At 39.3% G+C, this 67649-nt stretch overlaps 5 protein-coding genes across 9 annotated transcripts; 3 read left to right on the forward strand and 2 right to left on the reverse strand.

Moving 5' to 3' along the window:
• Positions 1-1858: 1858 nt before the first annotated feature.
• ankrd26 (ankyrin repeat domain containing 26) lies at positions 1859-27578 on the forward strand. Of its 4 annotated transcripts, none has more exons than XM_029523345.1 (45): positions 1884-2335; positions 2547-2764; positions 3044-3332; positions 4100-4214; positions 4367-4540; positions 4925-5031; positions 5423-5560; positions 5752-5912; positions 6388-6424; positions 6509-6578; positions 6657-6711; positions 6804-6997; positions 9554-9779; positions 10258-10319; positions 10409-10508; positions 10760-10858; positions 11819-11880; positions 11966-12035; positions 12146-12190; positions 12593-12856; positions 12978-13073; positions 13164-13234; positions 13657-14544; positions 15590-15759; positions 16072-16287; positions 16820-16850; positions 16956-17097; positions 17180-17393; positions 17585-17768; positions 17895-18041; positions 18183-18645; positions 19383-19888; positions 20038-20190; positions 20515-20690; positions 20889-20982; positions 21163-21204; positions 21583-21660; positions 22224-22358; positions 22461-22573; positions 22855-23002; positions 23130-23420; positions 23686-23921; positions 24173-24416; positions 26275-26320; positions 26427-27578. In XM_029523345.1, exons 3-45 carry the CDS (start codon positions 3133-3135, stop codon positions 26549-26551), a joined length of 7188 nt encoding a protein of 2395 aa, XP_029379205.1. In that variant the 5' UTR covers positions 1884-2335; positions 2547-2764; positions 3044-3132; the 3' UTR covers positions 26552-27578. The 4 variants fall into 4 exon arrangements, with proteins under 4 accessions (XP_029379207.1, XP_029379205.1, XP_029379204.1 ...); XM_029523344.1 differs by having other exon boundaries at positions 2547-2730; XM_029523347.1 differs by lacking the exon at positions 2547-2764 and having other exon boundaries at positions 1859-1922.
• A 193-nt stretch (positions 27579-27771) lies between these two features.
• LOC115056567 (myoD family inhibitor domain-containing protein-like) lies at positions 27772-34523 on the reverse strand. Its single transcript, XM_029523101.1, has 4 exons — positions 34290-34523; positions 33785-33874; positions 32951-33175; positions 27772-31372 (listed from the first exon to the last, which is right to left on the reverse strand). Exons 1-4 carry the CDS (start codon positions 34348-34350, stop codon positions 31101-31103), a joined length of 648 nt encoding a protein of 215 aa, XP_029378961.1. The 5' UTR covers positions 34351-34523; the 3' UTR covers positions 27772-31100.
• A 3246-nt stretch (positions 34524-37769) lies between these two features.
• LOC115056254 (forkhead box protein P2-like) lies at positions 37770-44564 on the reverse strand. Its single transcript, XM_029522547.1, has 11 exons — positions 44413-44564; positions 43893-43985; positions 41475-41562; positions 40986-41123; positions 40352-40517; positions 40199-40269; positions 39555-39656; positions 39333-39454; positions 38634-38703; positions 38422-38546; positions 37770-38315 (listed from the first exon to the last, which is right to left on the reverse strand). The coding sequence occupies exons 1-11, from the start codon at positions 44562-44564 to the stop codon at positions 38192-38194; spliced, it is 1251 nt and encodes a 416-aa protein (XP_029378407.1). The 3' UTR covers positions 37770-38191.
• Positions 44565-52817: 8253 nt separating this feature from the next.
• On the forward strand, positions 52818-58815 carry ppp1r3ab (protein phosphatase 1, regulatory subunit 3Ab). Its single transcript, XM_029522548.1, has 6 exons — positions 52818-53590; positions 54061-54125; positions 54252-54349; positions 54916-56761; positions 57371-57618; positions 58762-58815. Exons 1-6 carry the CDS (start codon positions 52818-52820, stop codon positions 58813-58815), a joined length of 3084 nt encoding a protein of 1027 aa, XP_029378408.1.
• Positions 58816-60191: 1376 nt separating this feature from the next.
• samtor (S-adenosylmethionine sensor upstream of mTORC1) lies at positions 60192-66737 on the forward strand. Of its 2 annotated transcripts, none has more exons than XM_029523860.1 (5): positions 60192-60409; positions 62692-62833; positions 62969-63094; positions 65059-65173; positions 65466-66737. In XM_029523860.1, exons 1-5 carry the CDS (start codon positions 60250-60252, stop codon positions 66090-66092), a joined length of 1170 nt encoding a protein of 389 aa, XP_029379720.1. In that variant the 5' UTR covers positions 60192-60249; the 3' UTR covers positions 66093-66737. The 2 variants fall into 2 exon arrangements, with proteins under 2 accessions (XP_029379720.1, XP_029379719.1); XM_029523859.1 differs by having other exon boundaries at positions 62969-63062; positions 64997-65173.
• The last annotated feature ends 912 nt before the right edge of the window (positions 66738-67649 follow it).

A 67649-nucleotide genomic window follows, 5' to 3' on the forward strand; every position in this document is an offset into this window, starting at 1 on the left:
AAACAACTACTCTCTGTAACCTGTGCCCCTTCGTGCAGACATCATCAAAGGTTTAGACAGTCCAATTCAATATTAATTAAAAATGTATCTATTGCAATTGCATGATGGGTCAGGATAAATGATTGACATCCAGTCCATGTCTAATTGCCACATAACAACAACAACTGACTAAAAACACTTTTCATAGCAAAGCTTAAATGAAGAAATTATTTCTAAGAGCACCATCATAGGTGGTTGTCTCATTGTTAGCCTCACTGAGTCAATATTTAATAATTGGCTGTGATTTACAGGTGGATTTGGGGGGATTTGATGTTGAGTGGAGTCTGCATTGTTGACATAACAAATAACTTCTTGTGATATTTGGGCAAACTACCATAAAGCCTTTTAATTAACTATTAATTTTTCTGTATGTAGCATGAACTAGTGTTGCATTTAAGCCATCTTGTCTCTTTCTGATGCTAACTCATGATATAGTTTTTTTCATATGTAATCATTCATATCAAATCTAGTTGTCACCTTGAATGTCACTCCATTCTCACAAAGATTGGTTATTGGTTCATTGATCACCATTATGTGGCTGATTGGTGGCTCAGAAATATCTCAGCCACCATTTACTGATGACAACAGAGACATTGGATTGTTATCAGTATTGACTCCAAATGGCTTTAATTGAGCCCAAGTGTCAAAAGAACAAAGGACAAGCTGCTAAACATGCATATGCAAAGCCAAATTAATTCTCTCTCTAATGTTATACATGATTAAATTAAGACAAAATCTGGAGGAGAAGGTGATTTAGTGACATTTCCCCTTTGAATTGGAAATAAAAAGATTATTTTTGATTTATTATATGTATGGGACATTTTGGCAAGACAGTAGCCGAAAAACAGGTGAGAGTAAAATTAATGATTTGGTTTTCTGTTAACAGTGGAAACCCTGCAGCTTCATGTTTCAATAAAAACAACTTAAATCACAATTTAAAAAGCAAAGACCTAGCTAATGAAACAAAGCAACGGCTGTAGGCTTGAGGTGATACAATACACGAATGGAACTCACTAGTCTGGACAACCCATGCTAAAAATAATTATCACTGCTGCAAATTGCTTTATTTCTTTTTCGAGCAAACATGGATCCCTGGAAACAGATTTTTTCTTCCTTTGGAAAAAAAAGTTATTAGGGGAAAAACTAAATTTCTTGGAACTAGAAAATAATCAGGAAAAGATGCTTCAATACTGCCAGTAGCATTAAACTTGCTTTTTTCAGCACATATTGGTTAGGTAAAAGCACCACAGTTTAAAGCTCCAATCACATCTGATGAATATATTCTTTTAATTGTACACATTTTTATGGGCACTAAACTGACAATAAATTCTGTGGCTTGCAGATGTTATATTTTCATTGCTGATTTATTGTATTTGTTTTTATCATTTTGGCAAGATGTTTAAGTGAAACTCATATGCTCTTTACTGTGTTTAAAGTTCCTTCCGTGTAGCTTTATGTCCTTAAACTCAGACACTGATTTGGAGGTTTCATATATTCTGGACCTCTACATCCTTGCTGCCTGTTTTTGGAATGAACAAGCCTTCATTTCTAATATATCTGTTATGAGATAGCTTTTCTAATTGATGCAAAAACTGAAAATAGGAGCTGCAGGTACCAACGGCGCTGGCAGTATGATGCTTCCAAGACAAATGCCACCATCATGTGGTAAAGTGTTGACATTACTCAACAAGGGTTTGCCTGTACTGTGAATCGCTTGGTGGCTTGTAAACCAACCTTGATGTTGAGTGGCGTCTGCCCCCACCCCAGAAAAAAACCGATCTCCTTTATGATTGGTTCGTCGAAAACGTCAAGCGCAGTAGTTTGTTTGAGTACTCGCTCATTAGCGTTAGCTCTGACTGTGGACTGAATCCGACAATCAACAGGTTACTGTATGAGTTGTATTGTACTGTATTGTACTTAATATTTATTCAGTTTTTGTCGGGTTAAATACGGTGTTTGTATTCACATTAAGGTTACCATTCTTTTTTAACCTTATTACCCGTTCAGCTTTGACTTTTCAGTGTTTGCTAATTAGCCTTGAGTTAGCAGGGTTAAGTTTGTCTCACATAGGTTAACGTTAGCTCCCGACTCCGGCACACTTGTTGGAATAACAGGACACGTATTTTTGAGATGAACTGACTCCTTGCAAAGAAGCTTTGCCGTTTAAAATCTCCAAAGTCGTCTGTAGAGACGCTCCCTGTTGTGCACCGCTCGGCTACAAATCCGTTTTAAATGTGGCGGTTTACATCACTTGTACAGTGACGACGTGGGAGGCGCAGCACGGAGCCAACTAAAGGTAGATTAGGTTGCTAAGCAACAAATAATCCTGAATATTGTACAATTATTTTTTAGCAATGGTAAAAACGTAAATCTCTCATTTTAAATTTTGCCAATAGCAGACATGTGAATGTACACTCCATAATAGCGTTAAAAATGACGAGGCAGTACAACTGTCAACGAGCATTTTGATAACCTTTGGCAGCTAAATTAGCATACGCTTTGTACAGTGCGTTACCATGGTGATAAGGCACAGGATATAACGCCAACTGGATTCGTGTAAACACCGCCGAGAAGCATTTCTTAGTGCCCAGATGTTCGGTCCTGTGCATTTTAATCGCTACAGAAATCGCTCAACAAATGAAATCGGGACGTCCTCCGACAGACCCGGGTGCTTAAGACGTTTGTGAGGAGGTGAGGACTAGAAGATATGGTCTAGAAAATTAAGGTATATGTAGTTCATCATATCCTGAAAAGCCGCTGTTAGCATGACAGCTGAATTAATGTCACCCAAGGCTATGTTAACCCTAACCCTTACATACCCAGTGTTAAGCACGATAGCTCCCAACATATGCGTTTGATCGCTGTGCTGTACTTGATATTAAGTTAGTGTCACCTCACTTGAACAACATTTCCATTTAGTTATATCTTTTCAATTAAGCAAAACCGCAGTCCTCACTGCACGGCTTTATTGGCGTCTAATCCTCTTTGCACGTCTTATTTTTAGGGATGGAAGAGCAGCCTGTGGTGATCCTCCAGCACCAGATGAGTAGCAGGTAGTGACGGTGCAAAAGCTGTATTGTGCTACTAGGCACTATGAAAAAAATATTCAGCTTTACCAAGAAAAAGAAACAGTCGACCGGTACCCCCGACAATGGGAGTGTGCTCTCTGTTGGTTATGAGCTGAAAGAAAAGGATCTGGGGAAGGTTCACAAGGCTGCATCGCTGGGGGATGTGGCAAAGTTGAAGCAGCTTGCTAAAAAGAATGATATCAATCAACTTGATAAAGAGAACAGGTAAGTAGGATTAAAGTTTGTGTTTTCACATCTTTGAAAGTCTCACTATATACTGGACTAATTATTAACTACAATATGCCTATACAGGAATCCTGGGACTAGTTTATTAGAATGTCTGAAATATAAAACAATATTTGGAGCCCCCTTTGTGCTCCACTGTGCTCAGTGGGTTAGGGTTAGTGTCCCATAACTATGTCTATCTCTAGGATATAATTATAGGCTATCTTTGATTAATGCATTGGTTGTCTGAAGTTGCAACTGTCAAAATTGTTCCCCACAGATAAATGTGTTTCTTTATATTTATCTCATTTGAAAGAATGCACATTACTACAGAAGTACATTAGTACAGAAGCATATTGCAGGAGCCCTGGTGTATATTGTTAAGTATAGTTTGTGGAGTTTAATATATTTTTCATATCTAAGATGCATTGTGGTATTGTAATGTCAATTTTTTAAACTGATAGCAAATTTTAAAAGCCGTTTTCAGCCCCAAGTAACATGTATGTGACCCACCGTGGCCCTATTTCTACTAATGTTTCAGGGCTGTGTCAAGTTACCATTTACAATTAGTATGCGCCAGAAGTGAAGCAGTTTCCAGAATGGGTTGCGATCAGGAAAACACTAACAATGTTAGTGGCAACAATGCTTGTCAGAATCAATGTCTCTGAATCTGTAAACCATTCAGACATTTTATAATTGTCAGTGGAGGGGTTTTAGTGGGAATATCAATTCTTAAATTTGAGACACTTTCTCGTTTATTATTACAGGACTGCACTTCATATTGCCTGTGCCAGTGGACATTTTGAGGTGGTGCAGTTTCTTGTCGAGAGCAAAGCCAAGCTTAACCTATGTGACAATCAAAATAGATCCGCCTTAATGAAGGTAATCTTGACTGATAAGGAAAAAAGTCAGAGTGATTCTTAATTTATTGTAAAATATATAATGATAATAACAGTTACCCCCTTTCTTCACACATTATGCTGAGCCTTATTTCAGTCTTTGTCAGAATTTGTGTCCATTCTTCATGATATCAGGCAGTGCAAGGCCAGCATGAACGATGTTTGAACATACTGCTGGAGAGTCATGCTGATCCTAACCTGGTGGACATCAATGGCAATACAGCACTGCATTTAGCAGCAAATATCCCATCCATCTCCACTGCTATCCTCCTGCTTGGGCATGAGGCTAACATAAATGCCCAGAACAAGGTAATTCTTTTTTCCTCTTTACTTCAATATCATTTCTTAACTTTAGGCCAAAGATCAGGACAATCTTCAGTTCATACTGATGAATAAATAACGCTACCAGCATGCCATAGTGATTAAATCCAACTTGAATTCCATAGTTGATGAAATATTTTAAATGTTCATGTACCTTAATTAAAAAAAAAAAAATCTTGTCACACCAGTTCACATTATCAAAACATTTGTTTTTATTGCAATAAACTTTCATCTGGTTTTACACCACAAATGCTATGCTCAACCCCAAACTCTATGAAAAGTGTCAAAGTGTTTGCTGTGTGACAGATGTATTATGTGTGACAAGACACTTGTTCATTGCATGAAGTTGTTGACTGTAATCCAACATTTTAGGAGGGATTCACACCCTTGACTGTCGCCGTTCGGGAGGACCATTTAGAGATGGCAGAGTTTCTCCTCAAAGAGACTGCTGATCTGAATTTGATGGACCAAGACCAAAGGTAACACTGACACATTTAGGATATACACTTAATTGTCAGAATGTTGCTGAAATCATTGTTACTCGCCACAACAGTGTATGGTTGATTTCGAAGGTGCGTGTGGTGTGATCAAAAGAAAGTCTTTAGTCCGGTGGTGGCATCTTCTTATCTACAATATACTAAATTAAGAAAGAGAGAGCTAGACCATAGTTACAACCCCTTAAATTGGCGCAGAGTGACAAAATGCAATCTAAGATAAGAATTAGATAATGTGAGACTGTCAGTTAAGCCCAAGAAGTAATAGCCCCCCCCCTCCGAAATTTTTTGAGAGGCATATAAGTCTGGATCTGTGTCATTTTGTAAAATTAATTTCAAAGCCTGTCATGTTGCTATCATTGATTTTTGTCTGCAGGTCCCCATTAATGATAGCTGCTGGCAATGGACAAATTGGCATGTTGCGGTTACTCTTGAGGTTTAATGCAAATATCATGCTAAAGGATTCCAAAGGATGGTCAGCTGATGACTACGCAGTGATGAATGGGCATCATCCGTAAGCTATTGTTTTTTTCGGCACTATTTGTTTAAGCATATATATCTGTAATTTCATGCATTTGTGCTGTGTGAGTAGAATAGAGAATTTACACAAAATAAGATATCGCACGCAGATTGCTGTATATTTTCATTTTCATGACTGAGATTAAAGTTCATTGAGAAATTTATTATGTCTTCATTCTGTTTTAGTTGTTCTCTCCTGATCATTGAACATGGTACCCAGAGGAATGATGGGCCCTCTGTGTCACATCTGGGGCGCAACAAAAACAAGAAAAAGCTGCTGTTGGGCAGTCCTTTCCAAGATGTTGAAGCAGGCTTCTCATTGGGAGGGCCAGCCACCGACAAAGATGGTAGGGAAATTTTCATCACATAAAATAGAAAGACAGAACTGTAAGGATACAATTATGACCTTTCATTATTGACCTTGATTATTTCATTTGTTCCTCATGCATTACCTCTTGACTGGATCTAGAGCATGGAGCAAATGAAGCAGGGGGAGGTATTATTTTGTTGAGATGAGCTTTGTCAGCAACATCAGTCAGAGGCTTGTCAGTTTTTTGTCATTGAAGATCGTTAGCAGTTACTTAGGATAGATACTCTGCATACTTTTTTTTCTTTTTTAATTTCCTTTGGAAATTGTATTGTTTATGCAGTGTTTGATTATTGTGTTTGCCTTTCATTCTTTTTAAGCCTTTAAAGATTTAGGTGCTCTTAATTTTTTGCAATGTGAAATGACATATAATTTCTGCTTTTGTTTCATGTTTGATTATTCAGTTCAATGGTAATTTCCGTCACCTGAAAACAAGTTTATTTATTTTGTTGCAGATTTTGAAGACAATTCTCAGTCCGAGTCTCTAAGCCGGTGAGTGAGCACAATCTTCTTTTGATCTGCAACATATAATTAGAATTGACTTCCCACTTCAAACTATTTGTTGTTTATCCTCAGGGTTTCTAAAAGTGCTGCAGATGAATGGCCTTCATCTGAAGATGATGATGGATCAATTTTAATTGACAAGGTTGGTGGTACTCTTTTCTACCTTGTACGTTTTTTGTCTCCCCCAAATTTGACCTTCATTTGCTATGATGTCTTTCAGAAACCACAGAAAGTAAACCTAAGGAAGATGATTGCATCTAAAAAGGGAGAAAGTTGTAAGAATATTTCAGCATTGTTTTGTGTTCTAAGTGTCCCTCCATAGTGGGTGGTTTTTCGTAGTAATCTTTTATCCCCACCGTCCCCATAGCTTCTGCACTGGTTGACAGATCCTTGAGCGGTACAAAATCTGAGCCAGGGGGCGAAAACAGCATCCAAAGAATCCCGTCCCTTCCAAAGGCTTTACCATCCAGTAACACTCCGCAACACCCAATAGAATCCTCCCCCTTTTTCTTCCTTTCCAAAGCACCTCAGATGACTTCTAGCCCTCTTCCAAGATACAAGGTAAAATATTTGTAATATTTTAAATATTTATGTGACACCACTGTCTTTCTGTCTTTGTTTTTTTCTTATATATATGTATGCCGGAAACAAGCAGACAGGGCAGAACAAGAGAGAGGCAAATATTCAGAGCAGCCATCAACCAATAAAGCGCAAACAGGCTCTCATGAGGGAAGCCCAGAAGCAGAGGAATCTGATGAGGAAATTGGGGGAGGAGAAGAAGAAGAAGAAGAAGAAGAAGAAGAGGAAGAAGAGGAGGAGGACGAGGACGAGGACGAGGAGGACGACGAGGACGATGATGATGATGATGATGATGACGACGAAGAGGAGGACGAGGAAGAAGATGAGGAAAGTGAAGAGGATGATGAGGGGGATGACTGTGCGGCTTCTGTCCAGACCAATACAAGTGAACATGAAAAAATAGAAAAACCCTCAGTCACTGCTTCCCTTAAGATAATTTACACTTCAGATACACAAACTGTACATGGCAGTAACATCTTTTACACTAGTGGAACGACTCCTGGTAATGAGGATGCCTCAGAGAAAGATGCCGAAACTCAAAATACTGGCCTTGGCTGCCCAGCTGGAACAGCAAATTATGCAACGCCAGTGGCATTAAATTTAGAGGAGGATTGTATCGTGTCAGCCATTAGGGTAGAATCTAAGTTTTCAGATGAAGATGAGAGTCTTGGAAAGGAATGCAAATTGTCATCATCCCGAAACATAATTTCCACAGGAGGTTCTATAACATCCATGCAGCATGGCACTGATACTCTTTCATCTAGCAAGGCTAAGAATGAAGAGAGAGAAATGGAAAAGGAGGAGGATGACTCCTGGGTTGATAAACAAAACAGTGGTGATACAGTGTGGAATGATAGTGATGATGAAGATGATCATCAAAGAAGGGGATTACGTCGCAACACTGTACACACTAATCACAACCATTTCTTAGCTGAGGTTTCTGCTAAAGGTTCAAACAATATATCTGATGCTGATGATGATGTCAAAGAAGGGAAACACAGGTCCTCATGGGGTTCTTCATTAGAAGACAATGACATTGAGGGACCTAAAGAAGATGAGAAGAAGGAAACACTTGATCAGAGAAATAATGCTCAAGCATTAGATTCACAAAAAGAAGCAACACCACAAGAAGAAAGCACATTTCCACAACCAAGTGAAGACCATGGAGATACCTCATGGGATTCTTCATCACTTGTGGTACCATCTTCAAAATGTGCATCACCAAAGCAAATGATACAGAAAACTGAATCCTCTTTAGGAGAATGTTCAATAAGCTCTCCTTTGTCCAAAAACAGACAAGGCAAAACAACAGGACATGAATCAGAGTGGGATTCTTCATCTGAAAATAATAATGGCTCCTTTACTAAAGGCAAAGTGGGGCCATCAGTTTATAATTCAAATGTTGTAACATCAGACCAGTCTGGAGAACAGCTCTTTTCTGATTTGGCAGAAGATAAAGAAATAATTGAGAAAGAGTCAAATGACTCCTCCCCGGCTGTGTCCAAAGCATTTGAGGATGATAACACAAACCAAAATCAAATACTAGATAACGATGACAATTCAACTGGTCCATCGTCACTGATAGAAGGAAAATTTGATTCAGATAATGAGAGAGATGATGATAGCAGCTGGGATGATAAAGATAAAAGTGAAGATGATGAAGTTATAGACTATGGTGACAATTTAAAGACATGTCTTTGTACCCCAACCAGTATGTCATCGCCAAAGTCAAGGCAGTCAAGGGCTGTGGACAAGCAGTTAGAAGAAAAAACTAGAGTAGATGATATTGATGGTGATGACGAGATTCCTCAGTCTATTATTGATGGTAATGATGACACCACAGCGGATCTCAGGCCAGATATAGAAAATCTGTTGCATGTTGAAAGTTGTAATCTTAGCAAACACAATGAAATAAATGAAGACTGTGACAGCATGGGCAAAAAAGAAAATAAAAGTGCTGTTGTTCCTCAGGCAAGAATGCCATCAGACGACCTTGATGAAGAACCAAATAAGGAAGACATTTTCTCCAGCTCTCCCACCAAAGCAGATATCACCGCTGGCAAGCACCATGACTTAGACCAGATCACAGTTTCTGGCGAAGCGTTACCTCAGACTGACATTGATGATGTAGATTTAGACTCACTCAATGAAGTAGAGAGCATAGTCATGAAAAATCAACAGCTCACCAGCACCAAAGAGCCTGTCACTGAGGTAAAAGGAGTACCACTGGTAGTTTTTAATTGTAGTGTGCAATTTCTGTAGTCAAATGTGGTTGTTCAATATGGCATCTAAAAACACTTGATCATGATCATACTTGTTTTTTCACATGGTTTTTCTCAGCTTTTTTTGTGCTTTTCTACTTGTCAGACATCATTATCTGTTACGGACATGGGACTGCTGGAACAAATCCTAGTTGACACGGAGGGCAAGGGCAGGGTACATCCTGCACATTTAGGGACTTACAACTATTCACAGTCACATGTGTCCAGCACATTGAAAAATCATAAGTTATGTTTTGGTTTGTTCTTTTCCCCACAGAAAGAAGATACTTCCGAGGAGGAGGATGGTGATGATGATGATGATGACGACGACGACGACGACGACAATGAGAATGATGATGATAAAGAGGAGGCGAGAGATGATGAGCCAGAGGAGGTGGAAGGAGACGTCTCAGGTGACAATAATCAGCTTGAAGAAAGCAGGGAGTCCATTGATGCCATTTCAGCTGTTCCCGAGTCAGAAGTCTGTAAAGATAAAAAGAGAGGTAAATTATATTAAACCTGATTACAACACTCCCCTTAATGATAGTTTTTCCCCGTAATTATAAAAAATCCACATTCAGTCTGAATGTGAGAGATTCAGAAACACAAGATGTATTGCTGGTAAACAAGCAAGCCAATTTACTTCATGGTATTGGATAATAGTAGTCCAAAATCAAAAGGCTAGTATTTTCTTCCCCTTGTATGAGAATATTGTTGAATAGTAGGGAAATAATATCATATCATTATTACCATCAAAAGTATTAGTTTAATTACCATGTGAAATTGTAGTGAAATTAAAAAACGTAGCACTAATAAAGACACATCAATTTTTTCATTCATGACTTGAATGATGAATGTAATTTTGAGAGGCGACGTGAGGTAGCAGTTCTTGGCAGGTATTTTGTATGTAATTCCTCTATTAGTTATATGTGACCATCACAACTTGTCAAGTGTTTCAGCTTGATTTACATCTGTTGATAGATTTTCTGTCTGAGCTGGGTCTCAAGAAGGGAGAGGAGGGGGAAGATTCTTGGGACTCTGAGGTACAATAAGGACCAAAAAAAATTGGTATCACCATAAAAGATCAGATGTTTACCAAATGCATTCTCACATGCTGATTTTCTCTTGTAAGTCCCATTCAGAAAACCACTATGTGCCACATGAAGAGAAACAAGGCTTGCATACTCAGGATGAAGAGGAAATGTCCGCAGTTGAAGAAGAGGCTAAAGAAAGTAAGCATGTTTGCTTTTGTGTTTTTAAGCAACTAAGACATTCCAGGCATCATTTCATGCAATACGAACAGTATAGCCTTATTTAATTATAAAACAAAAAATGCTTCAGTATGTCAATGCACACAGTAATTTCCTCATGAGGATAAGGATTCAAGTTTCATGTTTTTAGTGTAATTATTGTGGAGAATTTGAGATGTATTGCCATCAATGCAAACATTTTATTTCAACAATATATTACATTTCTTTTGTAGACTTGTTTTATATTCCCTCTTTTGTAAAAGGGGAAGGAGGCAATAGGATGACAGTTCTAGTGCCTCGGAGGAGTGTAGGCAGGCCAAGAGGCAGCTGGGGTAAATTAATGTTTTGTCATAGGTCTGAGGAACAGCATGTTAACACTACCCAAGGCTTTAAAACCACCTCATGATCACCAGAAGAAAGTGCATGCAGCACACACTACCACATCTTGCCTGCCATCCTTAAACCTAATTTTTCCAAATTTTGGACTAAAGTGGCCACCGTTTTTACTTTTGTCTTGCTTCATCTGTGTTTTGGCTGAAATAATAGTGACCAAAGTTATTGTATCCCCTTGAAACCAGATTGCAGATTCTAAGGATCTATGCAGACCTGGTGTTGACATGCCTTTTGGGTGAGACAAGCATAAATAGACGGGTCTACTGTGTACTCCTGTACACACATGACATGTCCACATGCGTCCCCAGTGACTGCTTCTGATTTGATCCTACTTCCTCTTTGTATATACATAGTCTTTAGCCAGTCTGACAATGTTTTTATAATATAAATACTATTTTTATAATGTGTTCGATAGACAGAGACAGAGAGCAAGGCATTGAAAAAGTCAATGTGTTGCACACAGCTCTATAACCAAGTAATACATTAGCTATTTGAAATAATAAAACAAACACAAATTAGACAAAACCTTCTTAAATTATAAAAAATGTCTGGTTCTTGACAAAGGACATCATTAGAGTAGATAACTTCACACTGCTGAAAGGATGTGGCAAAAAGTGGACCACACCACCTCTGAATGTGTGTGGCCTTTATGTCCTGGCCTCTTGTCATTGGATCACCTTAATCATAATGTTAATGCCAGGTTTGAGCAGGACCTGAAAGCTTGTCTGACACCCTATCATGTTAGCTACATGCTGATTAACCATGAGCACATTTGCATGGGAATGCTTTTGCAATGTTCTGGCAAACTACCCCAGCTTCATCAGAATATTGTTTTGTTTCTTACAGAAAAAGTTAATTGTATGGGCTCAGACATAACAGACATGTCTCATCTCTTGCAGTTGGAAATAATAATGATGAAGAAAGAGAACATGCTAAAAGAGATGATACTACACAGAGAGGGGTATGTTCAGTAATATAATGGCGTTAAAGATAAAAGTAACTGTGACCTATTGGAATCCAATAGAATTATTTTCCCTGTCTACCAGACTGAGAAGGCAAAATGGGAACCGCTCAGTGTTTTAAGCAAACTTGAAGGGGATAGTGACCGAAAGACAGGTAAATCTAATAACCTAAATAAAACAACCCAGATTGTCATAATTCCCAATGTTGGAAAATTGATCTGGGCAGGTTTCAGTTTTCAGCCTTTCTATTATTTGTCTTTACAGACGTAATGGAAGATCTTGGTCTGGGTGACGTTGATGATATTGAAGGTAAGATGACAGCATTTGTATTTAATTTTAATGTGCAAGCAAGCATTTGATTCAGTACTCTTGTGTGTTTCCCATTAAACAATGCAGTGCAATGCAATGTCAAAACATAGCAATCAAATACTCGGGTGTTGTTCCTTTTTTTTTGTTAATCTCCAAAATGTGCTGTGCTTGGACACTGACTTTTTCGACCTTGTATGTTTCTGTCCTCATACTTCTTGAAGTTCAAAAATCAGGTTGGTAAACATAAACTAGCTAATTAAATAACTTATATCACAGGGCCTTTCAATTGTCATGCAATAGTGCCTTATATAATAGCAGCATTTGTACTCAGGGAACATAGAAACAATGGTTAACTTCAGCAATATTACTGTCATATTTTGTTGATTTGCTTTAATGTCACAGATGCATCAGACTGGGACACAGCCAGTACAATCAGTAAGAAAACCCTGCCTGGCCGCAGAGTGGCCTCTCCTGGAGTTGAGTTTCCAGGATTCAAGAATTCATCTGTTAAAGAGCAGGGTGAAGATGTTAGTCCAACAGCACCCCTAACACCTCAGAGGAGCATTTGCCCAGAGATCAGTGTGCCTAGCATATTTCCTGAACTTGTACCCCATCCACAACCTCGAGCAAGGAAGCTGGTGAATCAGAATCCAGAGAGTGAAGAAGGTAAACTATGAGAAGTCCATTTGTGTTCTTACAAATGTTTTTATGCATTTTAAACCAATAAAGCAAATCATACAAGTACATAATTTCAGTTTCTCTCTGACTTACCCTCACCTAAAATCAGATTGGGAACCAAAAAATCCAACATCTCCCTCCGATACAACCAAAATTGACAATCAGCTTGATAGTATAGCTGAGCCACAGGCAGTGTTTAAACCAGGTGAGATTTATTTGCCTTTTAAAGTAATCTGTTATTATGCATTATTGCCTTCTGTTCTAGATTAAAAAAAAAAAAAATCTGCCTCCTTAGGTTTTCCTGAGCTTTCAGCAATGCCAAGAGACAGTGAACCTAATGAAGAGTCTGACAAGTCTCAGCAAAAGGTGAGAAATACCCAGGGGAAATACTTACCATGGTATTGGCAGTCCCCCCCCCCCCACCCCCCCACCCAAAAAAAAAAAAAATAGAGCACCATCCATGATTTTTTCCAATAAAATGGAAACAGGATCACATGATCTAGTCACATAACAATTTCATGTCCAGCCATAATGCAACATATTTACAAGTCATCCATGTTAACATAGTTTTTGACTTCTAATCAGATTTGGAATTGCAGTGATTTGGTTATCTTTTCTTTATTTGAATTTTTTATTTTCTCCAAATATTAAGATAATTGTGAAGTGATACAAGTGTGGAATGTCATGTCAAAATTGGTTGTTTCATTTAACATCAAAACTTGGTGTTTTGCACTTTTTGTCTTTTGTGTGTGTGTTGTGTTTTTCCTCGCCCACCCATGTCACCAAAGGAGAAAGATGGTGCAGGAGATACATGTGGGTTAGACCTTAATAGCCCATGGTCCTCTGGCCATGTTGGCTCAGACAGAGGAGGAAGGGATATTGACCTTATAGAACAACACAGTCCTGAACAAAGGAGTGAAATGAGTGATAAAAGTGATGACATTCCATGGGAGAAACGCTATGAGAAGCTCTGGGTAGAAGTGGAGAAACGTGAGGTAAAATCTACCTTCAAGAATGTTGCAGGAGAATTAAAGGAGAAGTTTGGAGAACTGCTGAAATCAAGATGTCCAGCTGAAGATGTTGAAGAAGAACAGGCCACAGCCGAATCTAACTCTGCAGAGGAGTTAAGTGATGAAGAAGAAGGGGAAATCATTGTGCAGCCAGCAGCAAGAGCAAGAAGTGCTGTCCTTCTCACCATACCTGAGCAGAGGGAGTCTGCACAGGAAGACTCTATGACAGAGTCAGCTGACCACTCTTTGTGTGAAGATGGGGCGCAAGCTGGTCAGCTTCCGTCTGTCTGTGACAGCTACAAGTGCAAGGAGCGAGAATGTTCCACTGACGATGAGCACAGGTCTCACTCTCCTGAACTCAACACAGCTTGGAGAGGGAGCAACATGCATCATACTGCTGCAGCCTTTACTGACAGTCAAACATTACTCATTTCTGATATTGACCGTAGCTCATTAGCTCAAGATGAGACTAAACAAAGGCCATCTGACAAACGAGAAATTGAGAAAACTGCTGATCTATATAAAGCTGAGAAGAACAATGCAATTTCAGAAAAGGATTCTGACAAGGTTACCAAGCCTCACCCCTCTTCGCTGAGCAGATATTCAGTGTCTGTGCCAGGTGTCTCTGAGGAGCTGCAAGAGGATGTGGAAAGGTTTAAACATAAGGTAGGAATGCTGAAGGTTGTCTTCCTGAATTTGGAGAAAGAAAAGGCCCCACTTCAGAAAGAGGTAGAAGATGGCCGCCTTGTATAATTTCTTCTAGCTCCTCTCTCTTTTTCTTTTTTCCTTCATGTGCTTTATTTCATTTCTCAGCCATTTCAAAAGACCCAACTTGGCCATACATCATGATCTAATTTCATTCTTTTCTATTTAATGTTCATTGTCTATGTCTTAATGTTTTCTTTTTTTTTTTTGTTTGATTTCAAATAAAAACATCAATCTTGCATGTGTTCTATGTTTTTGCATCTCCTCTTAACCATAAAAAAACAGTACTGAGCTAGAACTGGAAGATAATTTGCTCTGCATTAAGGAGGCCTTTGGTACTGACTTGCAGGTCCAATATATAATTTTTGATTGTACTCCAAAACCACAGACACTTCAAACTTGTGCATTCTTTCGTTTCCTTTTTTTTTCCCATTGTGCATGGATTTTGCATGTATTTTTATGTTGAACAGTACTTGTGTAAAAACTCTGTCTATATTATGTAGTGCTGCTTGGGTGTCTTTGAAAGAAAGCAGTGAAGGAAATATTAATATTGCTCTTTATCTTTGTGTTCATCGATTTGGCATATTTAGAACAACAACTTATGTTGCTGAGATAGTGGGGATGCTTTAAAGAGAAGCATAGTTTGTTGGGGTCATTTGCAATTCATGAAGAATTGTTCTTTTCTATAGATTCTAGTTTTGTTTTTTGGAAGGTCTCTGAAAGAACACAGATATGTAAATATTGATGAGACTTCCTTTCTTCATTTACTGAGAATGCCAGAGTGAGCATTGTACAGAGTCATAGTTCTTTCCAATATCATGTCAATTGCACTAACCTCACTCAGGTGTTTGGTCTCTCTGAAGGGTGGAGTGACACTAAATTATGTATGACAAAGTGTATAAGAAGCTGTACCAAAATGCATCTTAAAAAGGCTGGCCCCCAACTGTTTCAGTTAGGATGAGGTGTCACAAGGCCATTTATCAAATATGTACCCTTTTCTTTTCAGGTTTGCAAAGAGACAACAAAAGCTGCAGTGGAGGTCGAGGAATCCAGTACATCCCAGGATACTGGTGGAACAACATTGGAAGAAGTGTGTGCTGAGAAACCTGAGATCAGGTGTGGTGTCAAGCTATTAAGTAAAACTGAAGCAGTTCACCAACCTGCAGGCATCAAGAGGTATGCTGTATCTTAATTTACCCTTGCATGCATAATGTTACACTTGCATAATGTTAATTATGTTTTTGAAATTTTCACATTTCAAACAATAAAAGCTACATTCTTCTACATTTTGAAGAAAGATATCTACAAGAGAAGATTTTATTTTTGCTCTTTGTGACTGTGTCTTTAGGTAAAACAGTTATCCAGAGATATATTCAACAGAATGCGTCTCTTTTACTCATTGCAATTGCAATTTCTTCATTAATGCCTCCAAGTGTCTTCAAGCTTAGATCACAACTTATTGACTTTCAAGTTTACTGCTCTTTATAGCACCAGCAGGGCACCAGTGAAATTGCATCTTCCACCTCAGCAGACCTACAATAGCAACAAACAGAAGGAACAAGCTGTAGAGGAGGCCTTAAAGCTGGAGCTGGTCAGAGGGGCCCAGAACAGCAGAGCCCCTCAGACCAACACCCATGTAAACGGAGATCCTCTCTCTGTGTTTGACGATAGCACTTTAAGTGAAGTGTCGGACGATGAAGGAAGGTATATATGCAGTATGCCACATATGTGTATCACTTTCACCTCTATCACTAACGCATAAGGTATACTAAAAAAGGCAGCACAATTACACATAAACACAGTGGAAACAAGCAAATAAATGAGAACAGGCACAGATTTAAGGCAGGAAGTCAAAAACAATATTACTGAAAAATAAATCATGCTCATTGAAAACTTTCCTGACTAAACTTAATAGGCTTTTAAGAGGAAAATAGGGAGAAGACAAAGCAGAGAGATACATGAAGATAAGAGAAATTACTTGGGTAAAAGATTTATTTTGCATCCAGTCAGAACAGGCCTTTATAACACTAGTGGTGGGTGATTAGGGTGTTACCTAAAATCTTAATTTTAATTCTATTATCCTAAATAGTTGCATGACTAATCCTTGATTTTCAAAAAATTTAACTGTATACTGCATTATACCATTATACTTCAAAATAGCTCCATGCAGCTCTCAAAATGTATATCAGTTTTCCTTGTAACTCCTGTTTTCTTTCCATGTGTTTGTTGGACTCAGGTTGTCAACCAGTAGACAACAAAAAAATGAGGTAAAACTCTTATTCTTTCCATAGCTAGATGTACCCAAGTAAGGCTACATAATACAGAATGAGCAACTGAATGCAATATATATACTCACTTTGTTCCTTGAACAGAATCCAGAAATCACAGAGATGGCAGAAGACTTTGATGAACTCACTCAGTCATCAGACACAGCCACAGATGACATTGACTCGCCCACTTCAGGCTACCATCATGCATCCCTCCTCATTCAAAAGCTTGATTCAACCACTTTAGGTACTCATTCAGCTTATTCAAATGCTAAATTATGGAAGAATAAGACTTCTTTAAGCCCTCAACGCCACATTGCATCTCACAGATTCAAGAAACATGGTGAAGCTGCAGAACATTTTCCATGAATATGAGCGCTCCATCCAAAAAGCAAGGAGTCGCCATGTTTACCTAACAGACAAGGTGAGCCAACTTGAAATGGAGAGAGGAGAATTGAAGAGCTCTCTGGAGGAAGTTAAAGATGTGAAATCGGCCTTGGAGCGCAACCAGCTGGAACTGCAGACTGAAGTCACAAACCTCAAGTGAGCATTACTTCCTTTTCTTAAAAGCAATTTCGCAGTATACTTTTTTCCACACAGTATTGCTCTCTCTATACATATTTTTGTGCATTATTCCTGCTTGCTGTTGCTATAATGCCAATATGGTTGTTTATTTTCTAATTTTTTTTCTTTTGTATTGATCTAGAAACTTAAAATGTTTGTGCCTGGTTTAGATTTCAGCTGAAGCAGGAGCAAGAAAACCGCTGCAATGCCAATATGATGTACAACACCACCAGAGATAAGTTGAGGAGGACAGAGGAGCAGCATCAGTTAGAGGTCCAGGAGAGACAGAAGGTGGAACTGAGCCTCAGGAACCTGGAGCTGGAGATGAGAGCACTAGCCAGCAACATGAAACAGGTAAACTCTTTAATTGACGTCAATATTTATTTGTACAATTGTTTGTATTTTATCAGTAGCTTTGTGCAGTTGCCGTTTGTTGTATATGTGATTGTTTCATCTGTGGGTTGTATGTTAACCATTAAGCTTGAGGAGGACCATAGTGAGACCCAGAGACTACTTGCTCAGGAGCGTAGTGCAAGGACGCTGCAAGAAAATCTTCTTAACAGCCATCTCCGTAAGCAACAGCAGATAGAAGAGGAGAACAAAAGAAATATAAGCAAAAGCAATGAGGTAATCCTATTTGTCATGGTAATCATTGTTTTAGAGCATACTTTAAAATAACAATGATACAGTAGGGTGCAAAGAAGAGATATATGTATATGTGTCTGAGTGAAATCTTTTATATGCTTTTTTTGCTGTTGTCCATAAAAGGCCTTGTCTCAACTCACTGAGGCCAGTGACAGAGAGAGAGAGTTGCTGCAGCAGACTGCCAGCTTGCAGGAGCAACTGAGCATCCTTAGGTCAGAGCTCGAGCGCTCACAGGCCAACAGCAGTCTCAAAGAGAGCCACATTTTGGAGGAGAATGAGGCCCTTAAGGAACAGCTAGAAGATGCTCAGCGAGATCTCAAACTCAACAATGAAGCCCTTACTCAAACTGTCTTCAGCTCCAATAACCAGGTGACCACCTTGAAATCTGAGTTAACTTTTGTATCGACACGCCTGGAAAATGAGCGACAGACTCGTGAAACACTAGAGGTAGAGGTGGCATCTACTCGTACACGCCTGGCTGATGCAGTGAAGGAAGCTGAGCGCTGCCTGGCTGCACACACCAACACAGAAAAAGCTTTGCTCCGGGAGAAAGAGGAACACCAGCGTCTTAAAGACAGACTCACAGGTTAGTAGTGGTAGGAAAAGTCTGAAAACTCATCTATGCTCAACCAGCACAATCAGTGGCTTGTGCTTTGTTACAGACGCATTCAGTGTTTAGGGACATAAAACATTTCTTTATTCAAGCACTGGCTTCTCGAAAAAGTTTCTTATTTAAAACTCACCATACGTGAATAGATTATGCAACATTCCTTAATGCAGGTTTGGCAGTACATTAGTTATAAATTTACGTTTAATCTTGCATGTTAGTGTGACCACAGAATTTACTAGAGTAGCATAGGGCCACATATTAAATTTTAAATCAACACTAATTTGAACGTTCACTTTCAAAATCTTGTTGGACTGCTACACTGTCTAAACACATAACTTCTAAAGTTTATGTTTTACAACATACATCTGAAATTACCAAAATGAAAGGAAATATGAATTAAGCTAACAGTTAGCCTACTCTGGGATTGGATTCATTTTATGAAATATCAAATATGGACAACAGAGAAAATATGTTTAGTCAGTTAAAAGAAGTGAAAAGGCAAATACCTCATTCTGTTAAACATCCATTTGCCATTGAAAACCAGGTCTGAACCTCTGTATCTAAAACAAGCCTACCTGTATGTGAAATTAATACACACAACCAGTATCAGTCTTTGCGGTGACACCAAAGGGCTCTGTGTGTTGCTCCTGGCTTTGGTGTTCAGAACTTAATTTTCAAAAATAGTTTTGTCACTAATGTGTTTATTTCTACAGGTGAATCAGCCAGTCAACGTGAGACAATCAGTGTGCTGTCTCAGAAGCTGGCTAAAGCAGAGGCTCGTGGAAACAGCATGGAGAATGAAGTTCATCGGGTTACACTGCAGCTGACAGAGAAGGGCCTGCTGCTGGATGTCCTACAGCGGGAGAAAGACCAGGCAATTTCACGTGTCAAGGAGGTAGAAATGGCTCTGCAGGCTGAGAGAGAGCTGGTCAGCCGTGCTGGAGCTCGCCAAGAGGCCGTGCAAGAGCGGTTAGCTCAAGCCCAAAGTGAGGGCATGTTGCTACGGCAGCAACTAGAGGAAGCCCAAAACAAAGGCGTCGCAAAGGAGCGTGCTGTAACAGATGCCCAGGAGCGTTTCAGTAACATTGTGTCCAAGCTGCGCTTAGACTGTGAAGACAGGGTACAACTAGTGGAGGAGAGAAACAAAGAACTCGCCACTAAGGCTGCTGATCTCCGAGATCAGATCTACAAGTTGGAGGAAGAGAAGAATGAAAGAGAGGTAAGATTAGAACTCTGCAGGGGGTAATAAGATTACCTAGTCTTTTCCTCCATACCCAATTTTAGCCCTCCTACTACCCGCCACCTAAGGATATCCCTTTATCTAACATCCAACAACCTTTGCTTTTTCTGGATTCTGTCTGTGCACAGACTAGTCTAAGGCAGCTGCAGCAGGAGCTTGCCGACTCACTCAAGAAGCTGTCAATGAGTGAAGCTTCTCTTGAGGTCAACACTCGCTATCGCAATGACCTGGAAGAAGAAAAGGCTCGGCTCCTCAAAGATATGGATAGGCTTAAAGGAAAGGTAACAGAAAGGAACAGTGACACCCTGTGGTAGCATACTCTCATCTCTCTAATAGTAGCTGGGTTAATGATTATGAAGCACCTTAAACTGTAGGTTAAATGAAATGGCTTATTATCAGCATACTTACGTAACATAGCAGTTGATTGAATGAGAAAATTATTCTTTGTATATTCACCAATTTGTAAGTAAATTGGAATGCTTTGGTATTTGCTAGAAACCCATTTTGCATTGCAGAACTGCTGCAAGCAAGATGACAATAAAGGTGTATTTGATTTGAAATTAACTTCACAGTGCTGATCAGGTAGATGTTCTGTTTCTGTTTAGCTGGAGGAATGCGAAGACCTCTACATGCAGGCTGAGAGACGCATCAACAGTCTGAAGAGCAGTCTAGATGAACGGGACAAAGAACTTGCCTCCTCTGCTCAGAAACTCCAGGAGGCGCTGTCTGCCTCAGCAGCCTCTGGCACAACCATAAAACAGTTGGAGGAGGCTGTGCAGAGGTATGTTCAACCTGAAAATAACTGAAAGATTGATCCATTCATTGTATCATATTCCGTAAATAATCCTGTGGAACTCTATAACAGAAAATGAACTGTGTTCAGTAATATGTGTTTTAGCATTATCTACCATGAGAGTATTTATGTTTCTGCATATAGTATGTGACTGTGGTAAAGAGTGTCAATGTAATGTGACATTAGGCTTGAGATAGAGAATGCCAGACTGGAAGCAGCTGCAAAGCAACAGTCCAACAAAATTGAAGCTCTTCAGAAAGGGGCTCAGGAAGCTGTCATGGTAAGTGATAAAACCATTGTACACACTGATTTTGCAGGATCACAGTAGTGACATATCTACGTTTCTGTAATTAAAGAAACATCTTACAATATCTTGTCACACTCTGATATAAACTAGCTCACGTGAATTTATGAAGTCTTTGAAGTCTATTATATTTTAAGGTATCCAATCTTTTTCCAGCATTCTGACTACTTACCTGGAGGAGGGGTTGGTATTGTGGATGTAGGCTTAGATTCTCTGTTTGGTTTACCTCTTTTTTCAAAGGAATAAAAAATGTACAAAAATACCTTACATTATTTGGTTTCTTTTTGCTAAATCAAAAGCATCTGGGCTTTGTGGGTTCTTCTTTCAAGCTGTAATTCAAACTGAACTCTGTGTTGGATTGGGCTTTTTCTTGAAGTCTAAATGTGTTTTCTCCCTTAAACCTTAGTATGTGGGGTCTTTCACTCCTTTTTGTCTCAAGTTGCATGATGCATGTTACTTCCTTTACTCAAAAGTGTCCTCAACTTTCTGAAATTATCTAAAAAAAGTAAATCAACAGGAAAACAAACTCCCATTTTAATAACCTTTGGCTACTGTATGCTTTTCTTATTTCTGTAGGTCAGAAGTCATTTGGAGGACTTGGTTACAAACCTCCAAAGTAGTAAGATGACTTTGGAAGACCAACTCAGTAGAGAGGTTGGTGGAATTATTGTTTTTTGTGCCAGATTAACCCTTAAGTCTGAGCAGGGAGTTTGTGTATTGTTGAGTTTTGAGGGAACAGTTAGCATTATTATCACCTCAATGATTAGACATTTATATTACAATCCAGATTTTTGTGAAAGCAGTTGATATTTGAAACAATTTCGAAACCAAGCTTAAAACAAAAACAAACTTTTTTTTAACAAACTTAGAACAAGATGTTTCTTGCCGCAGCGCTTCACTTAACAATTAAAGAAAATTATTTATTCTAGAACATGAGAACCAGGTGTTCAAACTTTGTCCTTATAAATAGTCATAAAGACTTGTTTTCTTTTGAAGTGAAATCCAGTTTTTGAAATAAAAAAACAAACAAACCAGATACCAGATTTTTATTTTATTTTATTTCATTAGAAAAGAAAAGGCCACATTTTCACAGCATTATCAAAGTTTCTCTCAGTTCAGCTGATCAAACTTAAAATTTAAACAGCATATCAAACTGACTGTTGCTCGTGGTTGGTGTGTTTTAAACAAATATTCACAACTTTCTCTTTTTTTCTTAGGTCCAGAAGCAGAGCATGCTGTCTCACACAGCCCATGACTCTCATGCATTGTGGGAGGAGGAGCTGAAGAGTCGCTCGAAGTTAGGACTGCGCCTGGCAGAGCTTGAAAAGGAAAAAGGGGAACTGAGTACCCAGGTGATCATACCAATGCAATTGCATTGTTGTTTTCAGGCTAATGTTATTATATATGATTAATTCCATAGTCACCCCTTAAGACAATAAATCATAATGTTCCAGATGGCAATAGAGAAGAAGAAAGCTAAGAAATTAGCAGAGCAGAAGAAAGCTGTAGATATTCGCCTCGATCAAGAAATGAAGAGAAACACAGATCTTCAAAAAGAAATGTACAGGTGACTCCTGTCCTACTCCCCACACCCTCCTCATCTATGGCAGCCCCTTCTCCTACTATTTAGACCCAAATAGGATCCAGTAGAGTGCAGTCTTTCCTGGCTTATGTGACTATGGTGAATTAAGGTTTTTATTCTACTTTTATACCAAACTAGTTTTGATGTTTAACAAGTAATCATGATTATGTGTTTCTGTGTTTGTTTGCTCTTAATTACAAATCTAATGTATCTTATTCTTAGATTTCACCTTATTTTGTCCCCTACATTTTGCCTATATGTTTAAGGCTGCGTACGCTATTGAAGACTGCAAAGAAGAAACTGCGAGATCAAGACGCTGGTGGTGCTGAGGCTGTTTCTCCTATGAGCAGCCTACGGATAGACCATGGCAGACACAGTCAGGCTGAAGGTGGCTTCGGACACATGAGAGAAAAGGTTTGTCTTTCTGAACAGTCTCCTAAAGAATAAACCAGGACTTAGCAGAGTTGAAAAATTATGTCTTTAGTGACCCCTGGAGGTGTCAGTTAGCAGAGCTTCACCCCAGACCTTTGCTCTGCTTTAGGTGGATGACCTGCAGGTGCAGCTGGAGAAGGAAACCTCTCGTCGTAGCCAACTAGAGAAGGTCAACGGAGAGCTAAAGGATCAGCTGGCCTCCCTGAAGAGCTTCAGCCGGAGTACAGACCAGCTGGAGAGGAGTAAGAGGCAGCTTGAGGAGGAGGTGTTGGACCTGAAACAGCGAATGGAGGCAGCACAGATGGAGCAAAACCAGGCAGAGCAATACCGCCGCAACGCAGAAGACAGAGCCCGTCAAGAAATTCAAGCGAAGCTGGAGCAGGTCAACCTCTTCCTGCAGGTGAAAATTGACCTAAACACACATTATCCAGCAGTGGAAACAACATGACATGCAAATTAAATATAAAATAGATTGAGTTAATAATAATACTGACTAAATTAATATTGAGGTTTGATCATAATAATGTATTTTAATTTTAATATGGTGTTCATATAGAGCATGTAATTAATTCTTCTTCATTTCTCAATAGCTATATGTGCGTGTGTCTTAAACCTTTATTATGCCTGATTATATACGATTGTGTGTGTGTGTGTTTCTCATCTAGTCCCAGGCAGCATCCCAAGAAGCACTAGATCAGATTAAAGCAGCCAATGAGGCTAATCTGCGTTCTCAACTGGAGCAGAAGATCCAGGAGCTGGAGGGAGAATTGGGCCGCGCCAGGACCGCCCAGCAGGACAGCCTTAGCCAAAGAGAGTCCACACGCAGTGAACTGGAGCGATACCACCAGCTCTACTCTGAGGAGTTGCGCCTACGCAAGTCCCTGGCAGCCAAGTTGGACAGGTGACACCGGCTTGTTCTCGCCATTGAAGCTCACCCCTGATTTTATTTTGAAGTTCATTTTGAACTAGAGAAACATTAACCTCCACTTGACATCCTGCAAAACCCACTGCTGTTACCTCATGCCTAAGACCTGTTCAGTTAATTTCAAAATTTCAAAAGCACTATATTGAATAAATCATAATATTATAATGTGCCATTGTATAATATGAGAAAGGCATCAAAACTGATGACACTTGTGTTTTCCTCCATAGAGCCAACAGCCGACTCACAGAAGCCAATTCCAAGTTGCTTAACGAGCGCAGCAGATCTCTTATCACCAGCAGCATTGCAAATGGCAGCCTTGGAGGGCCATCAATGGATGTGGGCTCTTTGGGTTCACCAGCAAACTATGGGACCACACTGGGACCTCTCAACAGAAGCCTTGGTCTTGGACTCTCCCTTCTCAGCCCAATCACTGATGGGCAGAACAGCAGGGTGGAAGACTACCTAGCCAAGGTGTGTAGAGTCAATGATTGACACATTTCTTCATTCAGATGAATTGCACATAACCTTTCTTTGTAGAGACAAGTTCATTTATTTTGGGCCATTTTCATTTAAATGGCAGCATGGTTGTCATCATTATTACTGTGTAACTGGTGGAGTTTGTTCAAATATGTTGTTTTGTGGAGCAGTTAGTGTCTTATGTTGTCATAACTACAGAGATGTGTTACCCTATGAGTTATGAGCCACTGCACATCAAACATTCCAGATTGTGAGTCTTCTTTGCCAAAAACCTTCAAAACCGAAGTTATTTCTAATCATTGTATTTTTTTTTCCTTACTCCTACATATTGTTTCTTCCTCACTCTATCTCTAGCCTTCATGATAGTGGGACTTCTTCTAACCTTTCTTCTATTTCTGAAGCTTCTAGCTCAAAAGTCTGTCTCTCATCTCTCCTCTCTTCAGCCAGACTCATAACCAGGTGTGTAGATGTGTTAGCTTAGTGTCAATTGGCTGCAGCTCTCTTCATCCTGCAGTGGGCTCACATTTATAGCTCTGCTTGAATTCTGGGTTTGCTCAGAAAATAAGCAACCAAAGATTTTGACCCTCTTTTCAGACTTTGCATCAAGTACTTGATGCTACAGAGGTTCCCTAGCCAAAAATTCCATAGTCATCACAAAAACAATTGCAATGTGATTGTTAAATTCCTTTTTTTTATTATCACCATGCAGTTTGAGTGAAAATGTATGTGAAAGCTGCAATCTATTGTTTAGACATCTATGACAGAGATCCACTTAATTGTTGAGCTATTTCCTATTTTATTTCGCCACAGTTAAATTATGAAGAGATACAACCGGTTATTTATAGCTTATTGTTGGTGAATATTTAATTACAAAAATTAATCAAAAGTTACTAAAATTAAATTTGGAAAATTTAAGTGAGGATTAACTAGAATGTGCCTTTTTGACCCCTCCTCTTTGATTCTCTGCTTTGAGTTGACTTTCTTCACACTCCACTTTTGGTAGATTACAAATTGTGTACATTTTTTCTTTTTGTTCTGAGGCTGAAGCTTCAATCAGGTTAATTTTACGAAAAGAAAAATTAATCAAATGAATGATCAAATGAATAAATTGTGGTAATCAGCTGTGTAACACACAGGAGAGCTGGTCAACACCCACACAACACTGTACATACAGAACAATTATATGTAGAGGCAGGAGTTCGTAAGGTTCATCTTGATAATTTATTTTGAAAAAGTGAATTGACCCCCTCCCTTTTCTTTTTAAGAATATAATTTCCCAAATTACACATAAGTGAAGAAGTTGAGCTTAAACTGGACTTAATATACTATTTCTAACATTTACACAGATTTAGAATAGAAACTGTGCCACACATTTGTCTATGCTTCTTTGTCCATATTATACATACAATGTATGTAGGTGTTTACGGACACAGCTGATTCCATGTACCTTTTAATGTTTTACATTAGATATGTTTTATAGGTGTAAGATTCATTCAACGTTCAACAAAAAACATTTTGTCATTCGATGCATCCTGTTTAGAATTTTTGTTGTAGGTATGGAAGGTTGGACATAAATTGCACTGACAGGCTTGCAGTAAAGCAACACCTATCAGCTTGCAGAAACTCAACACTAAAGCAGAGCTTGCATGTTTGGCATGTCCTGCTGTGTTTCGCATAATAGCCCTGATTTTCTTTGCAGTGATGTGTCGCCATTTACTGTAGTGTTGTGTTTGGTGGTGAGATATCATCCCTGCATCTTTTGTAAATTTTTGCAAATATTAATTTTAATGCTCTTTTTTTGTTTGTAATTATGTTTAAGTCAAAGTCCAACTTTTCTCTATTCTTTTTCCAGATGCAGTGTGAGTTGGATAGAAACATATCAAAGGAATTAATCAATGGTGAGTTCAGTGCAGCTGGAGTAATTATGTAGTCTTACAAAGTCTCATGTAATAGATGGTGACTTTTAGCTGCAGCCTCATGATCTGGTATGTCTCTGGTCCTCAGCCACAGCTGAGCTAGATGCGGCCTCTGCCCGTATGTCCCCGGTGGGCTCTGCCTCCAGGGGGGATCCCGTCAGCAGGGCAACACAGCAGTACTTAGAGGTACTGAAGAAGAACAACATGATCTGACCACACATCACAGCGGATTTTACTCTTCGTCAAATGTTGCATTTCAGCCATTTGAAGCACCAACTTTCAGGCCAAAAAGCCTCAGTCTGGTCACAGTTACAAGAATATATCTTTGTACGTATTCACTCTTCTTCATTATTATGAACAGGAGCAAACACAATGCACATTGCACTTAACCGCTCAGGAACAAAGGGCATGAGTCATTTATATATGTTGCATAACTGATGGGTGCAATTAGAGAGAACCTAGAAAGTATTTGTTCCTTCTGACTATTTCTTTACAAACTATAACTATTTTGTTTTCCATTAGCACAATATATATATATATATATATATATATATATATATATATATATAATGAATCATAATTAGGATTTTTATTTGTGAATATTGGTGTTGTAAAATCTTGATTTCTAAGTATTTGACATATGCATCATTGGCCATTTTTGCCAAGATATTATATTTGGTACGTGCCATCAGATGGTGCAATATCTGTCTTGGTCTTAATTCATTAGACTCATTGGCTTATTGTGTTAACGCTAATTTTATTTATTTCATTTTTATAATGAACATGATATAAACGAATAGGACGAGCTGGAATTATCTCAGGGTGAACTGTTTTTCTACAACTGCCAGCTTTAGCTTGGTTTGTTTTTAGGGCCAGTGAAAGTGAAATACTTATTTTTCTTTCATAAATACTGTAAGAAAATACATAAGAGAAACATTTCTGATGCATGTACACTACAGAAAGCTCTAAAGTTGTAAATTAAACCAGAAAACCCTGAACTTGAGTGAGTTATTGATGTTTTGATGAAACTAACAGGATACGAGACTAATGACCTTCTACTGCAGCTAGTAAAATAGGTTGTTAAGGCGTAAGTACGGTAATGTCTGAATCGTTTGCCAGCAGTGTGCAATCATGGGCGGTCAAAAGTAATGAACTGATCAGAAGGACACTGTAGAATCGCAAGCTGTTACATAACAGGTCAAATGATACATCACATGATTGGCTCATTTATGTGTGGGTACGTGAGGAAATTTGTGTTAAAGTTTATATACATACATATGCGTTTTATATATGTACACACAACCAATCACGAAAAGCTTGCGCTTTTGTAATTTGAGATACATTATTTTATGAAACATTCACAAGAATGCCCTATTGTTTCACTTTAATAAGACTTTCTACAATTGTTTTCAAAGCTTCCAAGACATTTTTTACATATGTGTACCTGTTTTAACAGACAGGTGGAGAATATAATGGACAAACAGATAATTGAGTATTTAGTCCAGACCTCTGTCATGCTTTAATTACTCCTTATTCTGCAGTTACTATGTGAAGACTTGTTTCGTATAGGTATCTTATATCAAAATAAAATGCAGCTTGCCATCAATATTTCATGCACACCCATTTTTAAACCAACCCTCATTAGCTATGTTTTGAGGCACTTCACTTTATACACCCCCCTTCTCCTCTCACAGCCAAACACATTAAACTTGATGGTATGCTCTGGTTTAGAAACCATTCCCCTCACTTATTAAAATGAGTATTTGTGTATGCCCCCCCTTCTCCTCCGGTGCATCTCTCCTCCCTTTGATCCGTCCTCTCTGCGTCAGCCTCAAATGTTAGATATTCAAATCTGGTTGCATTTACTTTTGTTTCCTTTGCAGGAGATGGGCACATCTGACAGACTGACTATTAGGTGTTATTATTTCCCTTTTTTTTTGCTGTAGACACCTTTTCATACACTACATATAAACCTTATTTTGATTGAGGAGGTTACAACCGTTGTCATGAAGCTTTGGAGGGAGGCGAGAATACAAACAGACATGCTGAATAAAAAATTGTTGAAAGGCTTGTTTTTGAAAAGCAACTTGAGTATAAAACAAACCACTCCTCGCTGGGTCATCTTCCGTCTGTGATGCCCAGTCTTTTTATCTCAGACTGCCAGTCCAATAACTATTCACAAAAACGGGGTCAGTTTTCAACCTCAAGCCTCCGATGCTCGGTGAGGTTGTCAGCTACACATGCCTTTTTATTTAGAAATCTGGTGAAAATTATACAAAAGTGCGAATGTATTTCTCAAACTTTGACTATCACCTGGATAAAAGCGCACACATGCAAGATATTAATCATAGCCAACTTATTTAAGTTCTCAATGGGAGAATTTCATTAGTCTCCTCAGTCATTTTCAGTTATTTCCAGGGTTTTTCAGTTAAGAGTGTCTTATACTCTTATAAAGAGTTTGGTCTAGACCTGCTCTATATGTAAAGTGCCTTGATGTAACTTTGTTATGATTTGGCACTATACAAATAAATCTGAAATCTGATTATGGACCTGCTCTATAGATATAGTGCATTGATTTAACTCTGTTATGATTTGGCACTGTGTAAATAAATTTGATTTAATTATAGAAAGTGTCTCTTTATCTCACATTTAACATTGACATTTAATATAATGTAATTGGGTAATCGTGCCTTAATAGGCTTAAGTTGCTCAAGAGCACTCACAGTAAGATTCATACCAAAATGTCTCATTATAAAACCAAGAAAGAGGATGAACCAGGGGACAGATGGAGAGGGTGGACAGGTGATTAATGGGACTGTTTCCTGTGTGATTCAACAGAATTACTAACCCTGCAGAGCAGAATGAGGGATGGAGAGGACATTTGCTCAGTCTGGATACAAAAACACAAAGAGTTTGGAGTAGGGTTGTTCAAGTGACAGCACCCGAGGCAGATCATTCCACAGAACTTATTTTTTATAGCCATTATTGGACAAAAAGCTTCAGAGGAGAAATGTTTAACTTAGTTATCTAGTATTTATTCATTGTTTGATAGGACAATGACAAACTAAGGGTGGTTCATATATATGTATGAAAAAACGCGTATGATCAAAGCTACTTATTTGCTGGAAATTCTCAAAGCTGCACAAACTTTATATTTATAGTATCAAAATAGCAAATATAAAAAAAAAATATATGAAAAAATAAAAAAACTTTCCAGTTACATTACGAATAGTTTCTAAACTTTCAGTAAATAAATGACGTATTATCATTATATGACAATTGTTATATGTTGATGATTAATATACTAATAACAGAAAAAGAAGCAGATAAAAGAATGTGAAATGTGAAAATTATTGTTTTTTCTGAGTGCTCAATTTGCCATCACATAAGAGTTAGAACATGTTTGATTTTTATGTCAGTTCACTCAAATATATTTCACAATTACTGAATTAATTTGTTTTTCTGTTAATCAGTTAATCAATTAATGGAAAAAAATGCTTTCCCTGCAGCTGTTTGTTTTCATTTCTTTTCCCCTCCTTTAAAATGAATCTAAAATCATTATCAATCTAATCTGGCAGGCAATATATACATCCATATAGTGATTCTTTATATCCGTGGGGATTTGAAATAAAAAGCCAAAATCGAATAAATATATGCAGCCATAAAGCAGTATGTGGGACTCTCTGACAACAGTGTGGAGGTAGACATCAGCCGTGGGGAAAGGCTAGAACAAATTGAGGGGGACAAGTGGAACAAAGCTCAGTTTTTATTTGTTGTATGCTCGCCATGCTGTAAATTAGACATCACCGTTGTTTCTTGTCACCAGCAGAATGGGCAAAAGACGTACTTAAATTCTATTTATTCGCTCTAACGGGATTTAAATGAGCCTCTTGGCTTGTCCGGACGGATTGACAGCGTTGTCTTTATCTGCGCTTTGTTTTATTTTTGGCTGTTTACTCTGCCTCTCTGCTGTCATCTGGCATGATGACTTTAAAGGAGGCTGCTTCAATCTTCCAAAATCTGGAGAGAATATGTATCCTTTTATGTTCTAAGTGCCTAATATGATGAAAATGAAAAAGAATTCAAGAGAAAGATGAAAAGTTTTGTGTTGCCCTGTTCCTCAGCTGCAAAGAGCGGCATACAGAAAAGTCAAACCTGTAATCTTATATCACGAGAACCTGAACAAAAATGAGCAAAGAGGTAGACCCCTCTAGTTCAGCTTCTTGCTGGGTCAGTCATTTAATGCACTGTAATGTGCAAAAAAAAAGATGATCCTTCATGTTGTGTTACAATATCCTCAACGGTCTCAGTCAGTCCCATGCTGGCTTTGTTTCTTTTTAATTTTTTATTTAAAAGAAATTTAAGAAAAGTTGGTATATTGCTGCTAAAACAGGATGAGTGTGGTCTAGACCTGTTCTATATGTAAAGTGCCTTGATGCAACTTTGTTATGATGTGGCACTATACAACTAGATTTGATTTGATTTTGATTTTAGATGGAATAGTTGACTTGGTACCAAATGTTTCTTTCCAACTGGAGAATTAGATTTGTAGGCCGGTCTCTGTAACACCACAATGCACAATAGTCTTGTCATATTGGGATTTTGATTCTATTTTTGTTCATTGTGCAGCCCAAGTAAGTAAAAGTAATTATTTTTGCAGCCAATACCAAAGAGTTTCACTTTGTACTCATCAAGCCTTGATGAGGTCAATGAGACGATGTGATGGTGTCTTGAGGACTAAGGGGTCCATCTGGGAGGCCTCCTAGCTGCGATGGCAGATATCGCAGCACTCCAGGCAAAACTCGAGACACTCGGTGGGCTCACAGCAGGACTCGAACAGGACCGAGTGGCAGTGAGTGTGGCAGCTGAGCTCCTCCACGGGCACCTCCTGGATGGCAGAGCAGCAGCGGGCGCAGGCGTGGCAGCAGGAGGCGCACAGGCCATGGACACAGGAGGAGCAGGAATCCAACAGGCCGAGGAACAGCATGGAGCACTGGCACGACAGACACGCCAGCAGCAGATGAAAACAGCCGTCTGGGTTATCAGGTGTGAGGGAAACACGAGGTGGGGAAATTATTTAGTTGCCGATATCATATCATATCATCTCTGAGCTCAGGGAAAAGCTACAGAATGTCCTAAAAGCCTGTCAGGCATCATCAAGAACCAGGATTAACTACTCTATTAACCCAAAATTAATTCTTCGGCACATTTGTTTGTTTGTGCCGACTAGAACTTTAAAGAGAAACTACTCTGCTGCAGTGATCAAGTGTGATTGTGTTTACTTAATCACACAGGTTCATTCAGTCCTCGAGGGAAAATAAAAAAGGCCACAGAGGCTGCCATTGATGAACAACAACTAGGAAGAAGCTGTCACCAGATAATTGCTTTGCTACCCAAATTAGGTGCAGATGAGATTGCATACATTAACCTCTCTGGTGCGTTCAGGTGCATCTTTCACAATCCTAACCGTTGCATTATTACTCAGCTACCGTTTTTCATCCTCACAAGGACCAGATAGTTGGTGAGCTCATGCAAATGGAGCTGTTTTATCCTGTTTACTCACAAACGTAAATGAAAAGGATATGGCAGAATTCCCCGGGGAGTGGGGTTCAGCATTTTCCTGCTTCACTGTGTGAATTATCCACCCCCCACACATAACTTATGCTAGCATTATCGGTGGCTACTGCATTGATTTAGTACATCACTTCATCGAGATAACAACATGAACACAATGATAAACAAAGAGAGGCATACAACATGCTTTGATAAAACTGGAAGAAAGTGCAGCAGCTGGATCGGTTCCAAAGAAACTTTCTGTAGAAAGATGGATCATCCTTCAGCGTAAAAGGACGCAAACATTTTTTTATCTATGCTCACTGAGGGTGAAGGGACAAATGTATAAATATGTCCATATATGTCTGTTGCTCATCTCAGTTTTTCGATGAACAGTGTCAGTGAAAAGTGTCTTAATTTCATGGAACTACTCCTTTAGGGAGCTTTGCTGCATGCTCGAGATGCTCGAGATGATGAAAAAGATGTTGAATCTTAAACTTTAATCTTTGTAAGCTCATTCATGGCTTTTGTGATGTTACAACATGCCCCAAATCTTTTCACCAAGCTCATCAATGTTTTTATGGCCTTTTGAAGGTTTACGCATGAGATGTTGTATGACTGACTCATCTGACAAATATTCTAACCAGCCATTAAATTAAATCATCCTTCTTGAATCTTTTTGTCCAGCATAAATCTCACTTTTGTTTGAGGGTTTTTGGGGTTTTTTTTGTTGCGTGGGGCCTTTCTGTTCGGAGTTTGCATGTTCTCCCTGTACCTGTGTGGGTTTCCTTCCACTGTCCAAAGACATCATGTTTGGGTTAACTGGTGACTCTAAATTGTCTGTAGGTCTGAGCATGAATGTGAGTGGTTGTTGGTCTCTGCCTGTCTCTGTGTGTTGGCCCTGTGGTGGACTGGTGACCTGTCCAGGGTGACCCCACCGTCACCCAGAGTGAGCTGGGATTGGCTCCAGCAACCCCCGTGACCCGGAAATGGATAAACAGTAGAAGATGAATGACTGATAAAAGGAATTATTTATAATCATTACGTTGTTTTACCTACCACTGTGTTTTGCTATAGGTAGTTTGGATTTACATGTCCTGTTTCTCCTGCCACCACTGCTGTGCACTGACAAGCTGGAGCCCTGCACTTGGCTCAAGCTCAGGGGAGGAGTAGGGGTTCTCTGATCTGGGCTCACAAAGCCACATCGTGGGCAGTTGGGTTTTTGGGAGTCGCACTGAGGCCTCCTCAGCCCTGCTGCCCCCTGGGAATTAGGCAGGGGCTGGACTGGGCACAAAAAATGAAAATCAGGATTAATGCAGAAAACTGTGCAGGCTCCTCGTTAGATACTTTGTCATTGCATTATAAAAACACAAATAAACCTTGTTTATCAGCAGTTCCCTCCGGATGGCAGGCCAATTAAAAACAAAGTAAGCTGTATAATAACAATATTAAGGAGCACACAAGGTGAGGTTGAAGAGCAAATTTCAGCTTTTCTGTCCAGATTTTATCTTTATTTTTTTCTGGCATTATTTGAGTAATAAAAATTGTAGCCAAATTTTGCACTTGTATCGGTTTGTTGTTTGATGAGTAAATGTTCGTAGGAAGTGACAAAGTAGATATCTGCCCCTCAAACTCCAGACCATTTTGTTACTCACAGGATACATATAAATCAGGATATTGAAGGACGTTTCGATTAATTTGTATGTTATGTCACACAAATAATTCTATTAACTCCTCACATGAATTCTAAATGGCACAGATTTTTTTTTTTTTAGAATTATTATTATTATTCTCACTCGTTCGTCTTTGTGATTTGTTTTCCAGTTTGATCCCTCCCCATAACTTTGCTCACTGTATTGTTTGTTGTTCAGACTTGGAGGAGTTTCCACTTACCCTTGATGAGACCAGTGGGGAGAGTGTTTCCTGTACTTAAAGCCTTGAATTTTGGAAGGATTTCCTGCTGCATTTTTATAGATGCACTCCCTTAAAACATGTCAAAATAAAGTTCTGTTAGCCGACCAGCTAATATTACATTTGATTTGGAGAGATTCCTAACTAAAGACACATGAAGGCATAATCTGTAAATCCAGGAAATTTTTTTATCTACTTTTTTTTTTTTTTTGACGTATCTTTAATATTTTATTTTAAAACAAACTGTTCACATGAAGACAGTAGTAATCTAATTTAATCTGTGGTTCTTCTTTAAGGATAACAATAAAGTGTCCAAATAGCTATCATCCCATGATACTCTGATTGTGCCATTTCAAGGGCTTCAGCTTTCAGGTTACAATACAGAGAAGCTCTGTAAAAAACATGTAACGAGGACAGGAGTGAAACTATACTCACTCAAAAAACAAAATAAAAAAAAAATAAAAAAAGACTGATCGTCGGTACTTGCCTTCAGTCGGGTTGTTCTGGTCTTCTTCCTCTTTCACAGGTAAACAGTCTCCAAGTAGCATGACTGATACTCATGACTCCTCAGGATCTTTGCTACACTTTGTTCATGCAATCATTTTCTCCATACTTCTGCTTCAATCCATGCCGAGAGGTCAGGAAACGTCCAACAGCCAACATGCCAACCTGAGTCACCGCTCAGGAGACTTTGAGCTGTAAGTGTGTCGGTGTGTGTGGGTGTTTTGTTGTTGTTCGGGGACTTAACAACACTCCCCTTCCCAGCAGATGTGTGAGTGTCCGCTGTGAACATGCTGACCACAGCCTTCAGGTTGACTGCTCTGCTCTGCTTTTAGTCACCTAACACAATGGAGACACATACCCCACGAGTGTGCCAGCTGAATACTGTATGTATGCACTCTCTAACCTTCTTATGCTCACACGTGCACACACGCACACACAAAGCCAAAAACTAAAATATCAACATAATATGCATTTAGTTTTTCAGATTACAAATTTCTGAGCAGCACTTCAGATATTGCACAAATAAACATTGAAATGTTATCACATAAATCAAGGTCAGTTCAAAATTTTCTTTGGACAGAGCATTCAAACAAAATCTTAAGGCCTTCAGTCATGGGCACCATATCTGGCCTGATATGTAAATGTTGCCCTTATCAAGCATAAAATGTGTGTATGTTCATTATTCAGTAATGTAACAAAGCTAAGGCCTGTTGTGTTACTTCATGTGTTGGTTATAGTTTTAGTCGCACAAAGGTTAGTAGCACAGCCATATAAGCGTCTGACTTTGTGTCACTTTGTGTTTTTTAACCTAATCACCTGCAGCCCCACTCGGCCAAAATCGTATTTTTGTTTCAACTTCCAAAAGTAATCACATTAAAACATTCATAAGTAATGAATAACAGAGTGACATTTGCTATTTATCTTGTGTAGAAATCTTTTTCTCCCACCAATGAGGACTTGGGCGACAGCGTCATCGTCACATTTTGATGGGGAGATGAGCAGGGACCAACCATTTCAGAGCGGCTTTTGACTAAAGTGCTGTCAAGAGTACTGCGTTGAAAAACATGTTGACTTGCCCGCCTCACATTGAGTATATGGCACATCAAAAGAGCACATAAGTGAAGCTGTTGAAGTTGTCTCGCGCCATGCTAACTTTCAGTCAGTAAACAGGCTTCACGGAGAGACAATCAGAGGAAAATGTCATCTAATGGGCTGACAGCGAATCAAAGGGAGCCTTGAGACGCAACAGCAACCCTAAAACGAACTCGTTATCAGCAAAGACAATTACTGACATTAGTCAAAACATGGAGCTGAAAAATCTGAGGCCTTTGTTCTTTTATTTGGTTGTGAAGTCTCCGGTAACAGCTTCTCCTCACAGTGCTCATCAGCAGATGAGACGATGCCATACGGTTGGGACTGTTTGTCCGTGGATTTGATTATTCATTGAATATTTTACACATTGTCATAAATTAAACAGAAGAGTAAACCAGAACCTTCTCTCAGTGATCATCAGGAGACAAACAACCACGAATATTAAGAAAAACAGTGTAAAAAATGAATGGTGGAGGAAAAACAAACTCCTGTCCTCATTACAAAGAGGTATATGGTAACATGAAGTGATGCATAGCTGAATACATGTATGAATGATTACGCTGAGATGACACAAACTGCTAATAAGATATACAGAATTTCATACCTCAGTGGTCTTATGTAGAATTCCCATCGCACCACACAGCCTGTCCAATGTAAACATATTTTCGAACAGATCTTGTTTTTAATTAGTTGCAAAGAATCTGAAATGTAATTGGAAACCTGCATTTGGTCCCTCGTTTGCTGATAAGATACACTTTCAATGAAACATCATTGTACCAGACAACCAAAGGCCGTCAATAATTTTGCAACTGTTGTAAACATGAAAAATTATTTATGACGCAATTAGTTGCAAGTGTTGATTAGCACTGAAGGTATTGATCCGTCCTAAAAATCCTTGAGCGAACTGACCCTTCGGGGAGTACACCATCTCTTTAGTTTCCATTTCATGGCACGAACAACAAATGCTGTTCTGCTAGATTTCCTGATACTTGTACAAAGTCTGCTCATGAGCAAGACAGAGAGAGATTAATTTATGATTTTAGCACTAAAGTTACTGATTAGCTAATATATGCATTTCAAATAGCAGGTAAAAGGCTCAGAATAATAATAATAAATAAATAATAAATATTAGGCCACCATGGAGTATATTGAATACATACAGTGGTCATTAATAGATATTGTAGTGGCCATTTGTCCTCTAAAACATCAAAGTAACAAAACTATGATAAACTTAAATCAAACAGCCACTGAGGCACACAGAGGATGAATCTTGCGCAGGGAACAAAATCCATTTTCCAGGCAAAAAATTTGATTTCTTATGGTTTATGTATCCATTTGACGGAGATGATGACGATGATGTCTTCTGCCTTGATAAAACACCATAAGCCCTCCCTGATGCTACACCTTCCTATACCTGCATACCTTTATTTTTCCCATGCGCCGTGGCTTGAAAAAAAAAGTGTTCAAATTAACTGAAATAATCATACTATAATGTTTTATAACAACAACAACAACAACAATAATAATAATAATCATCATCATCAATACAAAATAGAAACAAAACAAATAAATAAATAATAAATCTAATCACTAAATACAATAAGGACAATAATAGCTCCAACAGCTCCAAACCTTACTCTGAGGCCTCTGAATCTTTATTGTTGTTCTTTTTTGTAAGTTTGTTGGATGAAAAGCATCCAACAAATTAATAAATGTTTAAATGTAAACGTGTATATGAACCATGTTAATGAGCTTTCAGGTGAAAACATGACACTACAAATGTGTTTACTCAAGAAAAGTAATTTATTCACGTCTTAACTGCTAGTTTCACAGTAGATCAGTGGGAGCATGTGGGAACATAAATCTTTAAATACACAGACGGATACTGTAAACTGGACAGTGTATAACATTTCGAGTAGGTCTGATTGCACAGATTTTATTCTGTATAATTTATCACAGATTTCATATCAATAAACATTAAACTGGGATATAGGGGACATAAAGCTGCAGACAGACACGTCAGTATTAATACAGGCTGTGTTACATTCCCAGCATCTGCTCTAAAAACGAAAGGATCTGACTTATATAAAATTTGGGGACAATCTTAAATGGCAGACACACGCACACTCAAATAAGACATGGTCTCTGAAGCAAAAGCATATAAAAGTCACATCATCAGAAAGAATCTTAACATATATATATCACACAGAAAAACATTTGTATTAACAGAGAAAACAGAGAGGACGGTGTGTCCAGGTTGTAACTGTTTCCATGATAAATACAGGCTTTTGATTCACTCCATTCCTTGTGAAGAAAAAACATAATTTTTATTTAATACATCCTAAGAAATCATGGGAATTATTTCCTTTGGTCTTCATATTCACTTAAAACACATAACAGGAATCTATACTTCTGAATGTGTACACTTATATCACTTGACTTTTAGCATTTATGCTTGTCAAACATAAACATCTGAGTAACAAAAAACATTGACACATGGAGTCAAACATGACTCTTCTAAAAAGTTGAATAGAAAAAGCATCAGGTGAACACAGGAACCACAGGTGTTACAACACTTTTTGTTTTACATGATTTGTGAGACATATAGTCACTGACAGACACTTTTTCAATGCATATGAACCACGTGAGAAGCAGCTCAGTGTTTATGAGTCACCACATGGAGACTCATAAATGAAGCCACAATGGGGCTGAGTGGACTGCAAACTGTATGGCCCTGTATGCTTCACTGTACGGTCATTATTTATAGCCTGAGACATTTCCACAGTCTTGGAGTCAATCAAGGTCGAACAAGGGCTCTTCATTTTCATTCACATCGTCCTGCAGTGCTGGTCTCACTGTCGGAGCTGCTTGTTTTTGGCTCTTCGGGTTCATCGCTTCGTTTTTAAAGAAATGAGACCTACGGGGCGCAAAAATCAAAATACAGATCAGCCTGTTATGGTGGCAAACCATCAGGCATTAAGTTTTGGAGATCCCAATGAACAAAGCTTGACTGCTTGACTCACACAGAGATTTTCTGCTTGCTGTGTCTGTTGCCTTGTGTGGCTTTGCTCGCCTGCGTCTGATCCCGGGAGTTTCTGCTCATGTCTTCTTTCTTGAATGCTGGCAGCATCGTCTCAGCCAGTGCCATCTACAAACATCAATGAAAACTCAAACTAACCAGTTCAAAGTGCTCAGACTTTAATCGAGACATTGCGTTAGAGCTACATCTGCTTACCTGTAAGCTGGCGTTCACAACACTCCCGAAAGTGAGGTTGGAGGACACACTTTTGATCAGCGATGGGCTCCTGTGGAATAAAAAAGGTAACAGAATTGCAGAATAGACATAACCCATTTCAATTCATGACAAGCAAATCAATGGCTTGGATATCTTCCATAAATCACAACATAGTAAACAGAAATAGTTTGAGGCAAGGTCAGTTAGCCGTACAAATAATTTATTAGATGACTGATAAGGACAAGGCCTCATATTAGAGCCCACCATGGTAGTCTGATCCTATTCATCTTTCATTTATTAAGGATTATAATAATAATAATAATAATAAAAACCCTCTGCAACACTGTAGAGGGAGTATAGAATTATTTTAGGTCCGTACTGTACACACAACCACACTTGATGTTGTAATACATCTTTTGTTGATGTCAAGGTACCTTAAACTTGCTCATTTTTATTTATTAAATTAAAGTTGCAAAAATTACCATGACAGGGTTTAAAAAGGTTACCACACAATTTGATCTGGGGCAGACTAAATGACTATAAACCATATTTGCCCAGATGTATTCATTTGCCCTTGTGCTCTATATATTACACAACCACACTGCTATATATGATCAGACAAGTGCATTCTCAAATCTTCTGTCATGTTTGAACAGAAGTATACAGATACCCCGACAGCAGTGCTGTGATCTACTGTACCCTGTGATCTTCTGGGATCTCCTCCTCTGGTACTCCACCTCATCCACCGTCCACACAGCACCTTTCACATTCTCCATGCGCACAAAGCACTTGTGGAGGCTCAGGTTGTGCCGCACCGCGTTCTGATTCAGAGGAAAATCGGAGTGAAGCAGCTGTTACAGAGAGCATGCTTCATAAATCAGGCGTGACACCCGCTCAGGGCTCACACAGTTAATTACCTACCTTCCAAGTGGCAGCATTGCGTCTGAAATAAGCAAACGTCCGTGTGAACCAGTTGTATATCTCATTGAGCGTCAGTTGCATGTCTGATGCTTCCATAATGGCCTGTAAACAGAGGGGAAATGAAAAACTGTAATATGTTACGAATCAAATTAAAGCTCTGACTACCTCACCTCAACAGAGAGTGAGTCCTGTTTTATTTTACCTATTTTACAATCACTGAGACATGGAAATCGATGTAGGCTCGATAATCTTTGAATGAAATGATTCATGAAAAGTTATTTTGAAAAGCCGAAAGTCTGAAATGACTTCTTTAAATTTCTTCTTTTTGTCCAATTCCATCTTAAAAGCAAAATACTCTGAAATGTTACCTCTCAAAGGCCATTCAGAAAACCAGTAAATATTCACACTCAGGCGACTGGAATTTCTTGCATTTTTTTTTTTTTTTTGAAAAGTGATTGAACTACTTCAACGTTTCAGCTGGAGAGGTGTGAATTAGTAGGCCCACAAGGGAAACAGTCTAATACAAAGGCCATCAATATTAAGACGTGCACAGTCTAGTAATAATTAATACAAAAAGACAAGATAAAAATATCTTGCTGCTTCTGCATCTGCACAAATTATCTGCTTGAACACAGAGACAATACCTGTCTTATCAGAGTTGCGTAGGTGAAAGGAGGTCTGATGTCAGTGTTCTTGTAGAGCTCGAATTCATTATCTGGAAGAGGACAGAAGATTGTGAGTGGAAAGTGGAGTGGAAAATGTGCTGTTTTTTCTCTGTGTAAGCATTTGTGGTGCACCTGAGGACAGAGAGTAGACCAAAGGGTGGTGACGACGCCTCATGGCCCCAGTATTTTCTGATCGAGAGGGTGACTCCTCTTCATTGGGAGTGCCAGCGGGAGCCAAAGGCTGGGAGCGGGGCTGCATCGAGTCGGGTAGGTTGTTGGTTGCACCAACCGAACTGAGCTGAGAGCGACACCATCAGAAGTTAGCAAAGGAAGCATAAAACACAGAGTGGAACAGAAGGATTTGATTTGCTCCTTCAGAGGTGATTCCACTAATATCACGAGAGGAGGGAAGACAATTATTGTTAATTATAGGGTGAAATTGTTTGGTGATTGTAGTGATTATGGAGCAATATTTTCAAGATTAACAAATGATTAGCTTCTTTATCACCGGAACATATTTTCTTGTGTGAAGACAATGTGATGTCAAGGAGTTTTGGAATTTGGGTAAAATGGCTCATAATAATAAAACTTTTCTCAGACATGCACTTAATGTTTCTGGCTTCATTTCATGCGGGCTCATACAGGCTCTGTGGTATCTTCATTGGTGTTGGAGCTATTTTCACTATTCTGAGTTTTGCCACACAAATTATGGCTCATTTGCTCCGTCTGTGTTGCTCACACTGCGCTATTACTACACACTATGTACCTGTAGTCCTTGTAGGTCAGCCGCTGTGTCAGGTTGTGGCGACTGTAGGCTCGTGTGTGCAGAGAGTGTCTGAATCTCTAAAGATGGCAGGTGCAGGTGAGCCATCATTGCTCGCAGACGCTCCCGTTCTTTGTGGAGCTGTTAGACGAGATGACGGGAGAGAGAGTGAGAGAGAGAGAGAAGAAATGTGTAGATGGTGTCAAATGAAGATCACTGAGCACAGATTATTGAAATGGAAGGCTGTGAAGCAGATACATTTGGCAAAGTTCAATTTCTCGCAGGCTTGAAGGAGACAATGGCTGAAAATGTCATATTTCCTCTGACCCAAGAAGGTGTTTAGATGGTAAGATTAAAAAGTGCAGGAGAAGAATCCAGTGCTGCCAAATAATACCCTTTCTATACATCTCAGGAGACAAATATTAAAGTCATTACAGGACATATTCCCAAGGCTTCAAGCACACCTTTGGTGTTGATTGGCCTTATTCCTACCTGAAGCTCAAGCTGTTGAACCACCTGCATCTGGACTCTGCACTGGGCCGTGCTCCTGTCATCCAGAGTGTGTTCACTGCCCAAGTGCCTGTAACACACATTGAAAACCTCTTTATTGAGCACATGCAGTGCATACGGAAAATATTCAGACCCCCTTCAATTTTTCACTCTTTGTTACATTGCGGCCATTCGCTAAAATTATTTACCTTGATTTTTTTTTTTCTCATGAACACAGCACAACTTTGACAGAAAAACTAAGAATTGTAGACATTTTTGCAAGTTTATTAAAAAACAAAAACTTAAGTATTCATACCCTTTGCTGTGACACTCGTAATTTTAGCTCATGTTCTGTCCATTTCTTCTGATCATCCTTCAGATGGTTCTACACCTTCATTGGAGTCCAGGAGTGTTTGATCAGGAAAGGTGCACACCTGTCTATATTAGACCTTACAGTGCATGTCTGAGCCAATGACAATCATGAGCTTGAAAGAACTGTCGAAGAGCTCAGAGAAAGAATTGTGGAGAGGCACAGATCTGGCCGAGGTTACAAAAGATTTTCTGCTGCACTTAAGGTTCCTAAGAGCACAGCAGCCTCCATAATCCTTCAATGGAAGATATTTGGGGTGACCAGAACTCTTCCTAGAGCTGGCTGTCCAGCCAAACTGAGCAGTCGAGGGGAGAAGAGCCTTGGTGAGAGTGGTAAAGAAGAAGCCAAAGTTCACTGTGGCTGAGCTCTAGAGATGCAGTGGTGAGATGGGAGAAAGTTCTAGAAAGTCAACCGTAACTGCAGCCCTCCATCAGTCGTCGCTTTATGGCATAGTGGACCAACGGAAGCCTCTCCTCAGTGCAAGACACATGAAAGCCTGCATAGTGTTTACCAAAAAACACATGAAGGACTCCCAGACAATGAGAAATAAGATTCTCTGGTCTGATGAGACCAAGATTGAACTTTTTGGCCTCAATTCTAAGTGGTATGTATGGAGAAAACCAGGCACTGCTCAATACCTTCCCAATACAGTCCCAACAGTGAAGCATGGTGGTGGCAGCATCATGCTGTGGGGGGGTTTCAGCTACAGGGACAGGACGACTGGTTGCAATTGAAGGAAAGATGAATGTAGCGAAGTACAGAGAAATCCCGGACGAAAACTTTTCGAAAAGTACTCAGGACCTGAGACTGGGCCGAAGGTTCACCTTCTAACAAGATAATGACCCTAAGCACACCGCTAAAATAACAAAGGAGTGGCTTTGGAACAACTCTGACTGTTCTTGAATGGCCCAGCCAGAGACCTGACTTAAACCCCATTGAGCATCTCTGGCGACACCTGAAAATGGCTGTCCAACATTCACCATCCAACCTGAAAGAACTGGAGAGGATCTGCAAGGAGGAATGGCAGGAGATCCTCAAATCCAGGTGGGAAAAACTGATTTTCACAAAAATCTTTTCCAAGAAAGTTCATGGCTGTATTAGCTCAAACGTTTGCGCCTACTCAATACTGAGCAAAGTGTCTAAATACTTGTGAACATGTGATAGTTCAGTTTTTGTTATAAATTTGCTAAAGTGTCTACAATTGTGTCAATATGGGCTTCTGTGTTCATTAATGAGGGAAAAATAAACTTAAATGATTTCAGCAAATGGCTGCAATATTACAGTTTGTGACTAATTAAAAAAAAAAATCTCTCCCTTTTTCTGTCTATCTTTCCCCAAATCCTCAGATTGTACTGTCCATCTTTGTGGTTCATCCACTGATTTATTTATGTTGTCCTTCATGGGGGACACATTGCTCTAAAACTGACTTGCAAGATAACTTATCGACTGAATCAATACAAAAAATACCATGTTTATGTTTTATATGGATGTAATTTTTTAGCATTTTGTGACATCTTCGGCTGAAGACCAAGAGAAGTTGATTACTCTTTAGTGCTCTACCTTTGTTTTTGGTTTTTTTTTATGAGAACAAATGTGGCAGGTTCATTTACTGCTCACTGACCGCAAACATACATTGGCAATGCCTTATCTTTTAATTTTAGGCAATTGTCGGTTGCCTTTTGTTATTGAAAAATGTTGTTTGCACTGTTTATTTGTTCATATCTATCACTGATTCCCTTCAAGAAAAACCTCTAGCATTCTCACCTGCACTGTCCAGTATCCAGATATTTATTTACTGTCACTTGTATTTTTGGGTGAAAAAAAGTTATTGTATCAATCTAGTTGAATCATATTGCATCATTCTACACAAAACTAATTTAGTTCTTGAATCATATGCTCCCTCTATTATAGATCTGCAATGCCAAAGTAATAATACAAACATTTCAGAGCCTTTCAAGACCTTTTTGATACTGAAAATGTTTTTAGTGGCATGATTCATGAAGGAACATGAAGAAAAGGAGCAGAGAATGATATGAAGAAAAGAAACCTACTTGATAAACTGGTTCAAGTTTTCACAGACCACCTCACAGCCAGGCCAGTTACACACACCATGACCGTAGAGAGCATGCGGAGCGGCACGATCACTAGAAAGAAGCAGAGTGAAAGTTTTATCAGGATTCAAATCACACAGCCGCTAACAACACCAACAGAGTGAGAGCAAAGCAGCAATGAAATGGTGCTGTGTTTCCTTTCCAGGGGGCAGGAAATAACAGAGAGAGGTGGAGGGGAACGTAGAAAAATAAATGGGAAACTATTTACTTTTGATTCTAGGTCATGTACTCATGTAAACTTTTTTCTTTGTCTAAGCACTTCAGGTGATGGAACACAAAGCAAACAAACAAAACAAAATATATCGTCCCAAGGGGAATTAAAAGTGAAGTCTCCCTGCAAAAGTAACCCCCCCCCCACTTTGAGAGAAATATCTACACATGACAAGTCTTTGATGTTTACAAAAGCCAGTATCATCTGAGTTCTTGCAGTTTGTTTGCAGCACGGGCAGACAGATCTTACCACTCTGCCCTGCGAGGAGGAGACTGCTGCTCGCCGGCCCATCTCCCAGTGACTTTTGTTGACACTGAGCCGTTAGCAGAGTTTTGATTGCCCTTGATTGTCGTTTTATCCTCACTTACTCCATTTTTGAGCTCTTTCCATATCTGCTGCATCTCTGCGGGGCTGAAGCCAACTAACAGAAAGAAACATGTGGCACTTAAATGTGTAAATCTGTTTTCACGTTAATTAAGCCAAATCCTAAGAATGTGGGTTATTATTTGTAAATTACAAATTTGATGAACTTTCATTTTTATTATTTTTATGTTATGATTATTTAATATTTCTATAAGTTATTTTAATATTCATTAAGTCATTTTTCACATTTCACTCAGAGAAACATGGAAACACTTTCTTTATCCAGTTTTCTACATGAAAACAACTGAACACAAAATCAACCAGAACCTAATCTCGTGTAGGTGTTTGTGTAGGTGTGTATTTATCCTTTTGATATGACACAACGTGATATAATAACCATATCAGCTGAAACTCACACTGAATTATGGTGGTAAAAACAATGATTCTGCTCTGAAAATGATACACACAGTACACACAGTAACAGCTGATGTTGTCAGCCAGAGACAAAAATGTGAAATCACGGAGATCCACAGAAAGGGGAATAACCTTGAGAGAGGGCAGGTGATGACATGACTGGTCTCTGTACACAGAGGAGCTGCTGCTGCTGCTGCTGCTGGAACTGAAGGAGCTGCTGAAACACCAGCTGCTCTGCAGGGAGCTGGAGGTCGGACAGAAGAAAACAATACGCTTCACAGAAACAGGTAAATAGTTTTCCTGCTATACTCTGTTCATGCTCTCTCCTACAAGCTGTCAGGATATTCAGTCTGGGATGAAGTCAGTGCTAATTTTCAATAATCAGTTCAGGCGTTGGAACTAATGGAAATATACAAGTAAACAGTTTTTACCATTATGCTTCTATATTATCAGAAAATATTTTTACCTTCAATGCACAATTTCAAGTATATGGTGCATCTGCCTTCACTGAGAAGTTAAAAGATTAATTTGTAAGACAGCAGAAGATTTCATTTTATTTTTCAAATGCCCCTGTACAGACTACGTAAATATCTAAATAGATAGAAAATAAATGACATAACAAATCTCTACTTACCTCTTTGACTTCCTTACTAGGTTGCTGTTGGAGCAGCTGCAGGTGAATCTGCTGTTGTTGTGTTTTGTAAAATTCTTTTAGATGTTGCTGGAAAAATGGTTTAAGGTCATTATTTTAGATATTTGCCTCAAAACAGTGCACTATGCTAAAGACAGAAATTAACACACAGTATGATTTAGATTTAAATTTGGAGCAGTGACAAGAACATAAGTCAGGATGATAAAAATTTTTTATTTACACTATTTATTAAGGGTCAAGTCAAACTACAAATTAGGTTAGACAGATGTTATTCATGGTCATATCATTGATTGTGTTACAGGTCAAAATATCTGCTGTGAAAAATTACCTATTATTTGATAATAATAAAAAAAAAAACACATTTCATGCAACACAAGAGCTTTGGCCATTAAGTTTACAAGACAAGAGATTATATTACACCATCTGAGTCATGCTGAGACTAGATTTGCGGCGACAGTGACTCGCTATCGGAAAACACGAAACAGGCTGGGGGCAAGCTGGCCAGCACGCTTGCTTCAGTAGAGGAAAAGATGTCATGAAGCTAACTATTATTTTTCTTTGCAACCTCTGGAGACAGATATTGGTGAGTAGAACAATTGATACTTTCCCCAGGACTAGCAAGTAAATCGCTGTAAATGGTGAGGTCAGCAAGGTCAGCAAGGCGAACTATTGAAAATAAAATATAATTGTGAGGCCTGTTTTCCTCAGCAGGATAGATACAAATATTTCAACTTGTTAACTGTAACCTACTCTTACGGTATTTAAACTTGTTAATAGCAAATTTTCACACTGCTAACAAATAATAAGAAGGTTTTTTGTACTTTAAAATGTTTTGCAAGCAACATTGTTTACCAATTAGCTGTAGCTTCTCTTGTTAGTGAATTAAAGGCAGTCTGGTTGAAAATAAGCAGGTTTCTTACAGGGTCTTTTCTGTCAGTTACCAGATAATATTGTTGACAATGCTAACTTAAGGTTGCAGTATGTCACTTAATGTTAAATTGTATTAATTCTTAATGTATTAAAACTTGAGAAACAGCAGTCTAGCTTCAGACCAATAAATATTTGCTTTGAAGAAAAAGCCAAAACTCTTCTGCTGGTACAGTCCAGTAAAGCAGAGCATGATCTATTATTATCAGCAGCACTTGGATGAGTTGGAATTAATGTTGTGTAAAATACCTGCTGGAGCAGAAGGGCTTGCTGCTTCTGGTGGATCAGAGCCTGTAGCTGGTTTGGAGACAGAAGCTGTTGTATCTGCTGAGGAGCCATCATAGCAAGGAACACCTTCAGGAGGAAGCGGAAAAAATAAAATAAGGCAGGAAGACAATCTGCAGAGCGAAGGCAGGGGAGTGAGCATGTGAGACAAAAGGCAAGTGCCAGGTGCTAAACAGTAATAACTATCCAATGGGAATCTTTCCAATCCAATTACAACAGAGTGCCGTCAACCTATTGTGAACATCATACTGCTGGATTGTGTCACTGACCCTAAATGAGAAGGAAGATAGGCTGACCGGTTAATTAGCAACACAATTACATGCTTGTTGTGACTCCTAATAGAAGTGTATGGGTATTAATAAAGGCAAACACTCACAGAATAATAACTGATGTGCTACTGATTGAGTCACAAATAACAGTGATTGTCTCCCTTGGTAACAATTAGCATGACTGCATTTAGAGACAACAAAAGCCACTTAGAAATGCACAGACTACTTTACTAAAATCTCAGGTAGTTAACAATTTATGACACTCAAATCATGAATATCTCTTTTTGTCTTCATGGGAAATATGATTGCTGTATTCTGTCTGCAAAGGCCATGACCTGATGTTCTTCACAGGTTGCACTGAAGCCTTATGTCTATATTGATGTAATAACTTGGATGTAATGAAAGAAGAAAGACATAAGGGCTGTCAAGTTTGTCATTTTTGTCATCAGTCCTCAGAGATAAAAACCTCTGATGTTTCAACCAGACAGATAAGGCAACTATAAAGACAGGAACAGAGGAATCAGGTTGAAGAATTTCTGCTTTTGCACAATTGGCATTTTGCCTTAGATTGTTTACAGCTAATAATCGGCAAAATTTTTCTATGAATTGTTGATCAACTGAAATTCCATTAAGCAATTTTATGGAACTAAATTGTGTAACGTGAAGATAAGGATCAACAAAAAAAGATATCCACAAAGTAGTAGTAAAAGTAGTAGAAAACGTGAAGTCTTAACACACAGAACTAGTAACTAAATGCATAAAACTCAAACAAAACACAACAGAACACTTGGATAATTTACATTGTAGTGGGTGCTCCAGCCAACAAATCCAGCACATTTAACCAAGACACAACAAGTCACCTATATTTCCAAAAATATAGGTCCATGTTTCTTCAGTTTTACAACAATTTTATTTTGGCGACACAAGCAGCTCAGAAGATCTCCCTTGGACTTTGAAATTCCGATGCCCATTTTTCACAATTTCCTGACAATTGATTAAATGATTAAGGTAAATGATCAATCAATGCATCACTTCAGGTAAAAAAAAAAATAGTTGCAGCTGTATTCTTACAGTTTTACTGAATCCTCTTTTAAATAAGCTGCTGGCATCAAGCTGGCTTCATTATCAGGCTTCACAAATCTCTGGGTCACAATTTGTGCGGTGTGTGGGCTGGATGCTACATGCTTTACAATAGATGACAGATGGAGGCCCTTCTCTTTTATGTGAGAAACCCATAAAATAGTCTTCATTTATAACATTTTTAGAATCTGCAGTTTGAAAAATGTTCATATTACAAGTCATTATTATGCTTTGAAGGCCAGCATCACACACTGGCAGACGGTTGCAACAGAGGCATTATGACATTGTCACTCACTATAGTCATTGTGTTAGTGGAAAATAACAAAAGGGAGCTATGTTTCTCATCATGCAGCTCCAGTGTTAGCAGACCATTTACTCCGGACAGTACTAGTGGAGTTTGCGATATTTCAAAAAGATTCTAGCTGCAGTTGACAGATGCTTAAAGAACAGATTTTGAAAGTGAATTAAGAGAAAAGGGCAGAGTAAAACTGACAGAGAACACTCTGGATAAAAACAGTGCTGACTGAGCATTCATTATCTTGGTTGTTTCATTGATCCATTAGATTAAGATTCCCAGGGATGCAATCGCAACAGACAACCATAAAATTGTGTTGGGCCACGCTTATTTGTCTTTCACTTGCATCTGTTTGGTCCACGTCTGTGGACAATTATTCCTCCCTGCCTCTGACTCACAAACTAATAATGAAGGACAAACAGAGTCTGAGTGTGAACTCCCAACTTGGATCAGATCTCATAAGAAATCCCTGTCAATGTCAACAGAGCTGCAGCCTCTGGGTTTGGTGTCCTGTTACAGGATGTCTAATATGGAGCTGACTGGTATCTCTCTTGACATCTGTTTGCCTAAGCCTGTTCTATTTCCCTCTTATGAAGAGGAGGAGGAGGAGGAGAAGGAGTATGAGGAGGAGAATGAAGATACCTGTGTGTGTTGGAGACTCTGCCAGTTTTCACCTCTCACTCCACTGCAGGAGTCCCCATTAGCTACTCTCTCTCCTGCACTGGTGTCTGTGTGACTGAGAAGACTGCTGGCTGGGTTTTGACGTGCTGCCGTAGGACTGAGAGGAGACTCAGGCATCCCAGCTACGGTCCCTAAAAGAATATTGTCAACAATAAACAAACTGCAAGAAGGAGTCACTGTAGACACTTTTCTGCATCACACCTAAATTACACTTTTGTGTGGCTTTGTGCTAATCACATGGCAGGAAAGAAAACCAAGTTGGGACATCAAAAGAAGCCAAAGACAGAGGTCATATTTGTGCTACAATACAAAGAAGAAAGACATATACTAAAAAATATTTTGTACAACTGAAGCAAACAACACAGCCTTTCAAATCCAATGACATGTTGTAGATAGAATTAACACAGAAGCAGATATTACCTCTAGACCTGAGCACACTCCAACAAAACATACAAGATGAAAATCTGATCAAACACTCATCATAAAAAGCTGTCTGGCGCCTGTTATTTCTCCTATAACAAAAACCCACATACCGTTCAGGTGAGTAGTTGAATTCAGAGCAGCCAGGCAGAGTTGATGTCTCCAAGTCATGCAGTTTGGAGTGGTGATGGGGAGAACTGCTACACTTGTGTGTCTACCTGAAGGGGAGGAGTAACATTATCAGACAGCAAATTAGACATTGAGAATAGCAGTTGATTACCAGGTTGAAAAAAAAAAACAACAAAAAACTCCCAAATCATTACTACAAATCAACCGGAACTGCAGATATATTTTGTTTCAAGGGTTTAAAAGTAGTTATGTTTGCCCGGTGACTGTCTGCAACATTTATAGTGATTATTTTTTTCCTTCTGCATTTTAAAACCAATTCCTTACAATTTCACATCGATCAACTTTACATCTACATTGCAGTAATGTAAAAAAACCCCATGCATTCTGTCACATGATGAAGGGTCAGAACTTTTCAGTTTCAGTTTCAGTTATTACAGGCATAGCTTTTTTCATATTCATAGACAAAATGCAATTATAAAGAATTATTTTAGAAATTATTTTAGATTAGATAAATGCCACAACAGAAGTATCATTTATTTTCTTTCATGGTTAAAATGAAGGCTCTTCTTCTTTGAGGAAAAACAAGTATAGTTGCCTGTGACTTTATTTAGATGTGAGGAATTTGGAACAACAAAAGATCTGAACTGTCAAACTGTTATCAAAGAGCTATTTACAGTCAAGTCTGCACTTTTATTTGAATAGCACATCACTACATCTATTAAAAACAAATAAAAGTGTTTTAATTTGGGCTGCTGATAAATACAGTCTTCAAGTGTTAAAGTTCAACATAACTACATAGACAAACAGCACCCGAAGTGACTGATGTAATAAACCGAGTGCCTGACTTTTCCACACTTACTAATGTTTTAAAGTATTTATGTTCAGTTTTTTGTCTTGCTTTTTTTTCATTCTTCCTATCTTCTTTTAAGCTATACCGGCTCCTATACCGGCTCCTTTTAATGTCAGCTCTTTATTCAAAAAAATGTTTCACACACTGCAGGTGCATGATGAAGGAGGAGGATGTGCAGCACAGGCCAGGCTGCTTGATCATCAGTAGCTGAAGAGACGGTATATCAACGTAGAAAAGAAAAACCTTGAATTTTATTTAACATACTTCTATATTGAAATGTTTCTTTCATGGCCTAAGATTGAAGAAGAATAATGTAGGAATGTAGCATTGAACATGCACAAAAAGAAAATCGCAAACTGGAATATCACAAAGACTAAAATATATTTACATTGTAAATGTGTGCCATGCATTTAAATATTTTTATATTCTTACATTTACATAAGCAACATTTGAGCAGAGAGGCCAATCAGATCCTCTCTGCTCTGTTTTAAGAAGGATGGACAACTAAATGTAGATATTGTTACCAAAGAAACTTTCTGCCATCTACTGGATTAGTATTTATCTGCCCTGAAGGAAAAAAATATATATGCAGTATCTATCTATATATATATATAGATAGATACTATATTCATGCATAGTTTCCACCTTGTTTTACTCTAAATGTTGATGATCCAAGACAGTTCTGGGGAGAAATTTAAAAGCTGACATATAATGCAGAGGTATTATTTATTCTTTGATGACTGGAGTAGCACACCAGCAGCCTGGAAACCTTAAAGGCCGCTCTGATGGTGTTATGAACCTGCTGTCACACCACCCTTTCATGCCTTCATCCGCTTCTGGGTTGTTCAAGTCCCATCAGAGCAGTCAGGAAATCAGGGGTTGACCTCTCCCAGCTTTAAGGTTGTCACATGAGTTTGCTTTGCAGCGATCTTTAATCCAGGCTGGACGCTCCAAAGCTAACAGCCAGTCTATAAGAGCTCATCTGATTCCTCCGGCAGAGGGCACTGTGGCTCCAACCAACCCAGAGACCTGCTTACATAGATCCCAGGAGGCAGCTGCTCTCCAACGGACTCAGAAATCCAGTAAGTTTGTCATACAGCTCCATCTCTCTATGCCTCATCCCTCTAGCCCTCCTGCTAAGGTGTCTCAGGAGAACCTGATGGATGCTCTAGTGAAGGCCCCTAACGTCTACACAGTGGTTCATCTTCATAAAGCAGGAGTTTACAGACAAATTGTGCTGCACTCTGTTCCTCTAGCCTGGTCCAGGGCTCCTCAGCTTTGAAAACTGTTCCTCCATTGCTTTGTAGATAGATGCCAGGGTGAGCTTCTGGAAGGACAGGATGACACATCAAGCTTCTTGCTCATTCAGGTATAAAGTCTCCATTACAGGTTGCCTCTCTGTATTCATTGTTCCCTTTACATAGCTTCCAACTCATGGCATTGTGGGGACATTTAAAATATCATGCCTGTGTCAGATCCCACATCCTCTGGACCAAGACATTATACTCCCTGAAGGCTTATGCTTTCATACTCGTCATGTCCAATTCAGAGAGCAACTCAGCTTTGTGCAATGAAGACACAACTCTCTTACCCCACTGTTAAAATATGTATTTGATTTGCTCAGTAACATTGAGAACTAACCATTTTTGTGAAGGCGCAGTCTGGACATGTCGGTCTCTCACAGCTGTGAGATACAAATAGGAAACAGAACAAATACTGTGAAATGTGTAATTCTGGTATCTGCAGATAAACGTTGATATGGGAGATGCAGATAGAATAGCAAAACTTGTGTGGAATGGTTGTTCCTCACACAATCAGTCAGTAGGGGGTCAGATAAATTCATTTTGGAGGTTTGTGTTTTTATTAAAAAAAAAAACAAAAAGACCTCAAGTCCCGTTGGCCAGCTGTCCTGGTAAATATCATGCTTGTTGTGCAAATACCATCATATCGCTTCAGGGACCAATTGGTTAAACAAAAAAAAGATGTCTGCACAGAGTTTTGGGTAGTTTTGCATGGACAAAATCATAAAATCATCAATCTACAGATCTAAAATGTATATAATGTCACACAACTGTTCAGCCTCAAAGAGCAAAGAGGATGATACTTTCTCCCTCTGAGTTTAGACTTCTGTACATAGCTCAAGTCCTTTCTGGCCTATTTATAGTGTTGGCCCTTGCAACAATGTCATCTGTAACCCGACTCCTGTTAAGTCAGAGCATGTTGAATGTCAGTTGCCAGAAACAGAATCACTGCAGTTCCTTTCCCGCTGCCTCTCTCACAGAGAGCCCCATGGAGTTTGTGGGACCACCAAGGCTTTTTGAGGCCTGGGACCTCTTAGGAGTCCCAGGCCTCGGCTCCATGGATGTGGACGACGATGAGGGTGAAATGATCATCGGCATCAGGCCCAAATGTTCCCCTCTTCCGCGGAGAAAGAGCTCTGTCACTGATGAGGACTCAGAGCCTGAACTGCCTCTCAGTGGCTCCAGGAGAGTGTCCTTTGCAGACGCTAAAGGCCTCAGTTTGGTCCAGGTGAAGGAGTTTGACACATGGGATGTCCCCACACTACGAGGGTATGAGTCCTCCGACAGTGAAGGTAAAGAGGCAGAGGAATACTTCCTCTCTCTTCACTCTTTCTCCCTTCCGCTGTCTCCTGAGGAGCTGTGCATCAAAGTGCAGGACCAGAAAGTGGAGTTGGAGTCAATTAATTTACTTCCTGGGACCACAATACTGAAAGGAGTGATCCGTGTCCTCAACATCTCCTTCAGTAAGGCAGTATATATCCGAACCACTTTGGATGCCTGGTCAAGCCACTTTGACCTCCTGGCTGAATACATCCCCGGGTCCAGTGACGGTGTAATGGACTGTTTCTCATTCAAACTAACTTTGGTGCCTCCATTTGGTGAGCAGGGAGCCAGAGTTGACTTTAGTCTGCGGTATGAGACTCCTGTGGGGACGTTCTGGGCCAACAACAACAACAAAAATTACGTGATGTTCTGTCGGCAGAGATCGAAAGGAAAACCACAAAAGGACAATATCAAGAAAAGCTGCCTTAAGTCTGTCAGGTGAAGATGGGTGTGGAGTCATTTGCCATTAAGGATTTGAAATGGTCCACAATGATGATGAGATGAAAGAGTGAACTTTTTTTTTTTTTTTTTTTTCACTTCTAATAGTTTGAATGCTTTCACTTGATCAGTGGCTTTATTATAAACAGGGCCCAAACTTAATTCAATTCTATATAGAAAACAAAAGGTTAATTTCAGGAGCAATTATTTACGGTATATAATATCTTTACACTTTAAACTAAATATTTTACATGCTGTATTTAAAGATCATATTATGTTGGTGCACAGCAATGGAGAAATATACTTTTAACAGGTTCAATAAGCATCACACCCTAATAAATACTATAAACAAAAAAAAAAAAAAAAAAAAAAAAAAAAAGTTTTTCAATCAATATTTTGGTATCTTCACCTTGTGTGAGTTGGTGACTGACAGACATAAAGTAAATAATTACATTCTTATTCATTCACAGTCGGAGCTTCTTATCTATGGACATGTCAGCTGTGGCAGGTTCACCTCAAGATGATATTTCAGCAGGTGAATTATTTATTTATTTATTTTGCCTGTTCCCCCATGCAATAATAAAATCAAGCGTGAAAAGAATAAACCACTTTTATACTTTGGCTGCAGAATAACAAATAACATATGTCTCTTCTTTTCCAGTTGAATCAAAACATGGAGAGGGAGTGAACGATAAGAAAACCAAAGAACTGTCTGACGCACAGTCAGCAATGTCAGGGGAAGATGGACAGAAATTACAGGTGAGCGAAAACTCGCCATTTCAGTTTTATTTGGCACAAACAAAATGCAGTGGTCTAGCTTATAGTTTAAAGTTTGTTTTTCTAGTTGCGTAGCAAATATGCAATAAGACGCTTTTGATCCAGCTGGTTTTGTTTTTATTTGTTTTTTGTTTTTTTTATTGCTCAAGATTATATATTCAATGTATTTTATATCCTGCTCTTGATATCCCACACCCTTCTCTACATCCGATGGATTTTTGACTATGAAACCTGTGCCTAATTTTCTGACTTAATTTAATATAACCTTAAGGACTTGAAGGCACTAGGGTGTATTCACTGTGGGACAGAGTTTGATCCCTGGTGGACTTTCTGACAGGATATCACATGACAGTAGCTTGAGTAGCACCACAGTTCTATGTTATGCATGCCACATTATGTTGTCCATTCTATTTTAATTACTGACTACTTCTATTAGTTTATGTTTCAACAAAAAATAGCAAAGTATAATCCACCAGTCCCCCCGCTATATGAGTATAACGACTCTCTGATTAACCTGAAAATATTCTCTTCCTGTTGTTGATGGTCAGATCGAGAACAGATGTAACAGCAACAGAAGAAGTCGCAGAAAGGCTGCTCGGTTGGCTCGGGTGAGGGACTACTTTGCTCAAAGAGATGAGGGCACAAAAGACACAGATAAGGATGAATCACCCCTAGAAGCAAAACAGGAAGTGCAAGAAGAAAAGCCAAAGGAAAAGCACCTTTCTCCTGAGCGGAGCAGCAAATCAGGATGCTCTCAGTTTGTTTGTGAATCATTTGGAACATGCATCAAATCGCTCCCTGATAGCACATCTGTCAGTGTGCTAGAGAAATCTGAGCGCAACAACTTAGCTTGGCAACTTAGCAACTTAGAAAGTTCTACAGATAGCCCAGACAGCCCACCACACTCAGATGATGAACCTGCTCCTGCAGAATGTCACAATGTCAACAAGCCTGACTCCATTCCTGGGGAGGAAAATTCGAAGCAAGGTGATGAGTTTACTAACAGCACTGCAGATGAACCGGTTGACAGTATTGTTTCAGCTGTGATCAGCAAAAGCCTTATTGGCCAGACACCCAGCTTCACATTTGGGACTATAGTGGCGCCACTGTATCATCAGATGTTTGACAGAGTGGGGAGTGAAAGTCAGAGTGTGGCTGACAGGGGAAACCCTGCACAGGTCACACTGACTACAGAAGACTTAAGTCATCATCCTCACACTGAGACAAAGGAGAGTAGATGCCCCACTTTAACAGAAGCTGGAAATGTCAACGACAATGTTCGGGGAAACATAGTTAAGCTGCAGGAATCAAACCAAGATGGCTCAGATGCTAATCCAAGTAGTCCTAAAGAAGAAGAGTCAGGATTGAGTCTGGAAAGTGACAACCTAAACCAGACAGATACTCTGCAGGATCCAGGTGCAATTATACAGTCAGACCAGAGCTGCACAAATACTCTATCTGGCAGTGCAGAAGTATATTCTCACATTGTAGACATTATGCATGCAGATTTGTTGAGAGCAAAAATATCCACTCAGAGACACCAGGGAGATACACAGGAACACAATAAGACATGTGACCACCAACACAAAATTACAGCAGAAACAGCACAGGCTCAGATGACAGCGGGTATACATTCACAAAGTAAAGGTCAGGAGGTCATGACCAGTCCAGAAGCGTCAGGTCGGAAAATTAGCGATGAGGTAAACCAGCTGAGCAGTGACAGTGGAGAAAATGACAAAATGGAAGACAACAGTGGTGAAATAATCAAAACAAAATCAACAGCGACAGCATCTTCAGAGGCAGATAACAGTTTAGAGGCTTTACAGGATTTGGAGCTTACTGAAATCAATCATTCAGCTACAAAAGAAACCACGGGCTGCTTTCACAGCATTTCTCATTGTGAAATCATAGGGAGAAATGATTACACAACACCTGAAGCGTCTCTCGAAAATCAGGAATGTAGAAATGTGAAAGAGCAAACAAAGTTGACTAATAATTCATATGAATGTGAAACAAAACATTCAGCTGAATCTGTGGGTGGTGGTGAGGCAGCTGAGTCACTGATAAAAGAAGTGATGGGCAACAATCGCACACCAGATGACATGTTTGCAGAGTTGAAAGATGAATATACTTCGGAAGACGAGCCAATTATTGTTTCAGGTGAGGTAGAAACAGCTTTGTTAAATGAGGAGGAAATCAGTTCAGCAGACAACACTGAGGTAAAAAACTGGGAAATGATGGTTGAAGAGGAGGAGGAGAATATGTTAACAGGTCAAGGAGAAGGCAAGACAATAAGTTTAAAGGGAGAGCTGCTCACTGCTGCAGGAGAGAACAGAACCAAGCCTGAAGGTGTTGCGGGGGTAGAGGACAAGGAGAAGGGTCGTGAAGAGGAGAGTCAGGGGATTGTGGTGGGAAAATATGGGGGGAATGTTGAAGAAGAATTCAAAAATGAGACAGCTGCAGAGGAAGATGCAGCTGAGAAGATGGAGGCAGAAGAAAAGAGAGAGGAGAAAGGTCAGACAGACAAAGAAAAACACTTTGCAGAGATACAAGAGGTCAGTATCAAAAGGACCAATGTCCAGGAAGAGGAGATGAATGGAGAGGAAGAAACTGAAATCGATTCAAACCAGGGAGATGAAGCTTGCATGGTTTGGAGGGATCAGGAAAAACCACCAAGAGTAAACACAGAAGAAGAAAATCCAAATTGTAAGAAGGAAGTTTTAGTTGAAGCAAGAGACTCAGAGATGGTAACTGCAGACCCAGAGAGAATGACAAGAGAGGACAGAGAAGATGACACTGCACAAAACCACGCTGAGGATCTTTTATCTGCTCCAGTGAGCACAGAGGAAAAGAGTGCAACTGACAAACAAAGGAAGGGGGGAATTGTACCCCTCTCACCTGAAATGCATCTTTATAAAGAGGAGGATCTTCAAAAGAGTTTGACTGCTTCACATTACCGACCAAGAGCTGAGAATGAATCCTGCGCTGTGCACATTTTAACAGATGAACCTGAAAGTGCCCAAACAAGCCACGACATGGCAGAATCTGACTCTGATGAGGAAGAGGTCGAATTGTACATGCATTGTCTGAGGGCGGTTCACGCTGGATCACAGGCCTCTAAAGACAGAGACATGGGCTTCAGCGTGGGCAAACGGCCCTCTGTGAGCAGAAGCAAACTGCTATCTACACCCATGCCTTCCATCAGCGAGTCTCTGGATGAAGAGCAGCAACTAAGCTGCCAGCACCCAGATGTGGACACGACATATTTACAGCCCACAGCTGCAGCTCTGCCACTGTCAAGTGGACAGGAAAGAATCCGTAGAAATGTTTCACAGTGGAGAAAGACTTTTTCCTGCAGCAATATCTTAAAAATATTGTTATACACCACCTTGTTAGTGATATTTTTAGTTGTGGCATACCATTATGATTTTCTTGTCTGTTTCGTGGTCTATTTGATTTCATTGTTTTGGCTCTGTTTTCAAGGAGAGGCACCGCCAGTTAAGAACAACAACAGAATTAATTGAATTCAATTGTTAAAAAAGCAAAAACAAAAAACAAAAGTAACTTTCTCAGTCTTGATATTATTTAAGGTGGACTTGTGAGATTTATAAGAGTAGAAAATGTTGCCTTGAGACCCACAAATGTCTATAGGATTGGGGGATTCCTTTCCCCTTTCAGGAAACACAGCTTGATATTTGTATATTTAGTAATGGTCTATATAGATAACATATGACATTGAAGAACAAAGGATATTGAGTGAAATGTATGGCACATATCAGAGTGAGCGCTGTGCATTCCCTATGGGTGGATGATAACTCTCTGTTAAGGAGAGTAAGAACCAATTTTCTCTGAGGTTGTGTACATAAAAGTTAATATCGACTCAGCCAACAGGCTGTGGACCATTGGTCATGCTGATCACTTCTACAGAACATTAATGCTCTTCGAATTGTGTGTTGCTGAGTGGAGTATTTGTGTAATTTTTTGTAAGTCTGGAATAAATAAATTGTAAAATAAACAAATGACTCACTGTGTTCCCTGAGTTTTTGTTTATTATTACTAATAGCCAGCTCAAATTAGTTTTTCCTCATCTATTTCTATACTTCTTTTACTAGCCCTCTCTGGGAAAGGTGGGCCCCTTTCCAAGATGAAGTCGTTCCAAAAGGAAGGCCAACCTTGAGCCAAGGCCACATGCATTTCTGACATAGTATTGGTCCACAACAATAAATCTAGCAAAGCAGAGAACTCCCCTGACAGCTTTCAATGCCTGCTCAAAGTAGTTGAGTAATTAAATAATAACACTGAGCCAAATTATGGGAAACTATATGGGTTATGGGTAACTATAGCACGTAGTCCCTACTTCCTGTTTGAACTCTGGCTTTTTGCTGTGTTTTGAGCTGAACAGCTGCAGGAATGAACTCACCAGGGGATTCCAGGGCAGCCCGCTGTGAGGATTACCTCTCAATTTTGCCAAGGCAACATTTTAAACATCAAAAGAAACAACAAAGGATTTTTAACAAGTCCTTTTTAACAAGCTGGGGTGACTAAAACAGACTGATATTTCATGCAATGTTTAAAACTAGGAAGTATTTTAGAAAGAACTAGTCATGCTGTGTTCAGTGTAAAAGTCATACTCATGTTTATCTAATGGAAGACACAAGAATTCGAGGACATATTTGGAGCAGTTCCATTTCTGGATGAAAATAAAGACATCATTTATGATTTTGTTGGTCTATCTCACGCCTTTTCTTTTTACTACTCTATGTAAGCAAGTAAACAGTGCTCATGTGCTTTATTTTTGGGAGAGGGGAAAAGTTATGCTGTCAAGGGACTAAAAAGAATTTATAACTAGAGTTCAGATAACCGAGCTTTAGATACAGTCACACTTGTCCTTACTTTACTCCAAATCCAGTTTTTAAATCGGGATTAAAACAGCACAGATATTAAAAATTCATTAATGTTTTCTAAACTATGACTTTTTCATTGTGGTAACAACAAAGTGAATGTATTTAATCTAAGATACTTGATACATACCTCAAATCACTGCTGCTCCTTCATTATATTAAATCCACTTGGTAAAAGCACCTCTTTTTTAAGCAGAGGCGTACCACAGCATCCTGAAAAAAATAAAAATAAAAATCTGAAATTATAAATATGATTTAATTCCTGTTAATGTACAGTATTTTGTGAGTCTCTACTTCCCTCATCTGTTTTGTTTGTGATTACATTGCTCCTTAAAAGATGTCCTGAATAACCTACATTAACCCCATACAAATCTCAATTTTAGATATTTAGGGTGTCTCTCTTCGAACCATCCCCACGTTTTTTCTATATTGCAGTATTAGTGCCAAATCACTACAGTTTATATGAGCATGTTGTTTTAATCCATTTTGCAAGGACTAAATGAGAACTTGAAGTAATGAGGGCCTTTAAAACTGTGACATTATTCACAATTTATGGGGCATAGATACTTAGGTAAGTAAATAATTGGTTTATGTTGTGAAAAAAAAAAACATGTTAAAAGGAAATGAGGGCCAATCTCTAGAGAAATAAACAAATAAATTATGACATTTATAGCATTTCAAACAAACTCTTCGAACACATTTTTAAAAAGTTTGTCATTTGCTGTATATTATCTGCAACGACAAGATTTTTCCATCATGTCATGACGTGTTTGACTTAACTTTCAGAGTAGCGGTATTTACAATCTGCATTTAAACGTCTCCGTGCCTGTTATTGGTCGGCGGACTGTCAGTTCCGCGGCGAGCCTGTCAACACCCACCAATCAGCTCGCGCGTTGTTGGCCAGTGCGCCGGTTCGCCGGTCAGGTTGCAGCTCGGAAAAGGGGAAGCAACTGGCGGAGTCGGCATCGGCGGTGCGGTGCTATGGAGCCCAGGGAAGATGTCGAGACCGGGGTGACGGGAAACCAGCGGGAGCTCTTCTACGTGCCCATTCCGGACGAGCCGCCATGCAAGAGGGAGCAGGAGAAGTTGTCTGGGGTCGTCAAAAACGTCCACAGAAAACTGCGCAGGAAATACAGAGAGGGTAAGCTGCCTCCGTGGGCCCCTGTGTTTGTCTGGGGCCCTGCAGCCGTCCGGCTAACACTCTTCGTTCGCCCCGCAGAAACCTAATGAAATCTTGATCCTTCGGGAAAGCTCCTGCCACCTCCCCGCTCCCCGCTAGCAGCCAGTGTCTTCCTTGCCTCCTCCCCAGCCGGCAGCACTGGGGAGAACTAGGCCTTTAAAAGCTGCTTCACACTAACGCTAGACTCGCTGCAAAGGTTTGGTGTCTCTACTGTAAACATGTATTATCTCTCTTCACGGACCATCTGAGACCTTTTATAGCTTTCTAATGAGACACATTAACTGCTGACAATGAATGACTGGAGCCATTATGTGTTTTCGGTGTGGACTGAATAAACATCTGCTTTCACCTTTACAAGCCCAACTAGTGTTATAATATCTGAATCACAGTTAGACAATGGACCTGAATTCTGATGCAGGTTTTGGTGTATTGGTAGGTGTGGGATGGAGGATGGGAGAGGGAGAGGGAGAGGGGAGGTCATTCCTAGAAGTAACAAAACCAAGGAACCCTTTTATTGACTGATTGTCTGTTTCCAGTCAATTCAAAACCTGACAAATCAATGTTCTCCGCACTGAGGGAAAACTTTAAAAATCTGGTTTTGCCTCTACAAAGACATCTAGCAACACTGACAACATTAGCAGATATGACTATAGAGATCAATTAATAATATCTCATAGCTATTACCCAGTCTATGACTCTGGCAAGCAGTTTGCTTTTTTTAGCACGCCAATGTAGGGTAAGAAATTTGGCATTGTGGCTTTCAGAGTCTGCACGCTGCTTGCAGAAAGTAGATTGATTGCTCGTGTCCGAGGGAGTCATCTCTGTCTTGGTTCCTATTTAGGAGTTAGAGTCTAAGAGAGAATTTGAAATGGGAAGTTTGGAAAAACCCTTACACAACCCATGCGCACTGTCAGATGACATCTGAGCACGTCTTTGCTGCCCAGAAGAAGAAACTGGCATTTCTTTTACTCACTGAGCCCTCACCTACTGTATGTTACAGCCATGAGTTTGCAGTTTAAGACTGATAGTTTTTTTTTTTTGTTGTTGTTGTTTTTTTTAAGTTCCAAGCCCAAATGCTGAAGTGACCTGTATTTAAAAAAAAATTGCTACAATACCTATCCTAACAGAGGCCTTATGATGGTCTTTCACTGTACCCTGTAATTTGTATTCTTGTTCCGGGGAAATGCACAATGCTGCCAGAGACTGTGTTGGAGGACGACATGGAAAAAGGCAAATTCACAGCAGGTGCAAAATCAGAACAATGGCACAACAGTTTTAAGGCAGTAGGATTTATTTGACCAAGCATAAAAGCCACAAATATCATGATTTAGTTTGTCTCCTGCTTGAATGCATATGGCAAAGTAAATAGTAGAAAGAAGCTTTTAATGCACCTTTAGAAGAGACAAAACAACTCACTAAAATATAATTGCTGGAATAAATGTCGACACTTTCTCTTGTATTAGCTTTACTTTTTTTTTTCAGATTTTGATTTACTTTTCCACCCCAAAAAACAAAACATCGCCATTATTTGAAATCCTTTAAATCGACACTGGATCAAGTCAGGCTGGGAATAAAGCATGTTGAATCAGGAAATATTCACAGTGAGAGAGACTAGCTTGTTTGTTTTGGAGACAGCAGAAAGAGGTCGTTCTGCTAACAGACCTCATGATTGGTTAATAAGTAAGGCATGATCAGAGAGGCTTGGCACTGAATTACAGTAGTTATGCTTGTGTTGCTGTTTACCACCACTCCTTGTTGTCCTTTCATTTCTGTTAATCTGATGCAAGAGTTTTTCCTTGTGGTCATGGGATTTCACCCTTATCACTGTGTTGGCCTATGCTGCAGACTGTAAACATCTCAGAAGCTGTGAAGATGTGCTAAAGGGAAATTTTTTGGGACACAATTATTACTGTGAGATGGCACCAAAAAAAAAAAAAAAAAACAGAAACAGTTCCACTTCTGAGACGAGTGCGCATGTAGGCAGTGTAGCAGCGAATGGGGAAATGTGGTCTGAGCTTTTTTAGCAGGTTTTTCCACCGGATTACAATCATGTTTTGGTGCTAAGATGGGGAACTGAAGTATTTTCTGAATGTTTGCTAGTTGCTGTACATTGGCATGTTGGTCTTGAAGAGAAGAAAAGTAAGACTTCAGCTGCTGACACCACCAGTAGTTTAAGATAACTTTGACATTGATAACTCATTTCTGAAAGTTGTGTTCTGATTCTCTCCTTTTTTTCCCTTCAGTGGGGGACTTTGACAAGATCTGGCGTGAGCACTGTGAGGATGAGCAGACACTGAGTGAGTATGCCCTTGCCATGAAAAATCTTGCCGACAACCACTGGGCCAAAAATTGCGAAGGAGAGGGACGCATTGATTGGTGTCGCAGGTACGCCTGACTTCAAATGTCTCTCACCTGCAGCTTTTACACCTCATGATGGTAGAATCCAGCTCAAATCCATAGGACATGCTAATGCCAATCCCAGTATCACAGGAAGGTTCTGTTTTGATTCCACTTCTGCAGTGTCTGTCAAGAGTATTTTTTGGATGGCGGGATGAAAAAAATGTTAGAAAAGGATGAGAAGAGTGCAGCTCTTGGCATGGGTCTGACTGCATCTGTAAGTGCCCAGCCATACAGGACCATCCCCAGGTATGTTACAGTATTTATTTATCTGCCATAAATGCAGATCCTAGAATTTATATCCCTATTCCTTACTAAGTGTGAAAACTATAAAGAATATACTAAAATGTATGGTATATGGCAGTTACTGCACAAGGAATTGGCATTATTGTTATATAGAAGAGGAAAATGATGAATATGTGCACAGTCTGGCATCAATCAAACAACACCTTTTGAAATCCCCTTTCAAATTAAAAGCAGATTTGAGTAATTCCTGCTTTTTGGAGCTTCTTGGACTATATTGTACAATAAACCAACAGCTTGTATTGTTCTTGAGAATGCATAATCTTTTATTGGTTTGAACAACCAACTGCCTTGAGCAGCTAAGAATGATTATTTAGAAAGAATTGGTGGCACATGTAAAAACTGCAAGATCTAAATGGTCATTCATCACCACAGGAGATGCTGGATTACTTTTCACATCGCCTATGACATTGCCACACTTAACATTTTATTAAATTTTAATATATGTATTTAATATATGTAATATGTATTTAAACAATACAGCCCATTTTGGCTGTATTGTTTTAGTTATGGCAAACAAGATACAATTGTTTTTTGTGTTAGTTGAGCATTGCTGCCAAGGAATAATACAAATATTTCAGCAATAGGCCGTTTTGTGTAGTTGTTAGGTGTTGTTAGGACAACAGTTTGAAGTAAGGCAAAAATGATAGTTAATGAACACTTTAATTAGGTTTTTTCCCATTCATATACACTTTTTAATAAATACAGAAAAGTAGGCCCTCCTAGTTGCCATGTCGTGCATTGTGCAACAGACATTATCTTCTTGTTTGTTGGCATGTTGTTTCCACGTCCATGTTTCGTTTTTTCCTTGGGTAGCTTGTCAAACCACTTGTCAATAGAGGCCTGCTAGGAGTTCACAGCTGAACTTTCTGTTATGATGGTGCTTTCTTAGTTTGTTAATATGGTGCTTTGTCAGTTGCGAGTCAGAAAAAGTTAGTTACATGTCATAGTTGTAATTATACACCAAATCTGAACAAATCAGTCTTTTTGATTTGAGCTACAAAAAAAAGGTTAACCCCTTATCAGTCAGGTGATGGAAATGATTTCATGCTACCTGACTGATCTAGAGGTAAAGTTACAGAGCACTCTTGGGCTGGGTACGGTAACAGCTTTTAATTAACATTTAAATTCTAAAGAAGCTAGTCGTAGATTTTTCTATTGCTGCACAGCCAACCTTAGCATTAACAGCTGTGTATTTACAACTCCAGAGGAAGCATTCAGCTGCCAGTTCAACATCTTCCTTTCCGAATCACCAGCATCTGTCTCTTGGGGTGAAAAGCAACAACTGATGTTTACTGGTATCTCCATCACATCTTTTCTTGTTCTGAAGTTAGCATGGTAGCCAGCTAGCCCTGGCCCACATTATCATTTTTTGATGAGGGGCCTACTCGGATGATACAATGAGCTTAGGCTGTATTATAACATCCTGCCATGTAAACCCGATGGAGGCTGAATATCTTGTGAGTTGGCAGTTACCAAGACCTGATCCCAGCAAGAAACGACATTCCTCAGCAGAGTAAACAGAGGGAAAGACATAACTAATGAATGTCACTAATTTATAGCTTCCATTTGCTTCCATTTGACATGCTAATTGAGCGTGTGGACATATATATACATTATCAGCAATTGTTCTTTCTGCTCATTGTGTCATGTTAAAAAGTACTGTATGTTTCCTTCTTTTTTTTAAATAAGCTTTTATATGGCAGAGTTGTCAGGAATTCAAGTTGCTCTTTTTATATATAATGTTTATCAACAACATCCATAACATTAAATATGGATGAACTGTTGCAATTTAAATCTAGTACTGTATGCCTTACATGTAAAAGGGACGCCCATGTGATACAAAAGTTCCACATTTACTTCTTTTTACATGTAATTGCTACATTGACAAGTTTTTCCTTGTGTTGCAGTTCAATTTCCCAGCTGGGGAAAATGCGTCTCCTTGATGTGGGAAGCTGCTTCAACCCTTTCTTGAAGTTTGATGAATTTCTCACAGTTGGTATTGACATAGTGCCTGCAGTTGAGGTATTAGTGCTTACTCAATAAAAACAAGCATTTAAAATGCTTGTTGACTTATATGTGCTGTGCTGTCATTACAAAGCAATCGAAGTAATCGAAACACCAGAAATGACTCATGCAGGAGTTTATGGTTATTGAGCTTGTGAATACATTTTGCAGAAAAGCAGAACAAAAACATTTACACCTTCTGCAGCTGCAAGTCATGAATTTAAACGTGTGGATTTACATTATTAGAGGGTGTAAAAGATTGTGTTTGAACCATGAATTGTGCAGAGTTTTCTCCTTTTCCCTCCTACAGAGCGTGTACAAGTGTGACTTCCTCAACCTTCAGCTCCAGCAGCCTCTGCAGCTGGCTGGCGATGCAGTCGAGGCTTTCCTCCGCCAGCTTCACAACCCCATCGACGCGCTGCCTGCTCAGCTCTTCCATGTGGTGGTCTTCTCGCTGCTCCTCTCCTACTTCCCCTCCCCATACCAGCGCTGGATCTGCTGCAAGAAGGCTCATGAGCTGCTGGAGCTGCATGGCCTGCTGCTCATTATCACGCCCGACTCTTCCCACCAGAACCGTCACGCCCTCATGATGCGCAGCTGGCGTGTTGCGGTGGAGTCGCTGGGCTTCAAGCGCTACAAATACATCAAGTACTCCCACATGCATCTCATTGCCTTCCGTAAGGTGTCTCTGGCCACAACCAGTGACCTGGTGTCACGCAACTACCCCGAGATGCTCTACATCCCTCAGGACTTCCACTCCAACGAGGAGGAAGACCGTGCCGACGTGCCTGTGCGCTCAGAGTTTGAGGATGACCAGCTGGCTTGGGGCTTCACGGAGTTACCTGACACGCCCTACGATTCGGATTCTGGAGAGAGCCAGGGCAGCACTGTGCCTGGCTTCCATGAGCTGGAGGACCCCATACTGCTTCAGAGCTAGGTTCAACCAGCAACCCCACCGTAACTGTCACCTCCCCTTCAACTGCTGCGCTGCCAAATTTAGCCTGCTGCATTCTTTTTCACCTTCTCTTCCCTCTCCTCAAAACAATGCAGTTTGCACAGTGTGACAGAAAGAAGTTTACAGGTTATTTTCTCATATCCACGCTCCTCTGAGAGTGCACACAAACACATACATGCACACACAAACCTGTGCACATACGCACACACTAAGATGGATATATTTTAATAAATAGCTAGGTTTTTTAAGTGTTGGAAGGTGAATTCCCTTGAGATATCTTAACTCTCCGCTCCTTAATTTCCATCCCAATTTCCAATCAGCTCTCAATAACAAATGTCAGCTTGTCTACATTCTGTACTGTCTTTTATCTTTCATTCTCTATTTGAATAAGCTAGTGTGGCAGGCTGCTTAGTATAAAAGCCAAATACAGCAACCCTAGCAGTCTGATCGGAATTTGATTGCACTGGAGAGACTGAAGTGGAAACGACTGGACTTGGTACGCTTGCTTCTGTGACAGTCATGCAGCTAGACTCTCAGAAGATTCTTGATGTGCATTTAGTTTTTCAAAACAAAAAAAAAAAAACAAAACAAAACAAAAAAAAAAAAAAGAAAGGAAAAAGAAGTTAATCATTTAGAAATAAATAGTCTTCAACAGTCAAAACATTGGTGTTGTCCAAGTGTGGCAATGCCATTTTAACTTGGCATCCTCTAAATGATTTGTGCAACTTTTACAAGAAAGTGGTATTTGTAGCATTTTAAACATTTTCAGAACCTTATGGTAGGAGTATTACTAGGTTTACTAATGTGAAACTGTAACTGTGTTTACTCATTTGTGTAACAAGGTACGAGTGTTTCAAAGTAGGTATTACACCCCCCTTGTCCTTACAAATATTAATATTGAATTATCTCCTGTTAGATTTCCAGTCTTTTTTTTTCTTTTTTAACTTTCCAGCAAAGAAATAGTACAACACTGCAAGCCAGTGACCCAAATGGACTTTACAGCACCAATACCCTTGAACACAGGTTTGTAACTTTGTGAAAATCCAGTAAAGACTCTGCCTGCAAGAATATCCAGATCTGAGCTCCTCACAGACAGAAGAGATTTGCACTAATTTACTGTTTTGTCGTACAGGTAAGATACTGTAGATTTTAGCAATAGCAAAAGCAAGACCAGATCTGAGGATACTGTGTTCTGTGGAAGGAGGTTTTGGCTAAAGACACTACCTTGTGAAATGTTAGTGTGTGGTTGGATTTGTCAGTGTGAATGAAGGAATGAATTTACATTGTATGTGTATTTTTTTTTTTCTTTTTTGTCTGTGGCACTTTATCATTGATCTTAAGGGGTGTCACAAAAAATAATTATTTTCCTATGATGACAATTTTACAACCAAAATGATGGGCCCATAACATCTGTAAGTCTAAAGGTGCCTTCTTTATTCACATTTATGTTGCAAGCAGACCTTCATGTACATGGATGAAATGAAATTCATACCATTTTACAGAAGGTATCTAGCTTCTTTGACATGACAGAACATACAG

The sequence above is a fragment of the Echeneis naucrates genome, chromosome 16, assembly GCF_900963305.1.
Source record: "Echeneis naucrates chromosome 16, fEcheNa1.1, whole genome shotgun sequence".
NCBI lineage: Eukaryota > Metazoa > Chordata > Actinopteri > Carangiformes > Echeneidae > Echeneis > Echeneis naucrates.

What these genes read in the sequence shown, in the direction of transcription:
- ankrd26 (XM_029523347.1), top strand. Translation starts at nt 3,133, where the DNA reads ATGAAAAAAATATTCAGCTTTACCAAGAAAAAGAAACAGTCGACCGGT. An exon ending in GAATCCAGAGAGTGAAGAAG is followed by an intron (nt 12,857 to 12,977) that starts GTAAACTATGAG and finishes ACCTAAAATCAG; the next exon opens with ATTGGGAACCAAAAAATCCA. An exon ending in AAGACCAACTCAGTAGAGAG is followed by an intron (nt 21,661 to 22,223) that starts GTTGGTGGAATT and finishes TTTTTTTCTTAG; the next exon opens with GTCCAGAAGCAGAGCATGCT.
- LOC115056567 (XM_029523101.1), bottom strand. Translation starts at nt 34,350, where the DNA reads ATGCTACTTGGAGACTGTTTACCTGTGAAAGAGGAAGAAGACCAGAAC. An exon ending in CCCCACTGGTCTCATCAAGG is followed by an intron (nt 33,176 to 33,784) that starts GTAAGTGGAAAC and finishes TTTTGTGCCCAG; the next exon opens with TCCAGCCCCTGCCTAATTCC. An exon ending in ACCTATAGCAAAACACAGTG is followed by an intron (nt 31,373 to 32,950) that starts GTAGGTAAAACA and finishes CTGATAACCCAG; the next exon opens with ACGGCTGTTTTCATCTGCTG.
- LOC115056254 (XM_029522547.1), bottom strand. Translation starts at nt 44,564, where the DNA reads ATGCAGCAGATATGGAAAGAGCTCAAAAATGGAGTAAGTGAGGATAAA. An exon ending in CTGACCTACAAGGACTACAG is followed by an intron (nt 40,518 to 40,985) that starts GTACATAGTGTG and finishes TGTCGCTCTCAG; the next exon opens with CTCAGTTCGGTTGGTGCAAC. An exon ending in ACGCAACTCTGATAAGACAG is followed by an intron (nt 39,657 to 40,198) that starts GTATTGTCTCTG and finishes CTCTGTTTACAG; the next exon opens with GCCATTATGGAAGCATCAGA.
- ppp1r3ab (XM_029522548.1), top strand. Translation starts at nt 52,818, where the DNA reads ATGGAGTTTGTGGGACCACCAAGGCTTTTTGAGGCCTGGGACCTCTTA. An exon ending in AGCTGCCTTAAGTCTGTCAG is followed by an intron (nt 53,591 to 54,060) that starts GTGAAGATGGGT and finishes ATTCATTCACAG; the next exon opens with TCGGAGCTTCTTATCTATGG. An exon ending in AAGATGGACAGAAATTACAG is followed by an intron (nt 54,350 to 54,915) that starts GTGAGCGAAAAC and finishes GTTGATGGTCAG; the next exon opens with ATCGAGAACAGATGTAACAG.
- samtor (XM_029523859.1), top strand. Translation starts at nt 60,250, where the DNA reads ATGGAGCCCAGGGAAGATGTCGAGACCGGGGTGACGGGAAACCAGCGG. An exon ending in GCGCAGGAAATACAGAGAGG is followed by an intron (nt 60,410 to 62,691) that starts GTAAGCTGCCTC and finishes TTTTCCCTTCAG; the next exon opens with TGGGGGACTTTGACAAGATC. An exon ending in GCATGGGTCTGACTGCATCT is followed by an intron (nt 63,063 to 64,996) that starts GTAAGTGCCCAG and finishes GTGATACAAAAG; the next exon opens with TTCCACATTTACTTCTTTTT.